This window comes from Drosophila takahashii, chromosome 2R (assembly GCF_030179915.1).
Source record: "Drosophila takahashii strain IR98-3 E-12201 chromosome 2R, DtakHiC1v2, whole genome shotgun sequence".
Taxonomy (NCBI): Eukaryota; Metazoa; Arthropoda; class Insecta; order Diptera; family Drosophilidae; genus Drosophila; species Drosophila takahashii.
Genome location: NC_091679.1, coordinates 16,333,514 through 16,405,602, shown reverse-complemented (window position 1 = coordinate 16,405,602; position 72,089 = coordinate 16,333,514). Strand labels below are relative to the sequence as shown.

Sequence of the window (72,089 nt, the reverse complement as noted above, 5' to 3'; positions counted from 1 at the left end):
ATGGAGTTTGGTGATAGGAAAACAAATGGCAGGGAAGATCCGTAAGTCTTCTTGCTTATGTAACCGATTGGCTTCCCGAGGCTTCTAGTAAAAAATTTCCATCATCATTGATGTTACATAGGGGACCGCTTTGATTATGGTTGTTCCTGTCTTGGTGGTTATTTATCTTATCTTGTTATTCGTTATAATGGAAGGGATTCCTGCCCAAAGTTTGTTTATCGTATCGACCATTACTATTGTTATTGGAATTATGTTGACGTGTGAAGCGTTTATTATTATTGTTGTTAAAGTTCTGTTGGTGCAGTGGATAACGCCCACTATTATTATTGTTGTAATTTTGTTGTCGCTGTGTAAAGCAACCATTATTGTCATTGTTGGTGTTGTAGGCGTTGCTACCATTATTATAGTTTTGTTGTTGTGGTATGTAGCGGTTATTGTAGTCAATATTGTCTAATCCTTTCGCGTATGGGTGATTCCTGTATATCGAGCCGTCGCTTCGTCGGTTTTCTTGGTGTTTTTTCAAGTTTCGAGAGAAAGTTAATTCGATCTGCCCGTACTCGTACGCTTTCTCGATTGTCTCTGGCCTTTGGTTCCTAATGGCTGACCTAAGTGGGTCCTTTAGTCCAACTAAGAATGTATTCAGGCAGAATCTGTCATATATATATGAGGGAGTGTCCACTAGGGTCTGCTTCTTTGGCCAGTGACATTAATTCGCTTCTTATTTTCGTGGCCGTGTAATAAAGTTTTCCCATACTGAGTACGTCCGGGAGATTGTGTAGCTCTCTTACCAGCATTTCTTCCGTTTTCTTGCTAGAGTATAGTCGCTTGAGGTTTGCTGTGATGTCGTCCCAACTGAGGAATACATCGCAAACACTCAGCGCTTCGTCTGCCCTGCCTATAATTTTGTCACGGATAGTTCCAAGTATGTACTGTCCGCATGTTGCTTGGTCCACTGATCCGGCTAACGAAAGTAGTTGTTCTACTCTACCTAAAAATCTATCAAGATTGTCAGGCGGGCCTTCCTAGGTGGGTAGATGATGTACAAGGGCAAGTTTTTGTTGAAGATTCAGGCTTGAATTGTTAACGGTGGGACATATTGGCCCTGATGCGTTCCCGGAATCCAAAGTGATGGTGGGATTTTTGTCTTGGGGTTGAACTAACTGGTTTGTGTTTGTAGTAGTTGCAGAGTTACTAGCGATGGAACCACTTGGCCCTGATGAGTTAGCGGAATCCACCCACCCTAATCTGCTCCTAACTGTGTTACTAGTGGTGGCTTTTTGTCTTGGCATGTATGTGTATTGAGAAGAAATCTGTGTTGTTCTTTGAAAATAATCACTAGTAACGTGTATAGTATAATAATATAGTAATAATATGTGAATAAGTGATTATATATATATATTAGTGCTAAGTATATGTATTTGTGTTTGTATGTAAAAATATTTGTATGTATTCTTTCTGACGTAAAAGAAAACTTGTATGTGTGTATCTGCTACACAGTTTTCTTTTTTATTAGCTTCCCTGTGTTTTTTTATCGGATGTTATCGGCTTCAGCTGTAATGTATTTGATTTAATAAATTTTCAATATATTTTAGAGGTTAGAAAACATGCGACAACAATAGGTTAGGTTGGTTGTGGATTGTTTTTAATTTAATTCATTTTATTGATTTTATTTTCGGATGTAGTTCTTTTTTTGTAGTGCGTAGTGTGCAAAAAGGATTCAGCAGTGTAAGCTAACGAGACATCAAGTCTCGCTTCGCCACTCTGGCAAGTCATCAGCTCTCTCCGGCAACCATTGCACAGTGACATAGCAATAATTTCAAAAGTATGCGTAACACAAACACATGCATGTTCACTTTATATTTGCCGGAGGCAACTGTATCACTGTGTATGACCTTTATTTTTTTTTTTTTAGTTTTGTATTATATTTGTGCAGAATTAACAAATTTTTTTTTTTAATTTTATAGTATGTATTTTATAATAATACTTTTGCTTTCATGTAAATTGATTAATGGAAACGATCCCGGTGCCTTAACAGCGATTGTTGTACACATATACGGTCGTTAATCACACAACTTACATTTATTCTTGCAAACTACTGTGTGCAGATGGTCATGGTGTTTTGTCGGCGATTGATATACACTTTGGTGCTTCGGTGATACTTGGGAAAACTTCGTTATTAAAATTTGCTTCTTGCGCAGTTAGTTTTGGTCACAAGGAAATCCAATGTTCGACTGATTTATTTTCACACTCGACGACAGGCTGTCACCGTGACATTTCGGTTCCTCTCAAAGCTAAAAACGCACTCGACGACAGTGACACCAGGCTTGTTTCGTCCTAATGATTGTCCTCTCAACTACAAAACTACAAAAATCAATCGCAATGACGATGCAAAATCAAAAGCAATGATAAAGAATTCACACATGCACACCAAGTGATTTTCGACACACACAGACGGTCACCACACACAGCAGTTTGGAATGTCACATTTTTTGACTTTTTTATCGTTTTTTTTTTGTTTCTCTTTTATGAGTTGCTGTGTATGGATGATTCCGGTGCCTTATCAGCGATTGATGTACACAGATACGGTCATCGCATACAGCAACTTTGTATAATTGTTGTAAATTGTCCTGCAAAAGCGATCCCGGTGCCTTATCAGCGGTTGATGTACACATATGCGGTCGCTTGCGTGGCAATTAGAATTTTGATTTTTGTTTGGTTTGTTTACATGTATTATTTTTTTTTTTTTTTTTATTATTTGGACGTTGATGCACTATGGTCAGTACAAACAAGTGGCCCTTACGACACCAAGCAAAGCTTGTTACGCGCGGAGCCCTAAACCGTTTTGGGCAAGTAAGCGGAATCGAGGACATGGAGAAAATACGATCTAACAATAGACAGTTTAAAATACATGCTAACAAAGAATTTATAAATTATTTGAAGACAGAAAATACATAAGTTTATTATAATTAGTAGCATTGGGGGTATCAAACAGTAAGATGTGGCACAGTGAATTATAGTCGTCACACAGAACACGAAAAGGATCATGCAGGACATAATTAGATCTACATATTGGCAGGAACAACGGACGAAAACGGCGAACTGTTCTACAGGGTACATTCCAGTTAAGTGAACTAAGAAGGAAAGGGGAGTCGGCATCACCATTAATACGTTTATGTAAGAACATAACTCCATGACACTTTCTACGATGGTAGAGGGTTGGTAAGTCGAGCAGGCGCAACCTCGCAAGATAAGAGGGCAGTCCCAGTGTAATCCCCTCAGAGCAAATAAAAGGAATTGTTTTTGGACAGACTCTAACATATTTCGGTAACAGCTAATTTGAGGAGACCATATACAAGAGCAATATTCCATAGACGGACGAACAAGAGAAACATACAAAAGCTTTGTTGTGTAAGGATCATCGAACTCCCTTGACCAACGTTTCATAAATGCAAGAAGACTTCTGGCTTTATTAGATATAGTAGATATATGGTCTTTAAAACTAAGTTTATGATCAAATAAAACGCCAAGATCCTGAACTGATAAAATTCGTTCAAGGGCGTTATTTCCAATAGAGTAAGAAAACAGAGATGGATTACAACGATAAAAGGTCATATAGTTACATTTGGAATAGTTTAAATTTAACATGTAAATCATGCACCACGTATACAAACAGTCAAGATCTAATTGAAGGTCATTAAATGAGCTAGGTAAACACATGGACAAACAAAGCTTGACATCATCTGCATACATTAATACGGTAGACGATTTTATAACATTAGGTAGATCATTAATCATTAAGCCAAAGAGTAAAGGACCCAGGTGGCTACCCTGTGGCACTCCAGAAGTAACATTAATTATTTTGGAAATTCTATTGTTAAAACAGACCATTTGAGTTCTATTAGAAAGGTAGGAAAGTATCCAGTCAAGTAGGTTTGGAGGAAACCCTAAACGGGACAATTTAAAAATAAGAAGTTTATGGTTCACAAAATCAAAAGCTTTAGAAAAATCGGTATAAATCACATAAATTTGATGATGTGTCAGGAAGCCTCTAGTAATGAAAGATGTAAATTCTATTAGGTTTGTAGAAGTAGAGCGACGTCTAGTGAAGCCATGTTGATACGGTGAAATAATAGACCGGCAATGATGCTGCAACTGACAGGTAATAATTTTTTCGAAAAGTTTAGGAATTGCACTGAGTTTAACAATACCACGATAATTTGAGATGTCGGACTTGTTCCCTTTTTTAAACAATGGAACAATAAACGATTCCTTCCATATGGATGGAAATCTTCCTTGACTTAGCGACAAATTAAATATTAATGTTAAGGGAAAAGCTAGATAGGACGAACAATTCCTCAGTATACAAATTGGTATTTTATCAGGACCCGGTGAAAAATAGAGCTTAAGAGTATCAAGACTCTGAAGAACATCAGATACATTAATCACTGGTTTGAAGATAGAGTTCAGATGAGGTAGTGGGTATGGATAATCATTATCAATAACACCATTGCATTCCGTTGATTGAAAAAAATCAGCAAATAGGTTGGAAATATCATTGTCATCAGATGCTATATTATTATTAAGAAAAAGAGAATGAGGGTAACAATTAGATTTCCGCTTAGAATTGACGAAAGAATAAAAAAGTTTAGGATTACTTTTGAAATCACGCTTACAACGAGACAGGTAATTTTGATAACAGTCAGAATTGTGCTGGACAAATTCCGCCTAAGCAGAACTATATTTGGCCCAGTCCGTCAGCAAGCCAGAAATTTTGAACCGTTTAAAGTCTGTTTTTTTTATTTTTTAGATGGGATAGTTGACGAGTAAACCATGGAGAGCTATACGAATTCTTCAAGGAGGAAAGAGGGACATGTACATCAAATAAATGATGAAGAACTTTATAAAAATACCCAACTGCATCATCAACAGGAAGGTCAACAAGATAGGTTAGTTAAAAAAATTTTATTTTTTGGGAAAGATAATTTTACACAAATAAATTCAATACCTGATGAACCAGAAATATCAACAAGCTCGGAAGTTAAATCGGATTTGACTCCAATAAGAACGCCTCCACCTCGACGGGTATGACGATCATTCCGATAAACAAAAAAGTTATTTGAAAAAATCTCACTATCGTGTACAGATGGGTTAAGCCAGGTCTCAGTGAATACAATAACATTGGCTTAAAAAATTGAGCTGTTTTTATAAAGTGTTGAGAGTTTACTAAGAAGCCCCCGTACATTTTGATAGTGGATTATAAAATTTAATTTTTTGAATTTGAAGCAGAGCTGGGCTCCGACAAGGAATTGATGGGACGCGAACAATTTTTTTTATATTCGTGAACAATTATATTAGCAGGCCAAAAATTTGGGTCAAGAAGTTTGGAGAACAGTTCATCCGGAACAAGTATTTTAAATGAAGAATAATCTCTTATTTGTTTAAAATTAAATTTAGTGATGTCAATACCTTTTTGATTGGGAAGGGAGAGTTTCGAGACAATATGGTGCATCACGTCGTTGACTGTGAGTGCTGCATTCAATCTTGACACAAAAATAGCCTTCCTAGGTACCATGAGAGTGAGTGGTACCGGAGAAGAGGGAGCTGGGCTATTACTGTTCTTCCTAGGGATCATGCTAGAAAGTGGAACAGGAGGAGGTACAAGGGTATTATCTAGGGGCAGTACGAGGTGCGGCAGAGCCCCCGAAGTGGCGACCGATTAGTAGGCCCTAAAGACTCAGGCGAAGCTACGTTCAGCGAATCTGGCCGAGATTGCATCCTGACATCGGTCGTTTATGATTCGCTCCCATTGGGATCGTCCTCATCGCACGACATATAGCTTGCAGTGGGGCTGGGAAGAGAGAGGTTGCTCGAGAGATCTGGAACATGTATTTGCACAATTTATTATTATTTTTCGACTACAAAAATTTTCACAACCACCACTGTCACCTGTTCACTCACCTCAGCCTACAATGAAGTTAGAACTATGTATTATTCTAGTAGATTACACCTAATTAACTTACCCTCCCTAACCAACCGTAGAACGATGCTTAAAACTGTCTTCATTTATAACCTTATTCGAGGTGAAATTGATAGCCCCGACTTGGTTGGACGACTTAACTTTTTTGTTCCAAGTAGATTAACTAGAAATTACATTCCCTTAATTTTAAACCACTGTAGATCTAACTATGACATGCATGAACCTTTCAGAGTACTATTTTCTGACTATAATAGACTTTATCCTCTTATATCAAATTCTGACTCTCTGCCTCTCCTTAAACGATTAATATTACATTTCCTAGCACAGAATTAGATCCTACTTTTTTTTTCCTCGAACTATATCTTTATTTTCTACATCGGGTCTATCATCTCGCGAATCGTGCCGTACGATACACGGCAGCGCCCCTCGGTCGGTTTGGGCGGGAGGTGTGGCCGTGACTCCGCGCGAATTAAAAAAAAAAAAAATTGCTGGATCGTCTGTTAGTGGATTCTCGTGTATGACTGGCATTGATAGTCGTTCCTCCAACCATCCCTCATTCCTCGACCGTGGTACTATTTTTACTCCCAGACCTGCACATTCAAACCGCAGTCCCATTGTTCTCAGAAAATCCCATCCCAACACCAAATCGTCGATTATTCCTGGTAGGATTAGCAGTCTTATCTCGTGGCTTTCTTTTCCAAAGGTGATTATACCCGTTACTCGTAGAGTAAAAGGGTATATTGTATTCGTGCAAAAGTATGTAACAGGTAGAAGGAAGCGTTTCCGACCCCATAAAGTATATATATTCTTGATCAGGATCACTAGCCGAGTCGATCTAGCCATGTCCGTCTGTCCGTCTGTCTGTCTGTCTGTCTGTCTGTCTGTCTGTCTGTCTGTCTGTCTGTCCGTCTGTCCGTATGAACGCTGAGATCTCGGAAACTATAAAAGCTAGAAGATTGACATTTTGCATGCAGATTCTAGGAGTTCCTACGCAGCGCAAGTTTGTTTCAAAAGGGTGCCACGCCCCCTCTAACGCCCACAATCGCATATATACGATTTTAAAAATTTCAATATTTTGGAAAAGTAAAAATGCAGTTTTATTGTGTTTATCAATACCTATCGAAATGTAGAAGAAATTTTTTAAATCGGACCATTCGTTAAAAAGTTACGGCGGATCAAAGTTTTTCTCCATCTCTTTCGCACTCCCTTTAGCTGAGTAACGGGTATCTGATAGTCGGGGCACCCGACTATAGCGTTCTCTCTTGTTTTTGTTTCGATTTGAGCCGTTCCCTCTCGCTTTGCAGCAACGTCATGTATCCACGCCAGTTCTTCCGCACTGCCAGCAGTACTCTAGCCAAACGTTTTGGCATTCACGGGCAAAGTATCCGTCTTTTCCACATCGTCTGCAAGCCATCATCGGGTTGATTACGAATCCGTTACGGGCCCTCGGTGCTGGCTGTGGACCTTGTGAGTAACTTTCTTGGATCCGCCAGCACTCTTCTGATGTTGGCTGGTATTGTACTTCCGCTGCCATGAATCTCGGGCGAGTCCTTGCTTCCTGTCGTAGTTTTTCCCTATCCCTTTCGAGCTCTTCGAATTCGTCAGCTAGTTTCATTAGCTGTAATAGGCTATCGCGTTGGTATGGCCTTGCATATGCCCTAAAATCCGGAAGGCTTTTCTCTTGAATAGCGCAGGGGTCGCATTAACGTCTGCATCTCCACCATATAAACTTTGAATCGTTCGCCCACTCTCTGTCTTCTTCGATTTACTTCCTCCCCAAGTTTTTGAAAATAGTTTCTCGGCAGGAAATAAGCTTGGAAACTGTCTATAACTGTCCAAACGAGCGTTCATTGTTTGCTACATACCATTTTAATGCCTTCCCTGACAAAAGTTCTGGCATTGCTCGTGGGATTAGGTCTTTGTCCAGTTCATAAGTGTCCGCCGAACATTCTACTTGTTCTAGGAACTCTAGGGGCCTTTCCTGTTCCGTCGAATTTGAATCCCTTACTTGTTTTGCTACTTTTGAGTAATCTCTGGGAGCTTCGGGCAGCTGATAGTTTGGTTTGGGTGGAACGTGTATTTTTATGGAGTCTGCGGCTGCTGTCTCACCTTTCGGTTCGGCATTTTTCCCTGGGGAAGTTTGCTGGTACAGTTTTGCTAGTTCGTTTAATCGTTCTATGTGTTCCGGATCTGTGTTTCCACCCACTCGCCGAACTATTTTCTCATCTCGTCCACGAGTCCAGTTAGCTTGACTGTGAATTCTTCTCCATATCCTTGGAGGTCTTCCCTTCTTAGTCCCCAGACCCATCCTGGAGCCATTTTTGCGGGTTGACTTTATTGGTTTTTCTTGTTATTGGAACTATTCGGGTGTACTATCCACGTTGGGCGCCAGTGTAACGATCCCTGATCGCCCCGAGCTGGCTGAGCTAGCTCAGGGGATTGGTTGGTCTCGGTCCACGAATTTATACACGTGGCAGTACCCCGAATGAGCAGACAATAATATCCAATTCACAACACTGCCTTTATTTCTGCTAATTCTTGCCATCCACACCACGTTCCGCCCCCCGCGATTTCCGTCACTCCGCTCTTCCTCCAGGGGTCCACTCCGGTGTCGCCTTCCCCGTGCGTCCGCTCCGACCGGTCCGCTAGTACGTCGTCCTAAGCTCCGATTGGGCTGCCTTTGACCAATTCGGTCGTCAGTGCCTCCGCTGGCTGTGACACTCGCCGGCCTCGTCGGCGAAAACGCTCGACTGGGCGACTAGCGCGCACAGCTTGGTCACTGTCCGAACCCGTGGTTCGCCGGTCCAACGACTCGGCTTGGGGAAGGCCTTCGATTGCCGGACTGGGCTGACAGGTGTCCTCCGGGCAGGATTTTTCGGCTCCGTTAAATTACTCGTCCCCTGGGCTATTGCGCAAAAATAGCAATATGCCCTTTTACTCTACGAGTAACAAGTATAAAAACAAAAAAAAATTTTTTTTTTTTATTTGGAGGGAAATTACGATCTTGGTACTTATCAAAAGTTTACCCATATATGAGTATATTTACAAAAAATTTGTCTATAAACAAAAATACTTTTATTTTTATATTTTCAAGAAAATTTGGGAATAGGTCTGGCAGCCCCGTTCAGACCAACCCATCTCTAATCAGCTGAAATAAAAAGAGTTTTGGCGAAGGAGAAAAGAAGTATTCAACGATCATTAAGAACGAGAGAAGCGAAGGAGCAAGACGTGCGAATTAACGAGGAACGCGATCAAATTATTAAAAATCGAAGTTAATCCGAGAAAGACGAAGTAGAACGACGTGCGAAATAAAAAAGCGATCTAATTATCAAAACGCAGTTTAAACCGATTTAAGTTCATTTAAATACCTAAAACTAATATCAGAATTACTTATCACTAATTTCATTTCAATAAAACTATCATCTTATTATAATAAAACACAAATAGTGGGACTTCTAATTTAAAAAGGAAAACCAATCCCACAAATATGGGGGCTCAACCTACGTGAAAAGTGTTAAGTAAAACGACGAAAAAGTGTGCTAGAACCAAAGATTTACAACGACGAAGACTGTGGAAACAAAACAGAAAAGCTTGGAAAAACGACGTACGAGTGTGTGAAAACGACGCCACAAATACCACGATAATCTGCACTATACATATGCTTATAACGACGCATAAGTGTATTTAAACGACGAGTACAGACCGTGAGTGTGAACGACGAATACGAGTAGAAGGAAGAACAGCAAAGAAGAACTTGCGAAAAGTGTGCAAAAATTGTTTCTGCAACCATGACGACCCTTGCTGATTTTGATTCGGTTTTGCAGGCGTTGAGATCAGAAAAAAAGAAGAATGTGGACCTTTTGCACAAATTTGTGTACGAATACGACGGTGATCGGCATAATCGAAAACGACTACGTGGTTTCGAAGGCTTTGATTTTGTGGAAAGTGATGAGCTCTTCAACCAGAAAGTGTCTTACGTCGCGCAAAATTTGTCAAACAACGACCTCGCCATAATTTGCAACATTTTGGGCTTGCAACACGATAAAAATAATCTGATGCTGCACATTTTCCGAAATTTGCGTGTGGGAAAACTACTAGAAGATGCTGATGAAGAGGATTCCGATGACGATGAAATAGACGAACAAGAGGAGAATAACGAAGACAACGACGAGAAAAGTTCAATCGATGAAGACGACGAGTTTCGTTCAGTACGCAGCAACGCAGAAAAGCAGGCAAAGAGGAGCAACAAAAACGCAAGCGCTGGCACAGTGGCGTCCAAGAATAACGATTCCGTTTCGGTACAAAGTTTCGGCGTGAATTCGCCGCGATTTTCCGTAAACTTCCGCGATGTAGAAGATTCTATTCGACCATTCAGTGGAGATGATACACTTGCAGTTGAGGTTTGGGTTTCCGATTTCGAGGACATGGCTTCCATTATGTATTGGGATGACCTGCAAAAATTCATTTTCGCGAAACGTTCTCTTAAAGGCCTCGCTAAAATGTACATTATGAGTGAGCGTGGTATCAGAAGTTGGCAAATGTTGAAAGTCGCATTGATCAAAGAGTTCAAAGCCGAAGTGAATGGTGCTCATTTACATAAGTTGCTATCCGAAAGAAAGATCAAAAACAATGAAAGTGTTCAAGAATATCATCTTAAAATGAAAGAAATGGCTTCTCGTGGAAGTGTAGACAACAGTGCACTTATGCAATACGTGATTGATGGCATCAATGATTTGAGCGTCAACAAATCGATTTTGTACAACGCTAAAGACTTGAAGGAGTTCAAGGAAAAGTTAAAGTGCTACGAGAAAATTCGTGAAAAATCCGGAAAGCCTAAATATCAAGACGACAAGTCGAAATACGCGATTGGCAAAGACATTGCAGGCCAAAAAGACGTGTCCGTGCAAAGAAAGGTGAATTGCTACAACTGTGGTGCAAGTGGCCATACATCAAATCAGTGCCCTAATCGAAGCAACGGTCGGAAGTGCTTTAATTGCAATAATTATGGACACATTTCTAAAGACTGCCCCACAGGCAAAATTGAAACGGTTGAAACTCCGAAAAATACGCGCAAAGTATCGGATGATAAACTATCGATGTGTAAAGAAATTCATATAAAGAGCAACAAGTACACAGCTCTTATTGACACAGGCAGCAAATACAACATAATGAGTGAAACAACGTACGTAAGCTTGAATAAGCCAAAATTGAGTGCTGTAAACATTTTTCTTGTCGGTTTCGGAAACAACAACAGGGTGAAACCATTCGGTTCGTTTAAAGAGGAATTCGAAGTTGACGATCAAGTGTTTGAAGAGAATTTTCTAGTTGTTTCTTCTGACTTTTTGGACGTACAGGTTGTGTTAGGCGCAGAATTTTGCAACAACGCTGAAATTCTAATAAATCGTGACGGAATTAAAATACAAAGCCGAGAAAACCATGACTCCGAAAGTGAATTAAGTTCGCTAATGAAAATTAACGTCGAAAGTGCCGAAAGTTTTAACATTGACGAAAGTGCAACCGCTGAAGCAAAACGCGAAGTTTACGAACTGATCAAGAACTATAAGCCGACGAGTACAAAAACAACAAACGTTGCGATGCGTATTGTGTTAAAAGACGATACCCCCGTACACTCGCGTCCGCGTAGATTCGCATTCTCCGAGCGGTGTATTATCGACGATCAAATCGAGCAGTGGCTCAAGGACGGAATCATCGAGCACTCTGAGTCCGAGTACAGCAGTCCGGTCGTCCTGGTCAAAAAGCGCGACAACACAACTCGACTCTGCATTGACTACAGAAGGATTAACAAGGTAATAGTACGAGATATGTTTCCCCTTCCCTTGATCGAAGACCAATTGGACCGTTTGCAAGATGCTCACGTATTCAGCACGCTGGACCTCAAAAACGGATTTTTCCACGTAAACGTCGATGTCGAAAGCCGCAAGTTCACGTCCTTTGTAACCCACAATGGCCAGTATCAGTTCCTGAAAGTCCCTTTTGGCCTTACGAATTCTCCAGGCGTATTTCAAAGGCACGTTAACGCCATTTTCCGAGACTTGACCCGATCTGGTATCGCGATTCCCTATGTCGACGATATCATTGTCCCAGTTACAGACGAAGGCGAAGCAGTCGCCAATCTCAAGACAGTCATCAAGCGCTGTGAAGACTACGGTTTGGTGATCAACCTAAAGAAATGCTGTTTCCTCAAAAAGAAAATCGAGTTCCTAGGTCATAGCATTGAAAACCAAAAGATTTGTATCTCAGATGAAAAGACGAAGGCTGTGACGAAGTTTCCCTTGCCGACAAACCAGAAGCAACTACAAAGCTTTCTGGGTCTGGTTGGATACTTCCGGAAATTTATCCTGAACTTTTCAATCATAGCCAAACCTTTGACCGACCTGATGAAGCACGACGCCAAGTTTGTTTTCTCTGACAGGGAGATAGATGCTTTTAACATGTTGAAGACTCTGATTACCCAGAAGCCAGTTCTCAAGATTTTTCATCCGCAGCACGAAACAGAGCTTCATACAGATGCATCGATTGATGGTTTCGGAGCAGTTCTGCTTCAAAAGTCGCCCAATGACAACCAGATACACCCGGTGTACTACATGAGTAAGAAAACGACAGACGCAGAAAGAAAGTTTTCCAGTTACGAGTTAGAGATCCTGGCAGTGGTAGAAGCATTTCGAAAATTCCGAGTCTACCTTTTAGGTATGCATTTCAAGTTGGTCAGCGATTGTAATGCTTTTACAAAGACGATGGAAAAGAGAGAAATCTGTACTCGAGTCGCACGTTGGATCCTTGCACTTCAGGAGTTCGACTTTGAAGTTGAACACAGGTCAGGTACACGCATACGTCATGCAGATGCTTTAAGCCGTTACCCTGTAATGATGATCTCCGACGAAAGCTTGCACAGCAAATTGAAGAGTGTTCAATCGCAGGACGAGGAACTAAAAGCTATAATTGACATCCTTGCTGAGAAAGCTAGCCACAACAATTTCTTCATGAGATCTGGTCTTCTGTACAAATTGGTGAACGACGATGAACTGATAGTTGTACCACCAATCCTCCAACGCGAAATCATTCGCCAGGCTCATGAAAAAGGACATTTTTCGGTAAAGAAGACGAAGGAAATCATCGGAAAGGAATATTACATTCCAAAACTTGAAGACAAGATTCAACGACAAATCAAATGTTGCATTCCATGTATTGTCCTAAACCGCAAACTTGGGAAAAAGGAAGGAGAGTTGCACCCATTGCCGAAGGAAGCGGAGCCGCTTCAAACATTCCAGATCGATTTTTTGGGACCTCTCGAATCGACTCACAAGGCATACAAGCACATTCTTGCTGTCATCGACGGGTTTACTAAATTTTGTTGGCTGTATCCCACAAAATCAACATCTTCCAAGGACGTCATCACCAGACTGGAAGCTCAGAGCGCAATATTTGGCAATGCTGTACAAATAATATCCGATCGAGGCTTAGCGTTCACTTCAGACGACTTCAAAAAGTATTGTTGAACTTCATGCAGTTACCACAGGAGTTCCAAGAGCAAACGGCCAAGTTGAACGCCTCAACGCCACAATTGTATCCGTGCTCTCCAAACTGTCTATAGATGATCCCAGCAAATGGTATATGGGCACTTCCAAAATGTCGCTCGGGACATTTGCACACCTTTAAAGTTGAAAAAAAATTGTAAAACAATGGATTTTAATTTTAATTATGGGCTTTTCTTTTCACTCTTCCCAAGCTCTATTTTTGGTAAAAATCTTAATTTTGTACCACTTTTAGTTTTTAAGATATCGGTAAAAAACTGCCGTATTCGCTCGGGACAAAAATAGAAGTGGATTTCGGGGAAGTTCATACAACACCAGAAATTAGCAAATTCTGATGGAATATTTGAATGCGATTTTTTTTAGAATGTTGTTCAAACATGTCGCTGTGAAATGCTTTTGGTTTTACTCAAAAATTCTTTGCCGTTTTTTTTTTATGCAGTTTCAACCACATTCGCTCGGGACATGTCGCTCGGGACATTTTTTCCGACTGTTTTGTAAAGCGGATTTCTTTACCTCTATCTCTCAATTGCTGGATGTTTTGCTTTTAACTTAATAGTTTAGCATGTGAATGAACCATTCAGTACAGAAAAATGTCCTATAGGATAAATTTATGTCATGCAAAACGAGAACAAGCACTCGTATAATCTCTGACGTAGACCAGCAACAACATACAAAGTCGGCGATATTGTCGCTATCAAACGCACTCAGCTTGGTGGTGGGCTTAAGTTGAAGCCTAAGTACTTGGGTCCCTACCGCGTAACCAACCAACGTGACCAACCCATCTCTAATCAGCTGAAATAAAAAGAGTTTTGGCGAAGGAGCAAAGAAGTATTCAACGATCATTAAGAACGAGAGAAGCGAAGGAGCAAGACGTGCGAATTAACGAGGAACGCGATCAAATTATCAAAAATCGAAGTTGATCCGAGAAAGACGAAGTAGAACGACGTGCGAAATAAAAAAGTTTACGACGACGCGATCTAATTATCAAAACGCAGTTTAAACCGATTTAAGTTCATTTAAATACCTAAAACTAATATCAGAATTACTTATCACTAATTTCATTTCAATAAAACTATCATCTTATTATAATAAAACACAAATAGTGGGACTTCTAATTTAAAAAGGAAAACCAATCCCACAAATATGTTTTTTAATGTTAAGGTTTTTTGCCGTAAACTCGGGTAGTGACCCTGATCAAGAATATATATACTTTATGGGGTCGGAAACGCTTACTTCTAGCTGTTACATACTTTTGCACGAATACAATATACCCTTTTACTCTACGAGTAACGGGTATAAAAAGTTGTCCCTAAAAGGAAAATAACCTGCAATTTAAGACACTATAAATTTCACCATTTTACAAAAAACAAATACATATACAAACAAGAAACAATACCACTAAAAATGGGTTTAAGATAAATCGAACTATATTGAAATATTTTTTGACATTTCCATGCTGTTAAATAAACAATGTTTATCTTAAATGTTTCCCCATATGAGATGTTAGCTCAGTGAGAGAGTGCGCCGTTCACAATTATTATTATTATTATTAATTATTTTTGAATAATTTTTTATCTAATTAATAATTTAAGAAATAATTTTTTTTATACACTTTTATATCAGAGATCGCTTAGACACATGTACTTAACATTGTCTGATGGCGCGACTGGTAAGCTGTCTGCCCTTGAAGCGAGAGCCCCATTACACACTTGGCCAGAAAGTTAATTTTTTGGCCAAAAATCTGTAATTTCTTTCCTAGGACAGTTAGAAGATTGAAGTTCTTGGCATTTTTATACCCTTGCAGAGGGTATTATAATTTTGGTCAGAAGTTTGTAACGCAGTGAAGGAGACGTTTCCGACCCCATAAAGTATATATATTCTTGATCAGGATCAATAGGGGAGTCGATATAGCCATGTCCGTCTGTCCGTCTGTATGTCTGTTTCAATACCGTTTGCGAGCTCAGTTTAAAAGCTAGCGCCTTGAAACTTTCTCAGTCGTCCTAAAACATGTGTACGCAGATCAAGTTTGAAAGCCGACCCGATCGGACGTCTATATCCTATAGCTCCCATAGGAACAATCGGATATAGCTTTCACAAAAATGAAGATATTTCGCTCAGTGTAAGAGCTATTGGCATGAATCTTTCCAAATCGTATTTTTTTGTGCGTACCTTGATCAGGGTAAAAGCGCGTGCCGATCGGACGTCTATATCTTATAGCTCCCATAGGAACAATAGGGTGAAATCGGTCAAAATGTGACGTTTTTCAGGATATTTCGCGCAAAATATTAGCTATTCCCATGAAACTTTCCAAATCGTATTTTTTTGTGCGTACCTTCATTAGGGTAAACGCGCGTGCCGATCGGGCGTCTATATCCTATAGCTCCCATAGGAACAATAGGGTGAAAAATTTAAAAATTTAATTTTTTCAATTATAAAATATTTTGTTGTTTATTAATTCATGTTGCTAGTCTAGTCAAGTTTTAATTCGTAATATCTGCAAGGGTATTAAAACTTCGGCTTGCCGAAGTTAGCTTTCGTCCTCGTTTCTTAAAAGATTGATCTTTTCAACTAACTAAAAGTAAAATTTTTTGGAATTTTATATGATATCAAATAAAAACACCTCTAAACGATGAAAAAACTAGTGACGATCGCACCTTCAACGTACAAAAGTTCTGATATCAACTTTTGTGACGAAAAATGATTTTGGATGCGACTAAATAAGTACGTTACCTAAAATTTACTCGTTCAATTCAAAATTCAATACTCAGGGAGCGTTAGTAGTTCGAGCTGGCAAAAGTGGCTATTTTCGTATAAAAATAACTTTAAAACGTGACTTTTTACAGTAATGTGTTATACACCAAAATTTAAGGAATCTCAAGGGCTATACAGTTTAAAGTTTTAAAGAAAATCGTTAGAGCCGTTTTTGAGAAAAATGTCCTATAGGATAAATTTATGTCATGCAAAACGAGAACAAGCACTCGTATAATCTCTGACGTAGACCAGCAACAACATACAAAGTCGGCGATATTGTCGCTATCAAACGCACTCAGCTTGGTGGTGGGCTTAAGTTGAAGCCTAAGTACTTGGGTCCCTACCGCGTAACCAACCAACGTGACCAACCCATCTCTAATCAGCTGAAATAAAAAGAGTTTTGGCGAAGGAGCAAAGAAGTATTCAACGATCATTAAGAACGAGAGAAGCGAAGGAGCAAGACGTGCGAATTAACGAGGAACGCGATCAAATTATCAAAAATCGAAGTTGATCCGAGAAAGACGAAGTAGAACGACGTGCGAAATAAAAAAGTTTACGACGACGCGATCTAATTATCAAAACGCAGTTTAAACCGATTTAAGTTCATTTAAATACCTAAAACTAATATCAGAATTACTTATCACTAATTTCATTTCAATAAAACTATCATCTTATTATAATAAAACACAAATAGTGGGACTTCTAATTTAAAAAGGAAAACCAATCCCACAAATATGTTTTTTAATGTTAAGGTTTTTTGCCGTAAACTCGGGTAGTGACCCTGATCAAGAATATATATACTTTATGGGGTCGGAAACGCTTACTTCTAGCTGTTACATACTTTTGCACGAATACAATATACCCTTTTACTCTACGAGTAACGGGTATAAAAAGTTGTCCCTAAAAGGAAAATAACCTGCAATTTAAGACACTATAAATTTCACCATTTTACAAAAAACAAATACATATACAAACAAGAAACAATACCACTAAAAATGGGTTTAAGATAAATCGAACTATATTGAAATATTTTTTGACATTTCCATGCTGTTAAATAAACAATGTTTATCTTAAATGTTTCCCCATATGAGATGTTAGCTCAGTGAGAGAGTGCGCCGTTCACAATTATTATTATTATTATTAATTATTTTTGAATAATTTTTTATCTAATTAATAATTTAAGAAATAATTTTTTTTATACACTTTTATATCAGAGATCGCTTAGACACATGTACTTAACATTGTCTGATGGCGCGACTGGTAAGCTGTCTGCCCTTGAAGCGAGAGCCCCATTACACACTTGGCCAGAAAGTTAATTTTTTGGCCAAAAATCTGTAATTTCTTTCCTAGGACAGTTAGAAGATTGAAGTTCTTGGCATTTTTATACCCTTGCAGAGGGTATTATAATTTTGGTCAGAAGTTTGTAACGCAGTGAAGGAGACGTTTCCGACCCCATAAAGTATATATATTCTTGATCAGGATCAATAGGGGAGTCGATATAGCCATGTCCGTCTGTCCGTCTGTATGTCTGTTTCAATACCGTTTGCGAGCTCAGTTTAAAAGCTAGCGCCTTGAAACTTTCTCAGTCGTCCTAAAACATGTGTACGCAGATCAAGTTTGAAAGCCGACCCGATCGGACGTCTATATCCTATAGCTCCCATAGGAACAATCGGATATAGCTTTCACAAAAATGAAGATATTTCGCTCAGTGTAAGAGCTATTGGCATGAATCTTTCCAAATCGTATTTTTTTGTGCGTACCTTGATCAGGGTAAAAGCGCGTGCCGATCGGACGTCTATATCTTATAGCTCCCATAGGAACAATAGGGTGAAATCGGTCAAAATGTGACGTTTTTCAGGATATTTCGCGCAAAATATTAGCTATTCCCATGAAACTTTCCAAATCGTATTTTTTTGTGCGTACCTTCATTAGGGTAAACGCGCGTGCCGATCGGGCGTCTATATCCTATAGCTCCCATAGGAACAATAGGGTGAAAAATTTAAAAATTTAATTTTTTCAATTATAAAATATTTTGTTGTTTATTAATTCATGTTGCTAGTCTAGTCAAGTTTTAATTCGTAATATCTGCAAGGGTATTAAAACTTCGGCTTGCCGAAGTTAGCTTTCGTCCTCGTTTCTTAAAAGATTGATCTTTTCAACTAACTAAAAGTAAAATTTTTTGGAATTTTATATGATATCAAATAAAAACACCTCTAAACGATGAAAAAACTAGTGACGATCGCACCTTCAACGTACAAAAGTTCTGATATCAACTTTTGTGACGAAAAATGATTTTGGATGCGACTAAATAAGTACGTTACCTAAAATTTACTCGTTCAATTCAAAATTCAATACTCAGGGAGCGTTAGTAGTTCGAGCTGGCAAAAGTGGCTATTTTCGTATAAAAATAACTTTAAAACGTGACTTTTTACAGTAATGTGTTATACACCAAAATTTAAGGAATCTCAAGGGCTATACAGTTTAAAGTTTTAAAGAAAATCGTTAGAGCCGTTTTTGAGAAAAATAAAAAAAAGCTAAAAAAAGTTTTAAAAAATTGTCTTTTGTTCATATCTTTTTAACTATTACATTTACACAAATTATAAAAAAAAAAAAAACGTTTATGGCATTTAAAAATACCTTTCAAACAAGATGCAGCACAAGTCTGTAGCTTTAGTAGTATAGAAGTTACGGTTTTCCGAATTTTAGCTATTTATAGCTGTTTTCCCGCTAAACTAGCGAGTTTTTCCAAAAGTGGTAGAACAAAAGTTTTTTATATCGATGTGATGAACGTCATATCAAATTTTCAAAACTTAAAAAACATGTTTTGGACAAACTGACAAACAAAATTAAATTAAATCAATAGGAACACAAACAAAGCATTGCGAGGGGGCATTTATCCCCACCGGCCCCAACAGCTCAAAATTTCGAAATTTGCACTTTTTCACTTTCACTGCTCTCTCTCCCAAGCCAATTGATTTTCTTAAAGTCTTGGTATGCAATCCTTTAAGTTTTGGTGTATTACTCATTACGATCGGACTATCACAGCAGATTTTCAATTTTGCGGCTATATAATAGTAGTCGCCTTGGCACACTCTCCTGGTGCGCTTCGTCACTACATGGACTGCCGTTCATAATGATAGAAAATTCAAACGAAAGTCGGAAAATTTTACGTTTTTGTCGGGTAATTTTTAAAAAAATGCAGTCAATCCATTTTTATCCACAATAAAGCATGAGATATAGAAAACTAAAAAAATTAATATCACTATTAAATATTATGTCGTTTAAGATTTATGAACCGTCAAAAACTGCAACTTTCGGAGTCTCCCACATCAACATTTATCAAACAATCGATTTAAAAAAATTTCTATTTTTTTCCTTGTTTTCTCTTAAGATTTTTATAATCTAATTATTAAAAAAATTTTTTTTTTAAATATAGTTCCTTTATTTGTTTTATGTTAATTTGACATATTCTGAAGTCATCACAAATAAATAAAAAAAATAGAACATGGGTTGTACTGGACTCGGCATAGTCTCCTCTGGGCTACGCCCTTATTAAATTTTCGAATGGCTAACTGCTTTTGCAATGCTTAAATTTTGACCTTAAAACAAGTCAGTGTGTTAAGTCCAACAATGGACTTAAAACAAGTCTAAGATTCCTTAGGTTCAAAATTAGTCCATATTACCTTACTTTAAGTCCATTTTTAATTTTTTTCATTTTAAGTCCATGTTCTTTTCTGGGTGTAGCTATCATTTAGTCTGTAGTTCACTTCAGACCATACCTCTTCGGGCGTTGATTCAAAATAGTCACGGACCATAAGCCATTAATCTGGCTAGAAAATCTAAAAGGTCAGAATCCAAAACTACTTCGATGGAAAACTATCCTGGCCGCTTGCGACACTAGAATTGAGCCAAACTTGAATATAAACGAAGAAGACCCACAAATAATAACAATCGCTTCACTACCACTAAATCACTGCAATAATTAAATAATATTTCGTACCGGATCAACATCGTCAAAACAAGGAGAAACACCATTTGCCTATAAAACAAGACACATAATAACAGAACCCATGCATACTTTCGACTCCATTACAAACACCCTTCCAACAATACTGATACCGAATAAAACATTTGCAATATGTGCACCAGAAGATATTTTCAAAATAATAGAAGAATCTTATAATAACTATGTCTTCGAAAATGACTTATACAAATTTTCACGCTGCAAAATATGGCTAACCGAAATAGCTAATCCCCATGACCAGGAAATCAAAATTCGTGAATACCACTTTAACACCAATCATAGGGGGATAGATGAAACATATAACCATCTAAAAAGGGACATTTATTTTTCGCATTTAAAAGACATTATCACAAAAATTATAAAAAAGTACGATACCTGCTTGGTGGACCCATAATTTATCAATCCTCAGAGCCAATTGCAAAAGCATGTTCAACAGAGCAAAAGCTACAAATGAGGACACAAACTGGCAAAGCTACAAAAAGGAACTTGCCACATACAAAAAGGCCATCAGGAAGGAGAAGAGAACTGCATGGCAGAACTTCTGCTCGGATATTGAAAAGTCTACAGATGCCGCAAGGCTCAGAAAAATACTTTCTAAGACAGCCGTATCCTACTAGAGAAAGAATAAACCTAAATCTCCTACTATCAGACCGTAATATAAACTGGTCCATACATAGTTTCAAACCATACAAATCGCCGGGACCGGATAACATAACACCGGCACATATTCAGCAAGCAGGACAGCTAGCTATAAACTGGTTGAGAAAAATCTTCCAGACCATTCTTGCGGTAGGAGAGCTACCAACGGCGTGGAGGGAAACGAAAGTCGTCTTCATCCCTAAGGCAGGGAAGGCCACCCATACTACAGCGAAGGATTTTAGACCGATAAGTCTGACATCATTCCTACTAAAGATCTTAAAAAAGACTGATAGGTCTACACATTAGAGACATCATTGACCCGACCCAGATATCAAAGGCGCAACACGCGTACACCAAAGGTAAGTCGACTGAATCGGCACTACACTTGGTAGTAAGCAATATCGAGAAATCACTCAGTATAAAGGAATACACCTTGATAGCCTTCCTCGACATAGAAGGAGCTTTCAACAACGTGCTTCCCACGGCAATAACAGAATCACTCACAGAACTAGGGGTTGAGTCCCCGCTGGTGGGGCTGATCCACAAACTGCTGATAAGCAGACTGGTTACGGCCACACTAGGGACCTCAACCCAGACTAGACTAGTAAACAGAGGCACTCCGCAAGGAGGTGTACTATCACCCCTTTTGTGGAATATCGCGGTAAATAAACTACTGCGGATTCTTGAAGGAGGAGGCTGTAAAATAGTGGCATACGCAGACGATGTCGCTATCATTTTCAGTGGTAAGTATCCACAGACGCTATGCGACCTTATGACAGCAAAGCTAAAGACACTATCAGAATGGACTACAAAAAACGGACTTGGGGTAAATCCCTCAAAAACGGAACTAGTCCTTTTTACAAACAGGTACAAAACCCCGAAACTTAACCCACCAACTCTAAACAACTGTAATCTCTCTTTTAGCGAGCACGCACGATACTTGGGGTTAGTATTAGACAAGCGTCTTAAATGGGGCTTAAACAACCAAGAGAGAACCAAGAAAGCGACCATTGCACTTTACTCTTGTAAAAAAGCAATCGGGCTAAGATGGGGTATGTCCCCAAAAATCGTCAATTGGATATACACAGCGGTAGACCCTATGGTCACGCTAGGATTCTCCAGCATGACGATTCGATACCGGCAAAAACGGATCTAAGCAAAACCCGTGACTACAGTCACACACCCTTCGAAGCTCTGATTCCAGGTAGGGAAGAATGGGATCGAGGCCGACCGGGCTCAATAGACGCAATCTGCTTATATACAGACGGCTCTAAACTAGACGGACACGTAGGTGGAGGCATAAACTCCGAACAATTAGAAATCAGGCAGTCTTTCAGACTTCCTGACCACTGCAGTGTTTTCCAAGCGGAGGTGTATGCTATAAGGGAAGCACTCGTCTGTTTAAGGGACATAAACACCCAAGACAGACACATAAACATATATAGCGATAGCCAAGCGGCTAATCAATCTACTCGACAAATACAAACTCACGAACAATAGCAGACTGTCGCAAATCTCTCCACGAGATGGCTAGTCAGTCTACTGTCAGCCTCATATGGGTTCCGGGTCACCGGGATATCGTAGGCAACTGTATAGCGGACGAGTTAGCTAGGCAAGGCACCACCATACCTCTCCTTTCAGGAAAGGAGAGTGTTGGCATGCCCATGGCTACGTGCAAGCTAATTATCAGAAATCAATTCAGCATTTTAGCCAACACTCATTGGCAAAACACACCACAGTGCCGAATCTCTGACCAGACTTGGCCTGCAATAAACAATAAGAAAACTTCGGAACTACTTCATTTCAGCCGGACGGAATGCGGCATGCTAATTCGAGTACTTACAGGCCACTGGCTCGTTGGCCCACACGCCGGCAGGCTAAAAGTCCCAAAAAATGATTTTTGTAGAAGCTGCAGGGATGAGGAAGAAGAGGAAACGGTGGAACACCTACTCTGTTCTTGCCCAGCCCTATGCACGCTTAGACTAAAACACCTGGGATATCCTTTCCTAAACGATCTGACCGAAATATCGGTGATTAACCTTAAGAACTTAAGCTCTTTTATTAAATCCTCCGGATGGGGGACTTGCTGATCAACCTTAAGGCTAACTCTTAACGGATGGGGGATCCTAAAATAGAGATCTCACGGTATCACAATGGACCCACAGAGGTCTAAGTGTGCTAGGCTGTAATCTGGCAGCCGTCCTAACCTTACCTAACCTACGATACCTGTTTTACCCTCAAGTACGATAGACACCGCCATAGACCACTGATGCAAACTCCAACCGCCCCAGAGGGACCAATGGCGGTCGTCCACATAGATTTATATTTCATTAACAATACTTGTAACCTCACCATTATCGACAAATTCTTCGACCAGGGCGCGAAATTTTCGGGCAGTCTATTCAACGACCTCTTATCCCAATTCCAAATAACACCTCACAAAACATCATTCCAACAATCAACGCCACGCCAGCCGTGGCGGTCATATGCCAGAAATCGAGTATTACTATAAAAGAGTAGATGTCGATTGGCGTCATGTTCACCCAGCCCAAACCATAAGACCTAAAATTCTGGAAAAAATTGGGTCTGAATCGTGTGTTAGAGGAGGTGTGCACTAAGCAAAAAAAAAAAAACAAAAAAATGCGAAATTGCGGGAGTAAAACATGAACCATTCCCACAGTTTTTACCCAAACAAGTTGATATTTTTATTTTAAGCATTATTTGTGGAAATCTTTGAAAGCCCAGAAGATGAGCCCCAACCGACTTCCGGTTGGGGGCACTTAATTATTTTTTCCGCACCGATTATGCGATCGGATCCGTTTTTAATTTAAAGTGTGGTGCTATGCCATACAATCAGTAAGCAATTTTGTTTTTTTTTTTGGACCCACGGTTGATTTGAAATGTTTTTTTGGTAAGATTGCGGGGGCTTATGGGGCCTTTTTGACACCACGTTGTTTTTGTTTTTTGTATGCTTCGGCAGTTCGCAGCACTCACGAACGAATTCCGAACACAGCTCTCACAAAAACAACGTGACCAGAAGCAGAGAGAGGGAGTCATTTGAAGCAAAAGAGAGGCGGCAAATGTTTTTTTTCTGGTTTGGAAACACCTGATCAAAATTTTACTATTTGGAAACCAGAACGAATAATTTAATAGATGCAATTCTTAGTCAAAGTGTAAAGCTAACCCAATAAATGCATAAGGAGTTTTTGTTTTGAATTTAAAAAATTTTTAATGGGCTTTCACATTTAAATGTAAGAAACGCAATGACACACACACACATTGACAAATTGGCATGTATGTGATAAATTAATTAGGATAAAACACCTAATGGATGCAATTCTAAATCAAAATGTGTATGTATCCCGTAAAATATTCAGGAGTTTTAGTTTCTAAGCTCTTCTCTAAAACTGTAAAGAAATGTTTTTCTAATTTCTTTGTTTTTCTAATTCTATTGAGATATGCGTATACACACGTTCAAATGAACATATGCATTTATGTACTTTAAAAACATAAAATGAAATATATGCGTACACAAATAACATTCCAATGTAGAAAAAGGTCGTATTCGCACAACGTTGATAATCTGGAAATTTTACCAGCCAAAACGTACCTAAAAAACTTTTTAAAAAATTGGTTTTAAATTGTGTTAATGGCGAGGGGTAGGTATTTAAGTGTTATTTTTAATATATTCTTTTTTAAGTTTTTAAGGTTTTTGGGCTTTAGATCAGTTTAAATAAGAAAAAGTGAAGTTAAAATAAGTAAGGAAACATTTTTTTCAGGTGAAACTAAAGTTAGGTTAGCTAAGAAGAGGAAAAACTAATGTTAGGGTGGGTTAGGACGAGAAAATAGTGAAAACAGCATTAGAGTGCTAAAAAATAATGCAAAGGGTGAGAATAAAATAAGTGGGGTTAAAGTGAGGTAATATTAGGGTTAACGCGGTGTTAAGGTAAGGTATGTTATGACTAGAAGGATATGCATAAAATGTTAGTGCGCTTTAGGTGGGTTTACTGTTTAGCTAAGGTTAGACCGGATTTTACTCGGATATTAATTTGAATTTGGAAATATGAAAAAATCAGCAATAAATAATCCATCGTTGTTTTATTGCAACTTAAAGTTCTATACCTCTAAAAAACACCCGTTACTTACATCCTTTGAGTTTCCGTATCCGTATTTAGGGAAATATACTTTTAATCCAACTTCCTTCAAAAAAATCGTTCTTTATTCTCTTCTTTCTGATGCTTTCCTCTTCCTTGTTTGATGTGTTTTCTTTAAATCTTTAATTTTCATTTGGAGTAACTTACGCTAGATTCAGCAAGAACTCCATACACCTTATCCGAGCATGTAAAGGTGAATTTCCATATTCATAACTTTCCTCATCTAAAGAAACTTTCAAGTTTCCAAAATTCTTTTGCGTCCTTTTGCAGATTGGGCATGACTTTGTTGACTTAGTATTTGTCAGTTCACTAACGACTTTTCTCTCAACCATGGTCAGGTGAAATTCATAGTAACATTTAACATATTTTCCTTCACTAAATTTTAGTTTTACGGGCTTTATCTTGTTCTTTAATGTCATTCTCGTCAGATTTAATTCTCAAGGGAACAACAGATACCATAAACATATCCGGGAGATATACTTTGTTAATAAACTCTTTGTCCAGATGATCCATCGCTGCCCCATTTACTGATCAACGTCAGATTTTTTTGAAGATTTTCTAACTCATTTTTAGGAAGACTTTTTAGAATTCGTTTTGCTGTGTGATTCATAAGATCCATACGATACTTTCGTAAATTTCGTATTGGGTGGTCGTGAACTTTCCTTTGCTTTTGAAATTTATGTTGCATCCACAAGCGTTTTTGTGGCGACATGAAACTAGGATCTGGGCAGTGTGAAAATTGGTAGACTTGCTAGTAAAAGATGTTATCCGGTTCGCTCTCTTTTTCGTACTACTTTATTGACAGCTTCACATAGTTGAGTTAACATACTAGATAACAGAGTTCACAGACTCTGGAATTCATACAGATAAAAATATACAGGGAAAAACGCAGTTTGACCGAACATCTCGGCACCCTTGAAAGGATCTGCTTTCAACACTTCTTAGTCCTTCAGGTCAGACGTTGGAATCAGTGCCAGCTTGTGAACTGGCGTAGAACAGTAGCCAGTAGGAGTGCGAAGATGAGCAACTCGAACCAGCCCATCCTTGCCCTCTACCACGGCTTCGATACGGCCGAATTTCCAATGTTGTGAAGGGCGATTATCATCGTGTATGATGACCAAAGATCCAATGTTGATGTTTGTTGTAGACTGAGACCATTTGGTGCGGGCTCGCAGCTCGTTGATATATTCCGATGACCAGCGGCGCCAGAAGTCTTGTTTGATGGCCGTCACGACATCAAGATACTGAGGATTGGTAAAGTTGACAGTGTTAATTTGGCGCTCTGGTAAAGCGCGCAGCGATTTTCCAATTAATAGGTGACCTGGAGTAATTGCTCCATAATCACTCGGATCAGACGATAATGGTGTGAGCGGGCGTGAATTAAGAATGGTCTCAACTTCAGCCGCCACTGTGGTGAGCTCTCCCAAGGTCAGCCGTGTATTCATGAGTGTTCTGTTGAGCAATCCCTTCGCGCTTTTCACCGCCGCTTCCCAAAGGCGGCCACATAAGCGAAGATAAGTATTGATTGGACCGCAAAAATCTGTGCCACACTTGGAAAAGGGTTGTTGCGGCAGCAGTCGCTCAACAGGTAGTGATCCCATTAATTGCTCTTGCAGTTTCGGCTTGTAGCGAACACAAGAAACGCAGGATCGAGTGAGCGCCACCAACGCCTTTGATCCAGCGTGAAGGTGGCGAATATGAAGATGCCGTACATAAATCCATGAAATGTGCGACTTTTTGGGCAAAAGGATCGGATGTTTCTCACTTTTAGGGATATTGGCGTTTTCGAGCCTGCCACCGACTCTGATAAGCTGGAACCTTGACGATAATTCGATGAATGTATTTAGGTACTTTAACTGTCCGTTTAGCGGTCGAGATTTTTGCAAAAGTTTAAATTCCATCGGCTTGTTGTTGGAGATTCCATATCATGCAATCGGATGCGTGTCGTAGTTTTTCTGGTGTCAATCTACCCGCCCGTTTGTCCTTCTTGATAAAGACGGAACATCCATGCCATGAACTTATTGTTTCCAATTTTTCAAGAAGATGGTTAGAACTCACAATGGCTTTGAATGTGCTTTTTCGCTTCTGCAAATTGACTAGTTCCATGTCAAGATTCTTGTGACTGGGAGACGTGGGTCAGTTTGACATATGTTGCAATAGAAACGAGGGACCAGAAAACCATATTGAGGCTTGGAGCTCAGGCGTAGTTGCTCCTCTGGACACAATGTCAGTTGGGTAGAACGATGTTGGTACATATCTCAACTCTCTATTCGAAGTTGAAACTTGGATTTCGGATACTCGATTTCCCACGAACGTCGATAGTGTAACAGAATGTTCCTGTAGCCAATGTAAAACAATTTGGGAGTCAGTCCAAAAGTACGCTGTATGCGGCTTGTCCAGAAGTAGTGGGTGAAACCTTGCATACAACTGCGCCAGTAAATGCGCTCCGCACAGTTCCAATTTCGGAAGAGACTTTCGTTTCACCGGATCCACTTTGGATTTAGCTGTGAGGAATCGGACAGCGATGGTTCCATCGAGGCATTCGGTACGCAGGTAAATGGAGTAGCCATATGCCCGAATTGAAGCGTCAGAAAATCCGTGCAGCTGAATTGATTGGTACTGAGCCTTTATGCAATAGCGAGGAACTGAAAGAGTTGAACAACTTTTGAAGTCAGAGCTCGTAAATAACTGTCGACACTTTCAATATGTTCGACAAATAACACTTATTTAGTGACACATTGGGGAAATGGTCAGAACGAAACAGTTTAATTTCTGTTTTCAGTTTTTTCTGTCTTTGCTCAACAGAAAACAGTTTGTTTTGTGTCAAATGTGTTTCTGTTTTCCAGAGACTGTTATTCTGGGACAGTTATTCATATGTGTCTCAGTGTCAAACAGTAAAAGTTGAAAACAAAAATTTGGTGGCACAAGTAAATCATCTTCCTCTGAGATCGATTTCAATAAGCATCGTGAATTGCCGTCGACAGTCACCCATGCGATGCTGAGGAATTTACCTTTTCTCTGAATTTTTAGATGGTGTCCAGTCATTATCACAAACAAAGGAAGATGCTTCGCGTGAACCACTATCAAAAATGTATGCAGATGTGTAGAGTTTTGACATGACTTTCAGACGTTTACCATTGAACTCCAATATATTATTATGATGACCTGAAGATGCAATCGCCGTATTTAAGTGCTCTTGCCCGGGTAGTGCTGGCTACACCAGCCACACAGGTTACTGTGGAAAGGGCATTTTCCGCACTGCATTATGTATTAAATGAGAAACGAAGCTCTCTTAGTGCGCAAAACATAAATTCGCTTTTAGTTGTGAAGTTAAACGCCGAATAAAGTTTATTCGATAAATTGGTCAAACATCAAATTTTCATATACACTCAGGAACAAATTTTTACAAAATAAATTATTATTCGGCAATACGAAGTTTACATATATACGCTAAAACCATATCACGCATAAAAAGTGTATTTATATAACTACATATATGGAAAAGACTTAAAATTTTTAAGTTAAAAATATACACACACAATCCAAAAAGACGCTTATTCTGAGACAGTTATAGGTTTTGATCATTCAAAAACACTTATTCTGTGAGGTGAAAGCAAAAGTCTCCCTTTTTTTCTGTTATTAAGAGACAGAAAGAAAGTTTGTGTCAGCCGAAATCAGTCAACAGAAAACACTTTAAAAGAAAAAATAACTGTTTTCTGTCCGAGACTGACAGAAATTTTTAGATCTTTTCTGTTTTGTGAGTAACAAGACAGTTTCAGAAATAAGTGTTAACAGTTATTTAAGAGCTCTGTGCAGGGCATAATAAATAAACTGATCGCATTCTAGTATTTTGGTGACTTGATCCTTCACGACTCGCAAAGTCGGTAGGTCATCTGCTCCGGTTAGTAAATCGTCGACGTAAAATTAAGTCCTTATAGCCGTAGCACCAATGGGATATTCGGCGCCATGAAGATCTGCTAAATGATGTAGACTTCGTACAGCGAGGTATGGAGCGGAAGCCGTTCCGTATGTAACCGTGTTAAGCTGGTATGTACGTAGTTGTTCACCTGGAAAGTCTCGCCAGAGAATGTTTATGTCAACATTTACTTGCCTGTACATTTTCGCTATGTCGGCGGTTGAGGCATAGCTTACTAGTCGAAAACATAGCAGAAGCAGAAACAGATCATCTTGTTTAGTTGGGCCGCACAGTAAGATATCATTCAATGAGACTTGATTCGACGTTTTACATGACGCATCGAAGACCATTTGTAATTTTGTGGACTCACTCGTTGGCTTCATCACACAATGATGAGGGATGTAGTAGTGCGGGACCGATAAGTCAGGATTTGCTACGAGCGACATGTCGCCCATTTGTTCGTACTCGTTCATGAACATCCTATATTGGGTGTAGGTTTCCGGTGAACGGAGAAGTCGCCGTTCGACGCTGAGGAACCTTCGACGAGCTATATCAAAGGAGCTACCGAGCTGATTGGGGGAGTCCATAAATGGCAACTTCACAAAGATCCTTCCATTTTCCTCTAAACGCGCTGTCTGCTTAAAGTGCTCCTTATACAATTTGTGTTCGGGATTGAGTCGCTTAGCTGATATTGCAATTGTTTCCACCTCCCACAGACGTGTTTACTTTGTGTCGATGGCGGATAGGCTTTGAGCTAGATATGCATAGGACTCCCTTGATTGATTTGAACGATGGCTTCCTGCGACTACCCATCCGAATAGCGTCTTTTGGAGAGTCGGCAAATGGGACCCGAGTTTGTTTTGGCCCACTGCGAGAATATCGAAGAATGCCTCTGCGCCTAGCAGCATGTCAACGCTCCGGGAAAGATGAAATTGATCATCCGCTAACGGCATATTGGGCGGAAAATTCCAGGTCGAAATATCAATATGGGTATCCGGTTGATATGCGATGGTAGGCGTTATACAGAGGTCGAGAGATAATTCGAAGGGCGAAAGTTGAGACCTTTTGTCGTTGATGTGCGATGCTTTATGTGTGTATGCGAGTCGCCAATGCTTCGAATTTGAATGCTTGTCCCGCGGCAACCTCAGTTTTTGAGAAAAAGCCTCGGTCATGAAATTGACCTGGGAGCACGAGTCAAGAAGTGCTCTCCCGAGTCGGTAGGAACCAAGTGAGTCCTGAACTAGCACCATTGCTGTGGCTAAAATAACCTGTGATCCTTCCTTTGCATCAGATTGCGCGTGAGCATGGGTTGCAGCTCCGATAGAATGCGTCAGCGAACTATCATAAGTTGGTGCTCCGCTGAAATGTGGTTGAGAATAGGCAACTGCTCCGCCAGGCTGTGGTTGCGAATGAGCATACGTAGCTGAGATCGGTTGAGACGAACTAGTCGATGGTTGTCGAGACTCAGCCTGCAGAGAGCTGTGGTGGTGCAGTAGCGTATGATGCGGCTGATGGCAGCTTCGGCAGCGATTTTTCGACGGGCAATTCGACACCTTATGGCCATTGCCAAGGAAGTTGATGCCATTCTTTTTTACCACTTCTAGACGTTGCTGTGAATCCAACTTCCGAAACTGGTCGCATGCCAGGAGTCTGTGTCCGCTGCTGGAGCACAAAATACACATGGCCCTGGTGAGTGCAAATGAAGAGTTATGAGCGTTGTTAGATGCAGACCAATTTGGCTTCGACTGTAAAGTCTTCCGAGTTTGATTCGAGGAATTTCCGCTGAACACTAAGTACTGACAGTGCCGTTCAAGTACATTGACGCACTGATTCCAGGATGGCAACGACGAGTAGTCTAGCGATTCGTTCCATTTGTTCCGAGTTTGCTGATCGCACTTGTCCATGATTAAGCAAATTAGCAGTGAGCTGCGTAAACGACGTGATGAAGTTCCGTGTGAGTACCATCGAAGGTAGGCAGCGGCAGTCGTGGAAGTTTAGACTGTGGTGGTGCTGTGGTACTGGACTCCAACATTGTGCTGCTTAGATCTTCGCCAAGGAGTTGTTTGATAGTCAATTTAGTTGTAATGTACGTATCCTCGATGTCAACGCGCCCGTTGTCGGTTGAATCCAACGTTTAAATTTTGGATTGAATGGTTAGTGCCTGTCTAAAGTAGGACTCCAAAATTCCCAGACGACATTTGAGTTCAGCGACAGAGCGGTTGAGCAACTCCTCCTCAACATTTGCTCTTTGACGCTTGGCCTCGTCAAGAGGGCTTGGATTCGGTACAATGATTTTTTCAGTGCAGTCAACTTTTTGATGTTAAAGCTGATCCGTGCGAAGCGACCGAAAACTTCTGCGACGGTGTAGCGCGACGTCTTGCCATCAATTTACGAAAGCGACAAATGTGTGGGCGACAAATGTAAGGGCAAGCGGCTCACCGGTGCATAGAAAGATCGAGAATCGAAAGCAATCCAATTCTGAGTCGGAAGTAGATCAAGAATAGCGAGCGCAAAGCGAAGACGAAGAATAGTCCCGTTGGTTAGCGACACTGGACTGCACTTGCGTTGGTATGCGTGTCTGTGCAGCTATGTGCAGACGGAATGAGCGATAAAGGCAAGGTTTTTTTGCACGTTTAAATAAGTAATTTTTAATTTATTTAAACAATTTAACTAACACACGTGCCCCACGTTGGGCGCCAAAATGTTGCATCCACAAGCGTTTTTGTGGCGACATGAAACTAGGATCTGGGCAGTGTGAAAATTGGTAGACTTGCTAGTAAATGATGTTCTCCGGTTCGCTCTCTTTTTCGTACTACTTTATTGACAGCTTCAGTTGAGTTAACATAGTTGAGTTAACATACTAGATAACAGAGTGCAAAGACTCTGGAATTCATACAGATTCATACAAATAAAAACATACAGGGAAAAACGCAGTTTGACCGAACATTATACTTGTATCCGGGTAAGAGGTCAACTCCGTGCCGCAGTAAAGATTTCCGTAATATCTCATACTATTCTTTGGAAAGTTCTAAGTCCATAAATAAAGCCAATGCCTCTTCCTAGCCATACTTCTTAATAGGTCCATTCGAAGGCGAGGGAATGCTTTTCTTAGTCCTTATAAGACGCAGCGGACTAGCTGCTGCTGGTAGTTGTTGACCTAAACAGTTCATATACTTATACCCGTTACTCGTAGAGTAAAGGGGTATATTCGGGGGTGTCACAGAAAACCATTCCAACCGAATTTCCCCCGAATAGCAATTCGAATTTTGCCGGACGTTTTGATAAAATTAACAAACTTACAAATGTTTCCCAAAAATAAAACTTTATGTAAGACAACTCTAATGAATTTTATGAACTATCTGCATACTACGATGTATATACTTACTTCGGGTTATATTTAAAAATATGCTTTTTATAAAGCCTCTCGAAAAAATTAGCTAAAAAAAATCCGTCGGCAAACCCTCTACCTGACAGTGTTACCAACTAGCTAGAACTTTAAAACACCAAATTTTTTCCAAATTTCGAAGTTAGTTATCGAAATGTTTTGTTAACGAATTATTTATTCAAAAAAAATTCTTGCCAACTTACAATAACCAACTTAAATAAACCAACTCAGCCGCGGCAAACCGCTGTTCAGGGCTGCAATACGCAGCCTGGCGGGTAATTCAAATTTTTAATTTTTTTCCTTTATTGTGTACAAATTGCGCTTTAAACATATATTCTATTTTGTAATTTTGCACGAAAAACATAAATTAAGTTTAAAACTTATTGGAAAATAGTTAAAATAAGTCAAATATTCGGTAATTATTAAAAATTCGATATTTAATGTATGCATCCAGCCCTGGTCTTTTTTCGGGAAATTTTCCGAAAAAAAGAAATCTCTCGAATTCCTGTGACACCAACGGTTTTGGTCGGTTGGTTTCTAGGCCAACCGTCCCCAAATCCGTCGACGGTTTCTGTGACACCCCCGATTGTATTCGTGCAAAAGTATGTAACAGCTAGAAGGAAGCGTTTCCGACCCCATAAAGTATATATATTCTTCATCAGGATCACTACCCCAGTCGATATAGCCATGTCCGTCTGTCCGTCCGTATGAACGCTGAGATCTCGGAAACTACATAAGCTAGAAAATTTATTTCAGCCGAGCGCCGCGCCCCCTCTAACGCCCACAATCGTCCACTAACGTTTTTAAAATGTGTCTGGCGCCAAACCTTTAAAGATTTCCGAGAAGTATAAATGAAATTTGGTTTGTTTGAAATGAAGAAGAGATTTTTCAAATCGGACCATTCATTAAAAAGTTATGCGCAATCAAGAAAAGGTTATATATCCATATCCCTCGGACTCCCATTAGCTGAGTGACGGGTATAAGATAGTCGCACAGTGGCGCCTTTTAGCTATTTATAGCTGATTTCCGCTAAACTAGCGGGTTTTTCCAAAAGTGGTAGAACTAAAGTTTCTTATACTGAGCTGTTGAACATCATATCAAATTTTCAGGACTTTAAAACAATGTTTTGGACAAATCTTTCACAAGGTTTTTTACCTTTTTTGGCTCTTAAAACCGCGGACGCACGCGGACGTAGCTACAACTTTGCTAATATCAAGAAGAAAGTCCAAATAACGTTTTAGGGAAGCATAAAAAAATAGTATTAAATAGTTTTTTTTTTATTTTCCATCAAAGTTGAAAAATATGAAAATTGACGTTTCGAAAATAACGCATGACTTAGAGATGCGGCTGACAAACTGCAATATGTTTTATTTTTTTTACTCTTAACTAACACACCAATCCGTGAAAAAAGAAGCAATGCGATTCTATACCTAGTTTTTAAGATACGCCCCCCGGAAGTGCGAAAAATTACCTAAAAACTGTGTGTTGTTTTCAAGTGAAAAATTTTTCAACTTTGAAAGGGAATATTTTTTACAAAAATTTTTTGATTTGAAAAAGGGTCGATTGGTATGTGTCGAAACTTTCTAGGACAAAGTCGAAAAAGGGATTTATTGCATGCTTTTGGCCCAAGGCGTTCTCTCTTGTTTTGAATTGTGAAAATCCATTTTTTAACTAAAAAACAAGGACGGAAGCTAACTTCGCAAGCCGAAGTTTTAATAGCCTTCCAGATTTCACGAATTAAAATTTGACTACATAGCAACATGAATTAATAAACAAAATATTTCATAATTCAAAAAATACAATTTTTAAATTTTTCACACTCTTGTTCCTATAGGGGCTAAAGGATATAGACGTCCAATCGGCACGCGCTTTTACCCTGATCAAGGTACGCACAAAAAAATACGATTAGGTAAGATTCATGTCAACAGCTTTTACACTGTGCGAAATATCTTGAATTTCGCTGTTATATCCTATTGTTGCTATGGGAGCTATAGGATGTAGACGTCCGATCGGGTCGGTTTTCAAACTTAATCTGCATACATGAGGGTGAAAGTTTAAGGTCGCTAGCTTTTAAACTGAGCTCGCAAACGGTATTGAAACAGACGGTCAGACGGACATTGCTATATCCACTCCCCTATTGATCCTGATCAAGAATATATATAACTTATGGGGTCGGAAACATCTCCTTCACTGCGTTACAAACTTCTGACCAAAATTATAATAACCTCTGCAAGGGTATAATAAGGCTAATACAAAAAACATGTGTCTTCACCTTTCAGTCATAGTCTAATCCAGGTATTAAGCATACAATGCAATATATAGTGTGAGTTATTACCTGATAGGTACAAACACGTGGAGAGTTTATCAAACGCAAAAAACGCTAAGAGATGCGGCTGGCAAAATGCAATATGTTTTTTTTACTCTCAACTAACACAGCAATCAGTGGAAAAATAAGTGGAAAAGCGACTCGATACCTAGTTTTTAAGATATACCCCCGGAAGTGCGAAAAATTGATTTGAAAAAGGGTTACATATTTGTAATAGGAGATCAATTTCCTTTTGCTTGGTACGGGTCGGAACTTTCTAAAACATTTATAAAGTTATAAAAGTAATTTCGGGTTTTAGGCGTGTATTTTTAACGAACCCATATATGCCAGCATTTTTGCATTTTCTCCAACTTTTATTTAATTTTTTCCCGATTTTTTTTTATTTTTTTTTATTAATGTACAACACGTCAAGAATGTTGTGTTAACGTTTCATGTCAATCGGATGAAAATTACGAAAAATATGACCATTTGAACGAGAGGCTGTCCTTGCCGTCTCTATACCTATCCAAAACTTTAAATCGTTCTCCTGAAAAGTATGTTTTTTTAAGTCGGTGAATATTGTCCATCGAAATCTAATGTACCGATCATTCTGAAATCCGCAGGTAATCAGGTCGAGTTTTTTTTTTTTTTTTATTTTATAATAACTAATATAGACAATTTTGTATGCTAAAATCAGGTTTTTGGCTTCAAAGTGTTACCCAAAATCCAAATATTAAATAAAAAAAATCAATCTGATTACCTTAAGAAACATCTTAACTAATGGACATTTTTTTTTGTTTTTTTCTGATGATCCAGTAACGAGTTATGCTGTTCACCGCAAAGCCTCTATTTTTGGAGGCGGCTACGGAGATTGGCCGCAGACGGCACCCCCCGCCCCCCCTTACGTGCGCATTTCATCAATTTTTTTGTAAACTGGTGTTAGCGAGCTCTGAGCTCTGATAAAGAACGACATTTTTAGCTAATCTAGGAAGAATATCTCAAAAACAAGGTATATAATCGTCTTACTTTTTGTTTCCACTACTTGGTGTGAGTACTACTATTCATACCCGTTATTTGTAGTGTTAAAAGGGATATTGTTGGAAAATATGTAAAATCATGTAACAGGTATATAAAAGTCAATGCACTCGATTATATTGTTGTTTCCTGTTTAAAATAGTATTTTTGAAAATTCTTATTGCATTTCTTCTGTTCATTTAATGCACTCTATTATATTGCTGTTTCTTGTTTAAAATAGTATTTTTGAAATATCTAATTGCATTTCTTCTGTTCATTTAAAGGGTAGGACCTTTGTTGCTCTATTTGATTATTTAACTCTGGAACAGTCTGAAATCTCTATGCGTGAAGGCGGTATGATGGAGCTGCTGAAAGTGGGATGTGCCGGCTGGTGGCATGTGAGAGCCCTAGGCAATTTTACAACTGTTAAATTAAAACCGTTTATTTTAATTGTTTGGATCTTGTATTATATTCGAGTTGAAAGAATTTTATTGTATGAAGTTATTTCTTTTCTTGGGACCTATTCCTGTATTATTTCCTCTATCAACATTCTTGCACCATGTATCTCTTATAAACATTACCGATTCGCAACATGTATACCTTAATTTGTAGAAATTGGAGACCTTAACCTTCGGCTCGAAGTTAAGGGCTTCCCGATCAATAAACGACTTGAAATCAGACCAGCAAACTAACTGCACGCGTTTTGGTTTCACCCTAGATTCGCTAGGAAACGTACATTTTGGCGACCGTGACAGGACTCACGTTCTGTATGAAGTTTAATTTCAAGTTCAATTCGCATACTTCGGCGAACGCGTTTGAGAAAAGTCAACCGTAGATTTGATCAATCGGATCAACACACAGCGTTTGTGGCGAGATTTCATTCGCGCATGTACGACCCGATACCGAATTCGTGACATTTCTCCCTGACAATATAAACCTAATCGCCGAAAGTATTCAAATCATAGTGCCACCAATTTCGTGTTCCTCTTCGCACCATTTCGATCTGTCCGAGCGGCAGAATCATTAACCAAAAGGAACCAAAATTGGAGCATCGTCGCATCAATTACATAACCCCAGTTATGTAACTGTCTCATAACTCACAAATTCGTAGTGGAACCTAATCATTTGGTTCTCCCTTTTGATCTACATTCTTCATCTGGCAACCCCAGTTATGTAACTGTCTCATAATTCACAAATTCGTAGTGGAACCTAATCATTTGGTTCTCCCTTTTGATCTACATTCTTCATCTGGCAACTCCGCCAACTGGAAAGTGGAACAGCAAGTACTGACTTAACGATACTTACTTACTCCAGCAAACGGTCACACTCAGCAAGGAAAGCGGTACTTGGAAAATAATAACGACGCAATAAGATGGCCAAGCCGGAAGAACGTTTAGCTTCTCTTTTACAAGAAAAGAGCAGCCTACTTCTGGCCATGATGAACCTCAAGAAACATGTGGAAGCTGACAATGGGATACCTGCCGCAGAATTGGATTGCCGAGCGGAGGTGCTAGACGCTCATTTCAGGCAAGCGTCTCAAATTCAATCCAACATCGATCGTCTAGACCCAGAAAACAAAGAGAGAGAGATCCTCGATGAGTTTTTCATCTCAACCAAGGCAGCCATTCTCAGCAGCTCCTCCAAACTTAAACGAGAAAGAATAGAAGACACCAGTTTTCTAAGTTCTACTTCTTCCCAGTCACACCACACTCGATTGCCTTCATTCAAACTGCCCAAATTCGATGGAAAAAATAGCGAGTACAGCCGATTCATGACTGCATTTACGCACTTGGTGGACGACGACGTCACAATTAACCCATCCGACAAGTTCAATTACCTCCTTAGTTGCTTGTCCGTCACCGCCTTGTTGTGTCGTCTTTTCCAGTTTCGGAGGAGAATTATCCCAAAACCATGAATCGCCTCAAGGAGCGATACGACAAGAAGGTACTCATCTTTCGAGCACATATCTAGCTTTTGCGCCCTACCCATCATGGAACCCGCAGACGCCAATTCACTGCGTGGTATCTTGGACACCGTTTCTGCACTGCGCGGGTCATCGCTATCACTCGGCTCAGAAACTGAGCTGAGGATACAGGAAAACATTTCGCTCGCTGATCCTCATTTCAATCAATTACAACGAATTGTCCTTTTACTTGGCGCTGGGTTGTTTTTCGAAATAATTTTTAAAGGACAAATTCATTTGGATAGGACTCTGCCAACTCTTCAGAACACCAAACTTGGTTGGATAGTCTCAGGAAAGTTATGAACTAGATAGAAACCCAGCCCTGAAACCTCAGTACTTAGCATTTTTGAAGGAGTATATTGATTTAGGTCACATGTCTCTTGTAACAAAGGAACCGTCAGAAACACAATTCTTTTTGCCCCACCATTGCGTACATAGGCAGAAGAGCACGACTACGATGCTTCGTGTCGTTTTTGATGGATCTGCTAAAATAACTTCTGGTAGCTCTCTGAACGACTTACTTCTGGCAGGACCAACAATTTCACAAAAAATCTTCAATATACTGCTTCACTTTCGATTTTTTAAAGTTGCCCTTTGTGGAGATATCTGCAAGATGTACCGTTGCAAGGCATCATTTGGATAGAGAGAGAGCCAGCTGCCTTCTTGGGTATAAGCTTCATGCATCAACTCTCTTACGATGAGGAGGAATCATTTCCTTCGCGAGGCCATTTTCCAATCCGCAAAAGGTGTTCGAATAAGTCAGCAGCCCTGGAAGGAGAGTCTGATTGCGACAAGGAGCAGCTAATCAAATTTCACGATGGATGGGATATCGCCAAGGCATCGGGACTAGTCTGGGATCCATCTTTCAATCAACTCCTATTTAATTTTTCTCAACTGCCAATTAACCAACGATTGCCAAATTCTATGATCCACTCGGTTTAATAACCCAAATTATCACAAAATGTTAGATTTTTCTGCAATCTCTATGGAAGGCGAAAGTGGATTCGTATGACGCACTGCCAGAGCCCATTATTTCGTCATGGGCGGAGTTGACCTCACAGTTATCGGTCGTACAGAGCATTTAATTTTTACGATTTGTCAGCTTATAGAGCATGTCTATATTTGCGATCAGAGACCAATGGAGAATCGAAAGTCCATCTGCTCTGTGCCAAGTCAAGGGTAGCTCCATTGAAGGCCTTAACAATTCCAAGATTAGAACTTTCCGCAGCGCTTTTATTTGCTGACCTAATCGTAAACGTCAAGGAAGCCATAGATTTCGGATGCACCTTTCATTGCTGGTCGGACTCGTCTATTGCGTTGGCGTGGATTCGGCAACCTCCGAGGGAGTTTAACGTTTTCGTATCAAACAGAATCGCGAAAATTCAGGAGATACGAATGACTTGGCATCACGTTCCTACAAACTTGAATCCAACAGACGTCGTATCGCGAGGATGTACCCCGAGAGAATTGTTGGAACATTCTCTTTGGGCGAACGGGCCTCCATTCCTATTGCAAAGTTCGTCGAATTGGCCGTCCGTGCTAGACGCAGTAAAAGATCTTCCAGAGCGTCGTTCTGCGGCTCTAATTGGGACCGTTTGCATAGACAGTTTATCAAACTGCAAATTCTTAAACCCTTTCGATAAGTTGCAGCGCGTATTTGCATACATTTATCAGTTCATTTTAAATTGCAGAGCCAAATCTGCGCCGTTAAAAAGTAGTCTTTTGGTAGAGGAGATCAACTCTGCAACTGTACTTCTTTTAAAGGGGCATTTAACTGGTTAACTTGGCGAAGGAGTACGTATCTCTTAGCCAGGGCGAGCCGTTTCCACAGAAAAGCAAGTGGCCCAAGGATCATCCAGTCACCAAGACGATCATCGTTTATTATCATGAGAAATATTTGCATTCAGGATCGCAGGCGCTTTGCCGCTTTACGGCAAAGGCACTGGCCGATTGGAAGCAGCAAGTTCGTCGCCAGCTCTATGTTTTCGAATAAAGCCTATTCGGGCCATTCTATCGTAAGGCAGAGACCAGAAATAAGGCACCCCTATGGGTGCTATATCGCCGTCTTTGTCTGCTTTTCCACGAAGGCAGCTCAATTGGAAGTGGTCCAGGATCTCACGACGGATTCTTTCATCGCAGCGCTGAGGAGATTCATCAGCCTTAGAGGCAGTCCTCGTACCATTTGGAGCGACCAACTTTGTCGGTGCAAAGAGCGAGCTTGCCGAGCTGAAAGAGCTCTTTTTTAGCGAGCAGCACACAACATCGATATTTTCAGTCTGTTTAGCTGATGGGATCGATAGGAAGTTCATCCCTACGCGTGCCCCGCACTTCGGTAGCTTATGGGATTCTGCTGTGAAATCATCGATGAATTAAGAACTCTTGCATATGAGGTTGGAAGCATAGCTTTGCTGAAGGAGGACAACGTTCCACCCTTGAGATGGCAGCTTGGGTGCATCGAGGAAGTCATACCCGGCGGGGACGGAGTCATCAAAGTAGCTACGGGAACGTTCGTACAGCTACGGGTATGATCAAGAGAGCCATCGCCAAACGAGCCGTTCTGCCCATCGATTCCAAGATAGTTGGAACCTTACCTCTTCCAACAGGGGGAGTATCTTCGGAACAGAGCGCCAGCGCCTAGTCATGCGCGCATAGGTGTACGACGGCACCTGCAGCGCTCTTTGCCTATCTTTTGTCGCCGTCTTTCTCATACCACTAAAGCTGTTGCTTTTCTATTCAACGACTACTTGTAGGCCTGCATATGAAGAGCTTAGAGCCAAGCTTTATCATTCAGTCCATTTGCCGCTCCGAATGAATGCTATAATAGAACCTATTCGTGCTTTTTTAATTATAAATAATATAAGGGTGGCATATTCGTTGTTTTCCCCACAAACAATTTAAAGATATATAAAACTCTTTTAAAATAATTGATATCAACTGCACATATGTAAATCAATTAAAATGTCACATACCTGACTTTCAATGCATTTGGTAAAAACTTGCCAAATTTTCTAATGCGTTAATTGCAAATTGTCTACGCACAAATTTAAACTCGTTGTTTCCCTTCGATTGACAGTCAAAGAATGCACCAAATCATGTTTTTCGTTTCATCTTCGCTGTTAACGCGGGTCAATACTCCTATACCCTTTCTAAGTGATATAAATGCGACTATATAATTTTGACCTATTGAGTAAAAACACTATATGATTTTTAGAAGATACAAATATTATAATGTTTAAATAACACAGTGCAATGCGGAAAATGTAACCGCAGTTTGGCTTTAAAAACATATGGCGTTCTTCTGGCTTAGTTCGCGTTTGGATACTATAGCGATTTAAACATTTGGGTGAAAACTGATTTATAAATGTAATATTAATTAAGCCGATGATATGCGTCCTCAACAATATTTTAGCTAAAGACATTAAAAAAGAACAACAAGTTATTAAATTTGGTTAAAACAGTCTGGGTATTCACTGTTGAATTGCTGAATTGTTGAATTTTGTTCAGCTGTTAATCAGCTGTTCCATACAAAGTCAACTTTCAAAACTTCAACTTTCAGCCTCGAGGCTGTTGAAATTTTTGTTGAATCGTTGAAATCCAGTCATGGCAACTCTATAAAACTTTAATATCACCGTATTTGTGGTTCTTTTTACCATTTTAGACAATAGCTAGCAATAATATATAAAATTTTACATGTTTTAAGTTCCGTGAAACTTTTCAACAAATAACAGCTGTTTAAAAATTCAACGGAACCCATTACGGACAATTTACTTTAACTGTGGTTAAAACATGGGAGAGGGAAGGGAAACGAAAACGGGAAGAAGGGACTGTTCTGCTCTAATGCATAATTTTCCTGTTATTGACCTTCTCTCTTCATTTAAATTATACTCTTAAACTACTTAACCTAAATTGCTGCTGTTGATCTGCTCTTAGCGGCGTAAGATGCCGCGTAAAATTCGTAACTTTAAGTTTAAAATATGATTAGAATTGCTTTCGTATTTCAAAGGATGGTTAATTCAAAATTTCATTTCTTTCTGGGGCTTTATTTCCCTACGGCATATGGACTGTATGGCCGGTAAATGGTCCCTAGCCTAAATTTCGTTGGCTACTGGGCTACTCTACAACATATAAACGTAGAAGTAGAAATGTAGAAAAAATATGTAGATAAAATAAATAAATAGAATTCTCGGCGCTATGTTCTGCTGCTGCGGGATCTCGGATATTGCTGCTGGTGCTGATTGGAGGTTGATCGGTTGGCCTTTTGCTTTTTGCTTTTTGGCGATTTTGCGATTGCTTCCGGTTGGCCTTTCGTTCTCCAGACGCCTCTTACGCCCAAGCCTGGCTTTTGGCGGACCGGGGTTATGTAACCGGGGGCCACCTAAAACATTTGGGCGTTCAAACACCGCTTTATCACCTTCTCGCACTCAAAAACTTATCCACTAGGGGTTGGCACTTTAGCACTTGTTTTCTTTTGTTTGTATGCAACTTGCAACGGCGATTGCTGGGAATTTTGGGTACTTTTGGATTTTCTTTTAATTTTTAAAACTTTGATCTTCCTGCACTTGCCACTACTTCTGTTTCCATCCACTGATAATTTTTGTGTGACTCTAAACGAATATTAACTTCGGGTCGAGACCCTGACTACGACCTCGCTCACCACTTTGGTGAAATTTCGGAATTTTGGCTCAAGAGACTTTATCCCCGTCCAAAATCGTTCTGGCCAAATTCCGTTGCCTACTTTTGGGCCGAAACATTTTCAAGCCAACCGACAAGCAATCCTACAGTTCCCCCCCACCAAAATCTCACTTGGGGTGAGCTATTGCCACAAGGGAGATACCAGCTTGTCGGTGATTTCCACTGCCTGAGGCCCTCTCTCATTGTAATACCAAGAAGACCTATTCATCGCTGCTAAGTCTTGATCTTTATCCGAGCCTACGAAATCTGGCTTAGGTTCTATTTGGTATTGACTTGCCGAGCAATGGCGCTTTTGTGAAGGCTGCTGTATGGTTCCTGAATATTTTCCTAAATTTTTCATTAATATTTCACGGGCTCTCACAAGGCTTCTCAATTCTGATACAGAGTTAGCCGACTCATACAGTAACCCGCGTTGTATTTCCGGAAGAAGGTTATGCCGTAGTATTTCTACCATTGATTGGCCAGTCATGGGCTGCGACAGTCTATCTGAGAGCGATGAAATTACCGTATAAAAGTTATCAAACGATTCATTTTCGCGTTGTTTCCTCTGCTCTAATTCCGCCCTAATACTTCGATCAGCTAGATTATCCTTAAATTGGCCCTTTAAAGCTGCGCACAACTCATACCAACGCACCTCAGAAACACTTTTGTGATACCGCCAGTACCAATCGCTCCCAATTCCCTCAAACAAAATATTAGTGTTTTGAGCCATTAGCTCAAGATTACCCTGCAATGTTAGTCCCGCTAACGCTTCGACTCTGTATATAAAGTCGTCGATGGTCATTGGGCCTTTTCCTGAGAAGCGTAGCTTCCAGCTACACATGATTTGGGCAATTTGATCAGAGCTCATCAAACTCGGGACTGAGGCAGGCGACTGATTGCCACTCAAACTTCGATCTAAATTTTGTGGTGTCTGCTGAGCTGCATAAGCCTGGTTCTCGATCGGATCTACGTTTTGTTGTTCTTGCTGATCTGCATAAGCCTGGTTCTCGATCGAATCTACATTTTGTGGTGTCTGCTGAGCTATATTAGCCAGGTTCTCGATCGGATCTAGTACTATCTGATTGGGGAATTGATTTTGATTTCGTTTTTTAAGACCTTCTGTAAACGCTTTAGTGATCTTTTCGGTCTCTTGGTCTACCAATTTAATAAGCTCTTTTGTTTGCTGGGCCATCGCCTCCGCTATAGCCTGTGAAATGGCTTGACTTATACTTTGGACCATAGCAGTTTGAAAATCCTTTGGCGGTCCAGTCTGGACTAGAGCCTGGTCTAAACTATTAGAATTTGACATTGTGATTTCGACTAGCGTTAAGCGGCGTTTCACTGGAGTTTCACTTTTCGAGCCAGAAGGTTTAGTTGGAAAATCAACGGCTAACTTTTACGCAGAATTGACAAACTTTCTACTATTTTAGTTAGATCTTCTGTGCTGTGTGCTAGGGGCATTTCAACGAAACCTACAGCTCAGGAATCTTGCAATAATAATTGAAAAAAATCTACCTAATAATAAAAATAAATAAATAAAAGAAATAAATAATAGTAAGCAAAAATAATAAATAAACGAAACATAAATAAATGCAATCGTTTTCTGCTATCTTTTTATAAAGTTCCTTGTCCTGCTAAGTCCTGTCGGTAATGAAATTTAATACTATTGACTCTAAAATTTTTTATAATAAAGTGGAATCACAAGTGGAAGATGTCGTTTTCAGATGACGAACTATTACACAAAACAATAAAAAGGTTCACCTCAAGGCAAACGGCAACAAGAGGCTCCTGTAATATCAGGATTTGTATGTAACAGATTCACTAATCTTACATTTAACATCTTGTATCAAATAACTTTTTGCAACTTGTATTCTATACAGACTATACCAGATACACCAGGCAAACGGCCAAAAGTGTTCTGTACAATTCCGCCTAAAACTCCACTACAAAAAGATTAATACGCAAAACAAAAATAAATTACAAAAAAAATTGACTAGAAAGGTGAAAGATATCGTTTTCAGATGACGATCTATTAACGAAAATACCTACTTAATCGGTTCACCGCATGGCACAACGGCAACATCCGGCTCCTATTGTTCAGATTCTCGAAAACTGACTCTTAATCTTACATTTAACATCTTGTATTAATGAAATTACTGAACTTCGCATAAAACACAGACTATACCAGATACACCAGGCAACCGGCAACAAGTGTTCTGTACAATTCCATATTAGACTTCAGTACAACAAAACAATTAATACTTCACACGCTAAAAGACGGGATGGCAAATTTATTAAGCCAATAAACAACGCCCTATGCGTAAGTTTAATTAGGTAGCGGCGTTAAAGCTAAATAGCTAAAACTTTTCCAGCAGCCTAATAGTATGCAAGGAGTTTTGATCCGTAAATCACTCCTCGCCGCACCTAATCTAGAGGATGAATGCTGTGGAGATTCTCTTGACTAACGTCTGATGTTACTGACGGTTTTAAATATTTTTTAATGGATCTGGCCTTGCCGGATCGAACTGTCGCCATGACAGAATCGGGCCACACACGTTTGGGCGCCAAATAAGTTTATTGTTATTTATTAGAATACTGTAGCGAACTACGTTTCGAGAGCTGGTGTAATTTGTAGCCTACGTTGAGCACGCGCTGGTTCCGGCATGAGTTACCAGTAGAGGGGGGTCGGGGATAGGTTTTAGGAACGCTGCTACTTGCTCTATAGACGAACAACAAAATCTTATTACTTCGCGTGCTAAAGGGTACGAGGATCTCCGCAGGACTAATGGACCGGACTATTGACTAGCAAGGGACAGACAAGGACGAACAAGGATGTAGTGCCTTTATGTCAGCGGTTGTTCAAGCTGACTTGCCCTCCCTACCATGATCACCATCGACCAGATATATATATGGTGATCCCTAAAAGGCGACTACACTTTACACGACAGATAACATTCGACGACGCATGGCTTCCCTATTGACTCTACTCCACTTTAGACAACATTATAAATTTTATTTTTAAACATAGAATAATACTATTAATTGACAAAAATTAATTCTAAACAAGAGCATTAGGATCCTAAGAAATGATTAACCTCTAGCTTGAAATTAAAAATGCGAATTTAATGACTAAAAATTAAATTTAGCGATCGCTGAATATTTCTGGGTTCATGTATATAAATGTACAAATGTAGATAGCGGGTAGAATGGGTAGAATGTATGTATGTTAAATTATGCCATTATATGTGAGACTTAAAATTTTATTTTATTGAGCAGGGAGTTGGGTTGGGTTTTATAGGAGAAAATTTATGAAATTGGATGTAGTTTTTTTTTCTCAGTATAGCATTTTAAAGATTTAAATTTTCATATTTGTTTTTTTTTTTTTTGATAACTTTAATTCCCTTAGACTGCTTGAGTCGGCTTTATTTATTGTTATTTTTTTTTTTATAAAGGTAGTTGAAATTCTGTAAGAGTAAGACGTTGCAATTAACTCACTTTGTTTTTCCCTCGATGAAGCGCTTCTCGACGGGCCTGTGGAAGAGAATATCAACTACTTAAGAGAGCTAAGTTGCTCTCGCTCGCCTTGCTCACGCAATCTAAAGCGGTACGGTTCTCTCACAATTTACTTTAACTGATCTTTAGTGGTTAAAACATGGGAGAGGGAAGGGAAACGAAAACGGGAAGAAGGGACTGTTCTGCTCTAATGCATAATTTTCCTGTTATTGACCTTCTCTCTTCATTTAAATTATACTCTTAAACTACTTAACCTAAATTGCTGCTGTTGATCTGCTCTTAACGGCGTAAGATGCCGCGTAAAATTCGTAACTTTAAGTTTAAAATATGATTAGAATTGCTTTCGTATTTCAAAGGATGGTTAATTCAAAATTTCATTTCTTTCTGGGGCTTTATTTCCCTACGGCATATGGACTGTATGGCCGGTAAATGGTCCCTAGCCTAAATTTCGTTGGCTACTGGGCTACTCTACAACATATAAACGTAGAAGTAGAAATGTAGAAAAAATATGTAGATAAAATAAATAAATAGAATTCTCGGCGCTATGTTCTGCTGCTGCGGGATCTCGGATATTGCTGCTGCTGCTGGTGCTGATTGGAGGTTGATCGGTTGGCCTTTTGCTTTTTGCTTTTTGGCGATTTTGCGATTGCTTCCGGTTGGCCTTTCGTTCTCCAGACGCCTCTTACGCCCAAGCCCGGCTTTTGGCGGACCGGGGTTATGTAACCGGGTGCCACCTAAAAACATTAGGGCGTTCAAACACCGCTTTATCACCTTCTCGCACTCAAAAACTTACCCACTAGGGGTTGGCACTTTAGCACTTGTTTTCTTTTGTTTGTATGCAACTTGCAACGGCGATTGCTGGGAATTTTGGGTACTTTTGGATTTTCTTTTAATTTTTAAAACTTTGATCTTCCTGCACTTGCCACTACTTCTGTTTCCATCCACTGATAATTTTTGTGTGACTCTAAACGAATATTAACTTCGGGTCGAGACCCTGACTACGACCTCGCTCACCACTTTGGTGAAATTTCGGAATTTTGGCTCAAGAGACTTTATCCCCGTCCAAAATCGTTCTGGCCAAATTCCGTTGCCTACTTTTGGGCCGAAACATTTTCAAGCCAATCGACAAGCAATCCTACAGCATTTTTTATTAGGTTAACCCGGACGGCCCTTACGGGGCCACGAATAGGCCAATATGGCCGTTAGATGTCCGGTTGATGCGTATGAACCTTGAGATAAGTTAAGAAGTTTTTATGTCCATAAGGATCGAGGTGTTTTTGGCGAAGGCCTGGTTTCCTGCTGGAGGCGTCTCCTAGTGATGCCAGTACTGGGGCACCGAGGTATCTTCTTCTCGGTCTTGATAGAACCGGGCAGTTGCAGATGTTCCAGGGTTTCGATAGCCCCCGATTCATCACATTTCCTGCAGGTTGTTGAGATTTCCGAGTGTGGTTGCGTGTGATGCGGCCAGACAGTGGTCCGTAAGGATTCCCACTAACAGTCTTTCCGTGGTAGACGCAGTACACACTGGCTGAGTTTGTCGTTGCGCTCTTTGCACATAGTTCTTGAGATTCGGCAGGTCTTTGTATTCCTCCACCTGCTTTTTGCTCGCGGGTCCGCCTGTTTCTCCAGGGCGCTTTGGAGCGTTCGGAGGGAAACACGCACGTTCTCCGTTCTGACGTTCGTCAGCTCTACGCCATCCTTTGCAAGAACGTTCCAAGCATTCGTGACAATTCATGGAACAATTTGGACTCGAACTGTCTTCCTTGGTCTGTTGTGATGCGGGCTGGAACTCCAAATCTTGAGATCCACGAGCCGATGAGTGCTGAGGTTACCGTGTTGGCGTGCATGTCCTCGATGGCAATGGCTTCCGGCCAAAGTGTATAACGGTCGATAATAGTTAAGCAGTAGGGATGTCGAAATATTTAAAAATATCGTATCGATGATATTTTTTATATATCAGATATTTTTGATATTTTTGTTTTATTATTATTTTGTATTAATTTTAAGCTGCATAAGGCGGAGGCACCCGATTATACCGTTCTATCTTGTTTTTACTGCGTTTTCTTGGATTCTGAATGCTATGCTATGCATTTTCAATTGCCGAAAAATAAATTTTAGCGGTGCTCATCTTTTACATATGTATTTTTTCTTGTCCCGATTAAAAGTTATACCACTTTAAATTATCCAAAAAAATGAGCAAAAAAAATCGATGATACCTGATAATTATTCAAAAAAAATATCACCATAAAAATATTTATTTTTTCGAATATAAAATCGATATATTGATATTTTGATATATTTTTGGCATCCCTATTAAGCAGTACCTATATTGACCTGATTGGGGTAATTGTCCGATGAGATCCAGATTGATGCGGTCAAATCTTTGAGTAGGAAGCCTGAAATGCTGTAGCGGCGAGCGGACGTGTCGGGAAATTTTGGATTTTTGGCAAGGAACGCAGTGTTTTACGAATTGAGAAATGTCCTTCTGCATTAAGGGCCATACGAACCGTTGTTTTATGAGCTTTATCGTTGATCCAACTCCGATGTGAGAATTGTTGTGTAGTTTGCTGATGACGTTCTGGAATAAAAGGTCTGGAATAGAAGGTCGAACGCTGGATGTGGATAGATCGCATATTACAGAGTTGGTTAAGTTGGGAATGCTGATTGACTTTAACTGCAATGCTGTGGTGTTGTCGCTAAGAAGACGTTTTAGTTCTTCGCAATTTGCTTGTGCGATGCTGAGTTGCTTGTAGTCGATGATTTTGAGGTTAATGGATGAGATGCGGGACAGCGTATCAGCAGTAATATTTTCTATTCCAGCCAAATAAACAATGAAGGTGGTGAATTGGTTGATGAAATCGAATTGTCGGAGTTGTCGTAGAGAGGCTTTTGCCGGTATCTGCGAAAAAGCGTATACCAAAGGTTTATTATCTATGCGAATGTCAAATGTTCGTCCTTCTAGGATGTCGCGAAAATTTTTAATGCTGAGGTATATGGCGAGGAGCTCTCGATCGTATGTCCTATACTTGCGTTGCGTTTCTGATAGCACAGGCCGACAAAATGTGACATGGGTCGGTGTCCAGGCCTGCCACCATTTTATTTCGATAAATGAGGCTTTTCTAAGCATAAGTTGCCACTACGCCTATAGTCCATCAGCTCTGGTATTTGCGGTATCTTTAATTTAAGAAAATCACAAATTTTCTTCGTCTTATGGGATACATCTTCAAAAGTGGTCAACCAATTTTGGTAATCTTTTCGGAATTAAATAGTTACATGTCTCTTTTATACGGTCGTTTTGGAAAATTCAATCTAACTGAACCACAAGAGAAGGTGGGCGCATTTAAAATTTTAAAGTCACAGCAAAGTTTAAAAATCTTCATTTGTGAACAGCGTTTAAAAATTAAATAAAAATATTTTCTTCTACAATGCATTTTTGATCCAAAGACACCTTATGTCCCTAATTTTTAGGACACGCATCAGGTTTTTGTGTATTGTTTTGGAATTTTTAAAATTGATTTTCTTACTTCCTTCACAGTGACGATTCACAAATAGTGCCAAACAGTGTATAAAAGAGACATGTAACTATTTAATTCCGAAAAGATTACCAAAATTGGATTGTGTTTTCTTAAATTAAAGATACCGCAAATACCAGAGCTGATGGACTATAGGCGTAGTGGCAACTTATGCTTAGAAAAGCCTCATTTATCGAAATAAAATGGTGGCAGGCCTGGACACCGACCCACGCCACATTTTGTCGGCCTGTGCAGTTTTACACTGAAAAATCCCATTGGTTGTAGATGATTTATGTAGCACGGCTTCCACTGCGAAATCGCTTGCATCTGTACAGAGAGACAGTCGCGCAGCCGGTGCTGGGTGGACAAGTAGTGTTGCCTCTGCAAGGGTTCGTTTACATTCATCGAAATTTTTGATGGTGGCGGCAGTCCAAGTGCTTGGAGTTCAGTCATTCTTCTTATTTCCAGGGATAAGTTGATTTAGCGGTGCCTGGGGTTGGATTGCATTTGGCAAGAATCGCCTGTAAAAATTAATGGAATGCCAGGAACCTGCGTAGCGTCTTAGCGATATTGGGCAGTGGGAAATCCGAAATGGCCCTAACATTTTCTGGCAGTGGTTTAATGCCGTTTGAATCGATATGGTGTCCTAAGAATTCGATCGACTTCTTTCCGAAACTGAACTTTGCTGGATTAATGGTGAGGTTGAATTGTCGTATTCGTTCAAAAACTTGGCGGAGGTGAAGTTGGGGCTGCTCTATGTTGACTGAAGTTACGAACTGCTATTTTTCGCTTTGGCAGTGCCTAGCTAGCTAGCTAGTCTCTAAACTATCGGTCATCCCTACATACAAAACGTAAGCAATGGCAATTAACTACAATGACGGAAAATATTCAATGCTTTGGTGGCTATTGATGACTTAGCCAAGCACACCCACCCAACCAAGGAAGCCCCGGAGGATTCCGCAGAGGCATCACCCATATTCGGACCGTCGGAGTCACTCCTCGCGCCTACATCTCCCCCACAGCGACAACTCACTCGCACATTTCGGTTTACATGTACAATTTAATATTCGCATTAAGTATTATATATAAACATTGTTATGATCGTACTTCAATTAACTAATTTATCTTTTCTTCAGCCTTCAAAACCACAGTTGGCCGCCGTCTTAAGACTTACGCGGTCAAAGCTGAAGACTTGCTTCTCTGGGAAAAGGCTACAGGCGCCGCTGAAATTATGCTCCACCAGTCATGTGTTGGTGGAGCTCACACAAAAACGAGGTGCAAATAAGACACACTATTTGTGTGTCGGGTCACCTAATCCTGAGGAGCTCCTGGGGAAAAGAAGGGACAGGCCAAATATGTAAGTACGCGCTGCAATTTTCCCCCACTGAAAACAAAGGCTCGCGACCCTTTTTACAAGCAACACCGAGGAAAACTACGGTCTTCTGTTCTGAATCTGGACAAATTTACATGTACACACGGGAATTATTTCGATTAAGATGGACAATGATATACAACTAATTAATTACACAGGTACACAGCCAAAAATTTTCACGAACCATTTCTAGTTTTCCATGATAATTGGATGCTCCTGAGTAAAAGTCCCATACAAACTTATGTCCCATCACCTACAGGTTCCGCGGTCGGTGGCCGATATAATTTGACTTACCTTACATATTTTCGCTGAAATCTACTCTCACTACATCACGGCATTCCTAAGAAATAGTTCCCATTGTGAACCATTGCCCATGTCTTTGGAATTCGACGCCAAAGTTGAAAATCCCAAAATTGTAGAGATTTTTCTGATGGGAAAAAATTCTGAAGATTAAATCTTGAATGAAACTATTTTTAACTATTAACTAAAGAAAAGCCAACAAGCCAACAAAGTCTTTAACTGGCGGCTATCACCACGAGTGATAGCCAGTCCAGTTGACAAACGGCTAGGAGGTGACGGGAAAGTTGAGTTTTGGAGAAAGCTTAGGACGAGTTAGGTCGGAAGTCCACCGACGAGGGTCAGTTCCATCTCCCCATGTCCAAGACTGAAAAGAGAAAAGAATAGGAAAGTTTGAATTGTTAGTTTGTGAAGGCAGTGGTTTGTGATTAGGAAAGTTTGAGTAGAGGTTTTATATTTTCACTGTTGTTTATTTTATTTATTATCATATTTGTTCATCCTTATTTATTTATTTTTTTAAAATGGTCGCTTGTGCAGATACGCATGCAAATGTTGCGGAGATAAATGTTGCCGAGGCATGTTCCTAAGCTTAGCAACATTTTTGCCTACGTTTAGCAACATAGCCAAAAAGCGCGGGAATTTGCTGAGCGCCTATCCCTCTCTTGTGGAGATCGCGAGAATCTAGGGTCAAAGTGTGGGTAGGCTTGGTCTAAAAGGAGTGAAAGGAAAGATAGGCTTTCTCCCTCTAATGTGAGGCGGCGTCCATATAAAAGCGGCGCACCGCGGGCCCAAGCCTCACAAAAGCGAATAAGTAGTGGCAGTGCAAGTGCGGTAAGCGGAGAATTGTCCGCCGGGTTAAGTTAGTTAAAAGTTGTTCTCTTTGTTTTAGTGATCTTTTAATATCAAAATCGACGGATCCTGAGCTCCGCTTGAACAACCAGTCCGCTGGTAGAGCAAAGCCTTTGGGTAAGATGGTTGAATAAATAAATAGGACAGCCAAGTTGACGAAAATCAATTTGCAGCGTTCTCCAGGGAATAAAAAATTTTCAATCACCCCATCGTCTTCAAGCGAGGTCATCAACTGGCAGCGTCAAGAGATTTGGGAGCGTCGCAACGGTTTTCCCCACCGAAGGGGTGGCTCAAATTGCCACAAGTTGTACAACATACCCCCCACAAATTCGCCTTTTGCCAAAGCCACTATTGCCAAATCTGATATCGCCAAAGTGTCGCCGCCCAAAAATAAACAAAGAGGGTCGGCTGGCGCAGCATCATTGTCGTCTGAAAAGGCGATCGCATTTAGTTTAAGTAGAGATAATCAATTAATATTTTTTTTAGTAATGTTTTAGAATAGATCATTCTTTTTCATTGGTAGCGTGAAAGAGTCCAGCTAAAGGCGCTTAAGCGCAAATAACAAAGAGAATTTAAGCTGTCGACTTTCTCAGTTCCGAGTTTAGGTTGTACTTTGTGTGGCATGGCAAATTAGGGCATTTGACCTTTACATTTATATTTCTTCCAAACAGATTTACAGCAGAACTCGACTGGAAGCGCTTTCATCGGGGATCGCAGTAAAGAATGTAAGTCTTTTTTTTGAAACAATCCATGCAATAACAAAGTAAAGCGGCCCTATGCTAAAACCAAAGTAAAACTAAACAAATAAGAACTTGAAAACAGAACGGCTGAGAACTATCCGCATGCCCCTCACCCCGCGCCTATAAGCGCTTCTTTTGAGCGCAGTTTCGCACAAGCGAGGTTGCTTCGGCGCATGCGCGCCTGTTAAAGTATCGTTCGGTTGAGGTCGCTCGGCAAGCTAGGCAACAACAACTTCACAGATGCACTCTCGAGCGCACCAATAGATTAGATTGTTTACATTTTGAAGAGCAGTTGCGAGCTTTAAAGCTTTTAGTTTGTATTTATCATTGAGAGTTATTTCAGTTTAGGTTTACGTTCAATGTTTTGAGTATAGTTATGAATTTAATGTCCCTTTTTAATAACTTATGTTTCGTGTATTTTTTATATGTTAAGGAATAAATATTATAATGTTTAGTAACTAGATTTTTGTATGTTAAACTCAGTGCTGTCCTAGGCTTTTAAGACATTTGCGAAGGGGTCATCGCATAATATGTATTTCTTTTTGGAAAAGATGATCGTAGGCAGGGTGGGCTATGCAGCCACAACAACAGCAGTGGCTGAAAAGTACCTGAATCAATGTGCAATACGTTTTGTTTGACTGTCGTTTCTCTGTCCGGTTGTTAAGTGCGTGTCTAGGTGTTCTTTGTATCTAGATCGCAAGCACGCTAAGTTTATAAGAGAGATGATGAGTAGGAAAAGGGCAGGATAGCAGCAGCAGACCTTCACACCCAAGCGACGAGTTCTAGCCGTCAATTTATAGCGTGCGCTGCTCCTAGACCTAAGCAACATCAGCCCGTGGGTTATTGCTTGGCATGACCAAAAATTTAAAACATCATCACTTATAATGGCGCCCATACGTGTTGGCTCAATGGCGGAAAATTATTTTTAAAACTATCAGACTCACCAACGTACAGTCAAACAATTTCTTTATTTCATTTTCATTTTTCCCAAACCTAGAATTGAATATGGTAGTTTTGGAATACAGAATAGAGAAAATTTCGATTGATCCTCTGACCATTTCATACTCAATTCATGGTTTGCCTAAAAGTGTATTCAGACAATTATATTGACATTTGGAATTTCTAACATAACGCGCCGAGCTCAGGTTTGAACCAGGTCATGTAAATTGTCTGGTGCACGAACATGGAGTTTTAGCAATAATTTCCGAATTTTATCATACCAGCATTCTGATAGAAAATGAAGAGTTTATCGCAAAATGCTTTGTTATGATGGCGGAGTTTATGCATAGGTTTGCGAACCTTAACAACCGCATTAAACAATGGCATATTCTTTTTCTAAACTTTTAAAGACACATTAATTCAGATATGCAAATGTTTTAGGGCTAAAGCCATGCATTGAATTTAACGGTCTTAATTTGATTTATATATTTGTTTGGAAATTTTAAAATTCTTTTTTCATAAAACATTTTTATCTATTTTGTCCCATTTTAATTATTTGTGACCTTTATTGTAACATTTACTTTGTTTAACTATTTAAGCATTTTGTTCAAATTGCGTCAGGATTGGGCTTGATGATGAAGCTGGTGGCAAAATCACTTGCACGCTCTGCGAAACGGTGATTAAAAGCGAAGGGGATGCCCACAAAGCAGGTTGTTGGCATAGTTTTCACAAGATTTGCATTAAAACCCATTTCATGGCGAAAACAACTTGTCCCAACTGTGCTACCGTGTGAATTAGCAAGCTGATAGAAAGAAGTTCGTCACTTGGTTTAAACACAAGATCCCAAACCCAGCTTAGCTTACCAGAAATTGAAATTGCGGGTACGTCCACTCCCACTCCCAATAATACGGAAAATCCTATAGGGCTAGATCAACTGAACAGTATGAAAAACCGAATTTTAACCACCTTGACGGATAAATTGGCCCAAATGATAGAACAAAATGTGCAGAACTGCTTTCAGCGCCTAAATATTGGCTCCGGCATAGAAGAACCAAACCACAATCAGGATAGGCATATGCACACTTGGCGCGATGATAATTCGCAAAGAAGTAGAGAGTATTCGATGTGCAGAAGTGTTGGAAGTGGAGGCTCAGACTTATCACAAAGACCGGATAAGGTGGGTCACATAATGAATGGTTGGAAGCTTACTTTTTCCGGCACAGGGTTATCCATAGATAATTTTTTTTATCGGGTTGAAGCTCTTACTAACCAGACGTTAGAGGGAAACTTTGAGGTCATGTGCCGCAATATTAGCTCTTTATTCGAGGGAAAAGCCAAAGAATTCTTCTGGAGGCATCACAAGTCTGTCAAAAATATAAACTGGAACGGACTTTGTGCAGCTCTAAGGCAGCAATTCCGAGATGACAGAGATGATGGGGACATAGAGGAACTCATAAGGCAAAGAAAACAAAAAGAACAAGAAACCTTTGACCACTTCTATGACGAGATCTGCTCATTGTTGGATAAGATGGACACGCCCTTATCAAACAGCAAGCTTGTTAGGATTCTTAAGAATAACTTGCGGCCTGAAATTCGTCATGAGATCCTTAACGTAGATATCACCTGTGTGTCACATCTTCGCGAAGTATGCCGACGTAGGGAGTCCTTTTTGGAGGATGTTAAGCGCACCCATGGATACGCAAAAAGAATGCCATTTAAAAGAGATATAGCGCAAATACAGGATGATCTGGTAGAGGTTGGACAGATACCTGATAGTGAAGTAGACGTTGAGGGTGAAGTAGGGGCGATAGAATTCTGTTGGAATTGTCGTCAAGAAGGTCACCGACACATGCAGTGCAAGCAAGCAAAGCGGGTGTTTTGTCATGGATGCGGGTTAGCAAACGTGTATAAAATGAATTGCAGCAAATGTCTGGCAAAAAAACCTACACGGGAGCACGCAGATGCAACAACACAAACAGAATGCTCCGCGTGCTCAGAACTTCAACCCGAATCCTGCTCACCCAGAATCGCAAGTCTAGAGGATGGCGCTAAATCCTCAGACTTTGTAGATTTAGTAGGATATGATTCAGCAATTCAAAGCGAGGGCGATGAGGAAAACGACGTAGATTCAGATTTAGAAACGTACGAGTCAGAGACAGAAACATCTGCAAGTTCTCTCAATAGCTCATATGACCACATGTGCTTACCAGGAGATGAGCAGGAAATTGAAGTAGGCACCGAAAATTCTAGAACAGACGATCACCAGACGGATTCTCGGAGCATAGCTAGGATGAAATCATTCTGGTCAGAAATGAAGCAGCTGCAGAGTCACATCAAAGAAATTAATGCTTTAGAAGACCCAAAAGCTGATCCACGACCGTTTGTAGCTGTGCAGCTGATGGAACAATTAGTGAAGGATCTGTTAGATTCAGGGGCAGCCGTGAGTTGTCTAGGAGGGAATTTGGCTCAAGAATTTTTACAAAGTAGTACAAACTTTAAGAAAATAGCAGCTAATGTTAGCACGGCAGATGGAAATAAACAAGAAATAGTTGGCAAAGTGAGGCTTCCAGTATGCTATAACAAAAGAACAGAAGAATTAGACATTTACATAGTCCCAACACTGAAACAAAATCTTTATTTGGGTATTGACTTTTGGCGCAAGTTCAATCTACTTCCTACATTGGCTAATATATGCGAACTGGACCTAAAGTCCGTAGAGCACGACCTCGATAGTGATCAAAGAACGGAACTAGCAAATGTGGTGAACTTGTTTCCTTCATTTACTCAAAAAGGATTGTGAAAAACCAATTTGATCACTCATGTGATAGATGTAGGCAGTGCTAAGCCCGTGAAGCAAAGGCACTATCCGGTTTCGCCAGCAATGGAAAAATTAATATATGCTGAGGTAGATCGAATGTTAAAGTAAGGAGTCATCGAAGAATCTGAGAGTGGTCATCACCTTTAGTGATTGTACAAAAGCCAGGGAAATTTAGCTTGTGCCTGGACAGTAGGAAAATAAATGCGTTGACCGAAAAAGGATGCGTATCCGCTGCCCCCGATTAGTGGAATTCTAAGCAAGTTGCCCAAGGCTGAATTTATCACAAGTCTTGACTTAAAGGACGCCCACTGGCAAGTCCCCTTAGATGAGGCATCAAGGGACAAAACTGCATTCACTGTTCCCGGAAGACCCCTGTACCAGTTAAAAGCGATGCCGTTTGGACTGTGCAATGCGACACAAACCATGTCCAAATTGATGGACAGGGTAATTCCACCACAGCTGCGAAATGAAGTTTTTGATTATTTGGACGATTTACTTTTAGTTTCGGCTACTTTCGAACGGCATCTAGAAATTCTCAAACAAGTAGCTTGCCATATTAAAAGAGCTGGTCTGACTATAAACATAGGGAAGAGTAAATTTTGTGCTAAGAGGGTAAAATATTTGGGTCATATTGTTGGAGACGGTGGAGTACGAATGGATCCGGAAAAAATTTCCGCTATCACCGCTTTTCCTATTCCCAAGTCCCTCAAAGCGTTACGAAGTTTCTTGGGTTTATGCGGGTGGTATAGAAAATTCATAAGCAACTTTGCTGCGATTACATCTCCATTAACTGACTTGCTCACTCCGAAGCGCAAGTTTGTGTTTACGGAGAAAGCATTAGAGGCCTTTGAAGAGCTCAAAGAAAAATTAAGCCAAGCTCCTGTTCTCAGAAGTGCCGATTTTTCGAAGCCATTCTACATACACTGCGATGCCAGCAAGACCGGAGTCGGAGGAGTGCTAGTGCAACTTTCATCTGAAGGAGATGAGTGTCCGATAGCATTTGTGTCAAAAAAACTCAACAAGGCTCAGCAAAATTACTCTGTGGCTGAGCAGGAATCCTTAGAAGCCATTGTATGTTTGAAAAGTTTCCGGGCATACGTAGAAGGCCAGGATTTTACTATTAAAACCGATCACGCCACCTTAAAATGGCTTATGTCGCAGTCTGAATTAGCGGCTTTAGATTTTCAAAATGGTTTAATTGTCGATTTGGGATCTGAGCATTTTAAATCTGCAGAATATTTGGATTTGGTGGAACGAGCTAAAGAGATGAGCAGCACTTTTCCCGACGTTAAGGTCTGCGATGGAATGGTGTACAGACGAACAGAGCACTCAGTTGGAGAGCCTGTCCATGACAGCTACAATTGGAAATTGTGGATTCCGAAAGGGCTTGTTGGAGAAGTTTTAGCGAAAGCGCACGATCAGCCCTTGTCGTCTCACGGGGGAATCCACAAGACTATTGAAAGAGTCCGTCGTTACTACTTTTGGCCAGGCTTAGTAGGGGAAGTGAAAAGATATGTTAGCGCCTGTGAAACTTGCAAGGCCTCGAAAGCCCCTAATCTGGCGTTAAGCTCAATTTCGTTCAGAAGGGTTTCGAAAGCTTTTGGCAAGCTACGGGATTAACCATGCTTTAACTGCAGTCCATGCCCCACAGGGAAATTCGTCAGAACGGGTTAACCGGTCGGTAATCGCGGCAATTAGGTCATATGTCAGAGCTGATCAAAAAGATTGAGATGCATTTTTGTCACAAATATGTTGCTCGTTGCGGTCTGCTATTCACTCGAGTTTAGGGACAAGCCCATATTATATGGTATTTGGGCAGCAGATGATCACTTCTGGGTCGGCCTACGCTCTGATTAGAAAGCTAAGCTTGTTGGAGGATCGAACCATACATCTTAGCCAAAAGGATTCACTGGATGTAGTGCGCGATAGGGCCTGTGAAATTAGGCAAAAACAGTATCTGACTAATGAGAAGCAATACAACCTGAGAGCGCGAGAAGTCGTATACAAGGAAGGTCAGGAGGTGTTTAGGCGGAATTTTAAGCAAAGCAATTTCGGGGCCGGCTACAATGCGAAATTCGGACCCAGTTTTCTCAAGGCTAGAGTTCGTAAGAGATTAGGAGAAGCCTACTACGAACTGGAGGATATGCAGGGGAAGCTCCTTGGGAAATTTCATGCTAAGGACATAAGGCAGTAGCTTGCAAGTTAAGGCCACAAGCGGTATCAGACCTGTCGCTCAGTCGATGAGCCCCAGTCTGATTTTAGCAGGGGGGAATTGTAATGGTCGCTTGTGCAGATACGGATGCGAGGTATTGGAATACCGCACAAGAATAAAGACCGGGAAACCGTACCTAAATACGGGGAACGGTACCTAAATACAGGGAACAGTACCTAAATACAGGGAACAGTACCTAAGGGAACGAAGCGGTACCTCTAGACGGGGAACCGCTTGATTGTTCCAGTCCGCGGATGGAGGGAAAGGCCGTTAGAAGACGCTGGGGAAAAGGAGAGTCAAGTGGGATGGCGGACTACGAGGAATGGTGAAGGAGCGGAGAGCCGAGCAGCGTCGAGCCGAACAGCGTCGAGAATCAGCAAGATTGGTGACCTTATAAGGGCATGAAAAGGGCCCCAGCGCGGCGGACCCGAGTTTGTTACCTTATTTGGTCATGAAAAAGCCAAAGACGATGGCGACCCGTTAATCGGGACCAGCGGCGATACCATTGGTGGAGGATCACGTGATGGAAAGTTACCCGGCGGAAGATGGCGGCGGGCCGGGTATATAAGGAGGGCCGCGGCGGCGGGAGAGTCTCTTAGTGCGCAGGCGCGAGTCAGTGTATGGTCGGTGAAGTGAAGTGGAAATCATCAGGACGAGGAGTTCTGAACCCAGCGGCAGCAAGGAGATCAAGTGCGGTACGGCGTAGTCGAAGACGCGGCCACGGAGTAGGCGGAACAGCCCAGGAGACGAGTGATTCAACGGAGCCAACAGGTCCTGCCCGAAGGACCCCTGTCAGCCCAGTCCGGCCACCGAAGGCCTTCCCCAAGCCGAGTCGCGGGACCGGCGGACCACGGGATCGGACAGTGACCAAGCTGTGCGCGCTAGCTGCCCAGTCGAGCGCTTTCGCCGACGAAGGCCGGCGAGTGTCCCAGCCAGCGGAGGCACTGACGATCGAGTTGGTCAAGGCAGCTCAATCGGAGCTTAGGACGGTGTCCTAAGCGGGCCGGTCAGAGCGAACGCCCGGGAACGGCGAAACCCGGAGTGGACCCCTGGAGGAAGAACGGAGTGACGGAAACGGCGGGGAGCGAAAAGTTGTATCACGGGCAAGAAATAAGCAGAAATAAAGACATTATCGTGAATTGGATCTTCTTGTGTTCTTATTCGGGGTACTGCCACGTGTATAAATTCGTGGACCGAATCCAATCCAATCCCCTGAGCTAGCTCAGCCAACTCGGGGCGATCAGGGATCGTTACACTGGCGCCCAACGTGGATAGTACACCCGAATAGTACCAATAACAAGAGAAACGAATAAAGTCAACCCGCAAAAATGGCTCCAGGATGGGTCTGGGGACTAAGAAAGGAAGATCTCCAAAAATACGGAGAAGAATTCACAGTCAAGCTAACTGGACTCGTGGACGAGATGAGGAAACAGTTCGGCGAGTGGGTGGAAACACACAGTAATGATCCGGAACACATAGAACGATTAAACGAACTAGCAAAACTGCACCAGCGAACATCCCCAGGAAAAAACGCAGAACCAAAAGGTGAGATAGCAGCTACAGACCCCATAACAATAAAAGTTCCACCCAAACCAAACTATCGGCTGCCCGAAACCCCCAGAGATTACTCAAAAGTAGCAAAACAAGTAAGGGAGTGGGGATTCAAATTCGACGGAACAGGAAAGGCCCTCGAGTTCCTAGAACAGGTAGAATGGTCGGCGGACACTTATGGACTGGACAAAGACCTAATCCCTCGAGCAATGCCAGAACTTTTGTCAGGGATGGCATTAAAATGGTATGTAGCAAATAATGAACACTGGGATCGATGGACGGAGTTTATAGACAGCTTCCAAGTTTATTTCCTTCCGAGAGACTATTTTCAAAAACTCAGGGAGGAGGTAAATCGAAGAAGGCAGAGAGTGGGAGAACGATTCAAAGTTTATATGGTGGAGATGCAGACATTAATGCGACCCCTTCGTTATTCAACAGAGGATCAGCTCAAAACCATATTAGAGAAAAGCCTTCCGGATTTTAGGGCATATGCCAGGCCATTCCAATGCGATAACCTATTACAGCTAATGAAATTAGCGGACGAATTCGAAGAGCTCGAAAGGGACAGGGAAAAAATACGACAGGAAGCAAGGACTCGCCCGAGATTCATGGCGGCGGAGGTACAATACCAGCCAACACCAGAAGAGTGCTGGCGGCTCCAAGAAAGTTACTCACAAGGCCCACAAACGGCACCGAGGGCCGGTAACGGATTCGTAAACAACCCGATGATGGCTTGCAGACGCTGTGGGCAAGACGGACACTTTGCCCGCGAATGCCAGAACGCTTGGTTAGAGTACTGCTGGCAGTGCGGAAGAATCGGCGTGAGTACATGGCGTTGCTGCAAAGCGAGGGGAAACGCATTCCGACCCCGTCCATTGAGGGAGCAGCGGCGGTCGGAACAAGAACACCCTCAAAACTGATTGGAAGCCTGAAAGACGAAGGCACCCACCTGTCAGCTACGGTGGAAATCGGTGGGACAGCGTATAAAGCGACGGTGGATACGGGAGCAACTGGGAGCTTTATAAGCGAGAGCCTCGCGAAACTAATCGGTACGGTGGCAAAAAGGAAAGGAATAAAACGGCAAGTACGTCTGGCAGACGGGAAAAATACAGGTATATCAGAACAAATCGAAACAAAAATCACCTTTGGAAAAGAAAGCCACGGGATAAGACTGCTAATTCTACCAGGAATAATCGACGATTTGGTGTTAGGATGGGATTTTCTGAGAACAATGGGACTGCGGTTTGAATGTGCAGGTCTGGGAGTAAAAATAGTACCACGGTCGAGGAATGAGGGGTGGTTGGAGGAACGACTATCGGTGGCTGTCATACACGAGAATCCACTAACAGACGATCCAGCAATAAAACAGTTCTTGAACGAGGAACTGGAAGCGTTCAGTAAACTCTCAGGAACGTCCCACATAGCTCAACATCATATAAAGATGACCGATCCAAGACCGATAAAACAGAGGTATTTTCCCAAAAACCCCAAAATGCAGGCGGAAATTAATAAATTAGTGGACGAGCTCATAGAGAAAGGCTGCATCGAACCGTCGAAAAGCTCACACAGCGCCCCGATAGTGATGGTGAAAAAGAAGACGGGAAAATGGCGTCTATGTGTAGACTTTAGGCAGCTGAATAGCAGATCGGAAAAAGACGCCTACCCACTACCAAGAATGAACCACATTCTCGAACAGCTACGAGAGGCGACATATATAAGCAGCCTTGACCTGAAAGACGGCTACTGGCAGATTCCGATGGAGTCAGAAAGTAGACCACTAACGGCATTCACGGTACCTGGAAGGGGGCTGTTTCAGTGGAAAGTAATGCCTTTTGGGTTACATTCGGCGCCGGCAACGTTCCAACGAGCATTGGATCAAGTTATAGGACCCGAAATGATGCCACACGCGTTTGCATACCTGGACGATATAATCGTAATAGGGAGAACATTGGAGGAGCATATAGCGAACTTGAAAGAAGTTTTCCGGCGGCTACGACAGGCTAACTTGAAAATAAACCCAGAGAAATGCGAGTTTTTTAAGAAAGACCTGAAGTATTTAGGGCACAGGGTAACCGATCAGGGCATTCGGACAGACCCCGATAAAGTAGCAGCGATCGCCGAATTAAAACCGCCAGCAAACACGAAAGAGTTGAGGCAGTATCTTGGGGTGGCCTCATGGTACAGACGGTTCGTGCCAGAATTTGCAACAACAGTACACGCTTTAACGACCCTGCTAAAGAAAGGAGCAAAGTGGGAATGGTCCAAAGAACATCAGGAGGCATTTGAAACGGTCAAAGGAAAGCTAATATCCGATCCAGTACTAGCATGCCCAGACTTTAACCGAAAGTTCGTACTTCAAACAGATGCGAGCGATGTGGGACTAGGAGCGATCCTCACACAATCGGCCGAGAAAGGGGAACGGGTCATATCATATGCAAGCAGGACATTGAACGCAGCTGAGAAGAACTACTCCGCCACGGAGAAGGAGTGCTTAGCCATCGTATGGGCAATCAGGAAAATGAGGCCGTACATTGAAGGATACAAGTTCACGGTCATAACGGACCACATGGCACTCAAATGGCTATACTCGATCGAGAGTCCGACAGGCAGAATTGCGAGATGGGCCCTCGAGCTGCAACAATACGACTTTGACATCGTATACAGAAAGGGACAGTTGAACATAGTAGCAGACGCCCTCTCACGCCAACCGGTACAGGAAGAAGCATGCTTACTGGTGAAAGGGACCAAGCGGAATGAAGAAGAGGACTCAAGGACATGCCCTTGGATACGATCCCTGAAGGAACGGATCCACGGTAACCCGACAAAATATCCGGATTTTCTAGAAGATGCGGGAAACATTTACAGACATATTCCCCAGCGAGCTGGAAAAGAAGATGTAATAGCTTGGAGAATGTGCGTACCGACGGCATTGAGGAGCAGGGTGCTACAGGAAAACCATGACGCAGTGACAGCGGGCCACACTGGAGCACGGAGAACGATAGCCCGAATCTCCGCGGGATATTTCTGGCCGGGACTGCAAAGGGACGTACGAAACTATGTCTCGAAATGCGAAACCTGTCAGAAATATAAGCCGAGTCAGCTAAAAGCAGCGGGCAAGATGCTCTCGCAAGTCCCCGAGGAACCCTGGGCAACTGTCTGTGCAGACTTTGTCGGGCCACTACCAAGATCAATCCATGGCAACACGATGCTACTAGTTATGATGGACAGATTCTCAAAATGGACAGAGTTAATAGCTCTACGAGCGGCAACAACTGCAGCTGTACAGAAGGCAGTTAGAGAAAGGATACTATCCAGGTTCGGGGTACCGAAAATAATGATAACGGATAATGGTACACAATTTACAAGAAAAGGATTCAAGAAATTTCTGGAGGAATTAGGGGTGCGACACCAGCTAACTGCACCATATACGCCACAGGAAAACCCAACGGAAAGAGTGAATCGCACAGCGAAAACCATGATCGCTCAATACACGGGAAAGGACCAACGTAGATGGGACGAGTGCTTACCGGAGGTAATGCTTGCGATTAACTCTAGCACATCCGGATCCACGGGGTACTCGCCAGCATTCATTATCCAAGGACGAGAACCCAGGCTACCTAAAGCATTGTTCGATGAAAACGCCTGGGGCACAGGCCAAGAGGTGGAAACGCCAACGGAAAACGCGACAAAACTAAAGGAGATATACACACTGGCAAGAAGAAACATGGAGCAAGCCGCACAGGAGCAAGCGAGACATTACAACCTGAGAAGAAGACTATGGAAGCCTAACGTGGGAGACTGGGTTCTGATCAAAGAGCACCAGTTGTCTAAAGCGGTGGAGGGATTCGCGGCAAAACTAGCACCACGGTATGGGGGCCCCTACAGAATCACCGGGTTCATATCCCCTGTGATCTGCGAGTTACAAGAGGAAGGAAACAAACGAAAGAGAAGGGCCCACATCAACGAAATGAAAGTTTGGAACGCAGATGACCAGGAGGAATACCACAGGGGACCAGCGGGTGAGCAGGTGGCCAACGCCGGAAAGCAGCCAATCGAAAGATCGGGTGAGCAGGTGGCCAACGCCGGAAAGCAGCCAATCGAAAGATCGGAGGAGCAGGTGCCCACCACCAAGGAACAGCCAACCCAAAACAACAACAACATCAAGGAAGGGGAAGGCTTCGAGGAGCAGATGAGCAGCAAGGTCCAAAATAATACAAGAAATGAAGAGGCGGGTGCATCAATTGTCGCAGACCAGCGGGACCAGTCGAAGGAATCCAGAATCCTAGCCGGATGAACGGGAAACGGAAGCAGGAGATCTAAAAGGATAGCCCTGCGGGAGGGAAAGGGGAAAGAATAAGAACACAAGGAACGACGCATAGCACCGGCATATACAGAATGTATTAATACTAGCAAAGAATACATGGATAGTATTATAATAATAATATAATAATAACATAATAATAATATCCAAACGGGAAAGGGACCCGGGCCAAATCCAAATCCGAACGCAACATCAAGCCTATCCTGGAAGGAAAACAAAGTCGAAATGAGTACACAGTCAAAATACTGGGAGGAAGTGGATAATACCGAAGCAGGAACAGATGGGCAGCGAGCATCACTGGCCACCACACAGATGCAGGTGAACGAAGCCGGCAGATGAGCAAATCTACATGGGAGAGCGGGTGGGGAAAAGAACAAAGATAAGTACGCAAAGGTAAAAGATAAGAGGCAAAAGCCGAACTTACGGGTAACGGGATCATACGAAGGAGGCGACCAACAGCTTCCATGCCGTCGCCGAGCTTCCAACTCAGTCACTTGAAGTTGAACAGGCAGCAAGAATGGAGGGAAACGCAGCGATGACCAGCGGGAGACGGCAGCGGGCAGCACGTGGTCGAGGACCACGTGTAGGAACGCGGCTGCCGTTTCTTTATCCTAGGAGGGACGTCCGAGTCCGCCGAAGGGCACCACCGCGCCGGCACCGCAGCCCGGTACTGCAACTGCTGGCTTCGCCGCTGGTCTCACCCCAGGCAACCAGGACTGGGTCCGAGTCGGACGACAGTCGACGGTGGATGTACCCGGAGAGTCCGTCGGTGGGGTGGAACAGCGGCGACAGCGGCAGCGGGTTTTCGGACTGGGGCGCGGGCCCAAAAGTCTACGACCCTCGAGGCAGTCCAGGGCCGGTGGCGTGCCCCACGGGGTGGGCCCACGGACCGTGGCCAGATGAGGACGACGCAAGCAGCGGAGACGGCAAGGCGACCGGCGGCGAGGACGACGAGGCGACCGGCGGCGAGGGCGGCAAAGCGACCGGCGGTGAGGCGACCGGCGGCGAGGAGACCGGTGGCAGAGACGGCGATGCGACCGGCGGCGACGGCGACGCGACCGGCGGCGGAGACGGCGAGGAGACCGGTGGCAGAGACGGCGACGCGACCGGCGGCGGAGACGGCGAGGAGACCGGTGGCAGAGACGGCGATGCGACCGGCGGCGGAGACGGCGACGCGACCGGCGGCGGAGACGGCGACGCGACCGGCGGCGGAGACGACGGGCCAACCACGTGGCGGCCACCAAGAGCGCCGACACCACGGGGGCACCCGTTGTCGGAGTCAGAGGAGGAGGTGGTCATCATCTCGTCGGACGACGAGCAGGGGGCGGACGATGGACAGCAGCAAGGAGCCCGAGGCCACTGGCAGGAACCGGTGTACCTGCAGTGGCAGACGTCGACGCCGGTGGGCGACTGGTGGTGTCATAGGAAGGCGTTCCTGGTCCAGTGGATGGACCCATTTCCGCCGGGCACGCCGGACCCCCATCAAGGTGCCACGAGGGACGGGCCGCCACCAGCAGCAGCACCGACCACAGCGGCAGAGGAGGCCGAGGAACCCCGGGATCCAAGGCTCCGGAAGACGGCGACGACAGCGGCGATGGACGTCGAACCGCCGGTGGACGCAGGGCAGCAGGCTGGGGAACCGCGGCCAACTCCGACACCCCCTCCACCGTCCATGCACGGTGGGGCGGCCGCCGACGTCACCGTGGAGAACCTGGAGCGGGGTGAGTGGAAGTGGCCGGATCCGGAACAGCAACGGCCGACGTTGCAGCGGCAACAGTCGATGCCCGAGCGGCCGGTACAACGGCCGCCACCGCTGCAACGGCAGGCGTCGTGTCCAGCAGGCCGGCAGCGATGGACGGAGGTCCAGCTGGAGGATTGGCCGCACGAGGTCCACGCGGCAGTCCAACGCCAGCGGGGCAGGGCGAAGCGCCGGTGGTCGCAGCTGGTGTGGGCAGCAGGGCGGCGCTACCGCGTCCAATGGGTCCAAGGGGGGATCCGGGTCCTGAAGGAGCAGGCATAAAAAAGTACAGCGGAAGCTGGAAGGAAAAAGACACCAAGATGTAAACTTTTCGGATTGGGAAAGTGGGGAAAATAATAAAACTTACCAGGAGCAGGGAAACACGAGGCCAGGAAAATGCTAAAGATGGAACTGGAGATCGGAGAAACGCCGATAGGTGAACGATACCGTAGGAGGGTCACACCAGGTAGAATACTAAATACCAAATGGTGGAGAACTCGGATAAAATATCGAGCGAAGACACGAACTGAGATCGAGGACCATCCGTGGTGATCTGGCAACTCGAGCGGAAAGGCGCGAGGTTTAAACGGCGGCGTTGCCGGACGGCGCGTGCGCGGGAAGTTTAAATGATCAGGAATGGTGAAGGGAAAATAAGAGGATTTTCCCTGGAAAGAAAGGGGGGAGTGTGAGGTATTGGAATACCGCACAAGAATAAAGACCGGGAAACAGTACCTAAATACGGGGAACGGTACCTAAATACAGGGAACAGTACCTAAATACAGGGAACAGTACCTAAGGGAACGAAGCGGTACCTCTAGACGGGGAACCGCTTGATTGTTCCAGTCCGCGGATGGAGGGAAAGGCCGTTAGAAGACGCTGGGGAAAAGGAGAGTCAAGTGGGATGGCGGACTACGAGGAATGGTGAAGGAGCGGAGAGCCGAGCAGCGTCGAGCCGAACAGCGTCGAGAATCAGCAAGATTGGTGACCTTATAAGGGCATGAAAAGGGCCCCAGCGCGGCGGACCCGAGTTTGTTACCTTATTTGGTCATGAAAAAGCCAAAGACGATGGCGACCCGTTAATCGGGACCAGCGGCGATACCATTGGTGGAGGATCACGTGATGGAAAGTTACCCGGCGGAAGATGGCGGCGGGCCGGGTATATAAGGAGGGCCGCGGCGGCGGGAGAGTCTCTTAGTGCGCAGGCGCGAGTCAGTGTATGGTCGGTGAAGTGAAGTGGAAATCATCAGGACGAGGAGTTCTGAACCCAGCGGCAGCAAGGAGATCAAGTGCGGTACGGCGTAGTCGAAGACGCGGCCACGGAGTAGGCGGAACAGCCCAGGAGACGAGTGATTCAACGGAGCCAACAGGTCCTGCCCGAAGGACCCCTGTCAGCCCAGTCCGGCCACCGAAGGCCTTCCCCAAGCCGAGTCGCGGGACCGGCGGACCACGGGATCGGACAGTGACCAAGCTGTGCGCGCTAGCTGCCCAGTCGAGCGCTTTCGCCGACGAAGGACGGCGAGTGTCCCAGCCAGCGGAGGCACTGACGATCGAGTTGGTCAAGGCAGCTCAATCGGAGCTTAGGACGGTGTCCTAAGCGGACCGGTCAGAGCGAACGCCCGGGAACGGCGAAACCCGGAGTGGACCCCTGGAGGAAGAACGGAGTGACGGAAACGGCGGGGAGCGAAAAGTTGTATCACGGGCAAGAAATAAGCAGAAATAAAGACATTATCGTGAATTGGATCTTCTTGTGTTCTTATTCGGGGTACTGCCACGTGTATAAATTCGTGGACCGAATCCAATCCAATCCCCTGAGCTAGCTCAGCCAACTCGGGGCGATCAGGGATCGTTACAAAATGTTGCGGAGATAAATGTTGCCGAGGCATGTTCCTAAGCTTAGCAACATTTTTGCCTACGTTTAGCAACATAGCCAAAAAGCGCGGGAATTTGCTGAGCGCCTATCCCTCTCTTGTGGAGATCGCGAGAATCTAGGGTCAAAGTGTGGGTAGGCTTGGTCTAAAAGGAGTGAAAGGAAAGATAGGCTTTCTCCCTCTAATGTGAGGCGGCGTCCATATAAAAGCGGCGCACCGCGGGCCCAAGCCTCACAAAAGCGAATAAGTAGTGGCAGTGCAAGTGCGGTAAGCGGAGAATTGTCCGCCGGGTTAAGTTAGTTAAAAGTTGTTCTCTTTGTTTTAGTGATCTTTTAATATCAAAATCGACGGATCCTGAGCTCCGCTTGAACAACCAGTCCGCTAGTAGAGCAAAGCCTTTGGGTAAGATGGTTGAGAAATAAATAGGACAGCCAAGTTGACGAAAATCAATTTGCAGCGTTCTCCAGGGAATAAAAAATTTTCAATCACCCCATCGTCTTCAAGCGAGGTCATCAACTGGCAGCGTCAAGAGATTTGGGAGCGTCGCAACGGTTTTCCCCACCGAAGGGGTGGCTCAAATTGCCACAAGTTGTACAACATACCCCCCACAAATTCGCCTTTTGCCAAAGCCACTATTGCCAAATCTGATATCGCCAAAGTGTCGCCGCCCAAAAATAAACAAAGAGGGTCGGCTGGCGCAGCATCATTGTCGTCTGAAAAGGCGATCGCATTTAGTTTAAGTAGAGATAATCAATTAATATTTTTTTTAGTAATGTTTTAGAATAGATCATTCTTTTTCATTGGTAGCGTGAAAGAGTCCAGCTAAAGGCGCTTAAGCGCAAATAACAAAGAGAATTTAAGGTGTCGACTTTCTCAGTTCCGAGTTTAGGTTGTACTTTGTGTGGCATGGCATATTAGGGCATTTGACCTTTGTATTTATATTTCTTCCAAACAGATTTACAGCAGAACTCGACTGGAAGCGCTTTTATCGGGGATCGCAGTAAAGAATGTAAGTCTTTTTTTTTGAAACAATCCATGCAATAACAAAGTAAAGCGGCCCTATGCTAAAACCAAAGTAAAACTAAACAAATAAGAACTTGAAAACAGAACGGCCGAGAACTATCCGCATGCCCCTCACCCCGCGCCTATAAGCGCTTCTTTTGAGCGCAGTTTCGCACAAGCGAGGTTGCTTCGGCGCATGCGCGCCTGTTAAAGTATCGTTCGGTTGAGGTCGCTCGGCAAGCTAGGCAACAACAACTTCACAGATGCACTCTCGAGCGCACCAATAGATTAGATTGTTTACATTTTGAAGAGCAGTTGCGAGCTTTAAAGCTTTTAGTTTGTATTTATCATTGAGAGTTATTTCAGTTTAGGTTTACGTTCAATATTTTGAGTATAGTTATGAATTTAATGTCCCTTTTTAATAACTTATGTTTCGTGTATTTTTTATATGTTAAGGAATAAATATTATAATGTTTAGTAACTAGATTTTTTTATGTTAAACTCAGTGCTGTCCTAGGCTTTTAAGACATTTGTGAAGGGGTCATCGCATAATATGTATTTCTTTTTGGAAAAGATGATCGTAGGCAGGTTGGGCTATGCAGCCACTTTGTATCTAGATCGAACTTTTGGTGTCGCAAGCACGCTAAGTTTATAAGAGAGATGATGAGTAGGAAAAGGGCAGGATAGCAGCAGCAGGCCTTCACACCCAAGCGACGAGTTCCAGCCGGCAATTTATAGCGTGCGCTGCTCCTAGACCAGTGGTGGCCAGCAGAAGCAGCACACATACAATAAAAGAATGCATTGCTTTTGTGTGAGTGCGAGCATGCACGAATTTGCCTGTGTGCGTGACGTTTTTCAGCTTGACAGTGTACATGTGCGCCGAAAGGCTGCAGCGCGCTGGCAGAGCAGGGGCAGAGAAATGGCCTATCCCGTGGGCCCTGCGCGCTGCCTCTGCTGGCCACCACTGTCCTAGACCTAAGCAACATCAGCCCGTGGGTTATTATTGGCATGACCAAAAATTTAAAACATCATCACTTATATATTATATTATTTATTTATTGGATTATTTATTATTATTGATTGGTTTCGGGTTATTGAGTAGTTAGGGAAAGAATGGATAAAGATACGGACAGTAGGCATGGCCATCAGCTAAGGCCGATGGGTCCTCCCAACGCCGACGAAGACGCACTCTGGTCCACTGACGGAGAGGGCTCTGCAGGGTTATTGCGGATGTCGCTGGCAGGGGGTTTACCTAGAACGCCGGTAGGCGGTGGTCCAGTGGATCGTATTAGGGATCAACCGGTGGACATCGAACAGCATCGGTCGCCAAGAAATCTCGATTTCAAGGGGTTCGCCGAGTCGCAGGATAAGCTGGAAGTTTCTGAGCAGAAGAATCCTCTATAGCTGAACCTGGAACGAGATTCAGCAGCTGAGTCGGCGGCGAATGCAGCTCTAGCACAAGAGGCCTAAGCATACCGCGCGTCCCAGGAGTCGGGAGTTAGCCAGACGTTTCGGGAGGAGATCAGGAACGGATTCATGGACATGATGAAGTTGCTGAACGACGTCCTTAGGCCAGCCGAGAGCAGACCGCAGCCCTACAGGAGAGCGGGGATCGCCAGGGATCACTGCTGCCCAGGCCAACGGGTCCAGAAGTCGCCCCAAGTGGCGCAGCGGGTGAAGTCCAGAGGTATCCGAAGGCCTCCAGTGTTGCCACCCAGGCAGCGACCTCAGCCACTGGTGGACGAGTCTCCGGGAATCGATAGCAGCCTGAGCCAGGAACCGAAGTACCATCCACCAGGCCGGAATGATCGCCACGCTCGGCAGTGGCGTGTCCAGGATCGAAGAGCTGTTGATTTCAGGACGAGTCGCGGCTTTACGCCAACTCGGGAGCTGGCAACGGGAACAGACGGATCCGAGTGGACCGCTGGAATGTCTCCTTTGACGGCGAGGACGACCGCAATTCCGTCTACGATTTCATGTTCCGTCTGGAGTTCCTGCAGCGGCAACATCAGTGTCCGTGGAATTAAGTTCTGCGAAACTTCCACGCCCTCCTATCGGGCAGAGCAAGGGAGTGGTATTGGGTTCTTGTACGCCAATCTAAGGTGGACACTTGTAACCAGCTGCGCAGGGCTCTGATGGATCGGTTATCAGACGGAACACAAAAGGATGCACGAGCTACTACAGCGTGAGAAGCAGCCAGGAGAGGGCGTGGACGATTACATCCATGCAATTTAGCAACTCGCCTCCCGCCTGAAAAAACCAATGCCAGAGCGGCAATTGGTAAAGGTGGTGAGAAAGGGCTTGAGGGATGGGATAGCCAGGTTTGTCTACGCGATGGATGTACTCACGGTGGATGAACTTCGGGAGGAGTGCGTCGAAGTGGAGAAGACATTCGGTCGTCGAGGACGCGCTGCGTACGGGCAGCCGAACAAGTTGCGGGTCAGCGAAGCGCGCATACCGGACGAAGTCAAAGTGCAGGAGATCGTCGAGGTGGACGAGATCCGTGGACGGCCTAGAAACTCTTTCAAGCCAGGCTGCTGGAACTGCGGAGCCGCGGAGCACGGATTCCGAGACTGCTCGTCAACAGAATGGAAGAGGTTCTGCTTTAACTGCGGCAGACCCGACACCATTACACCAAAATGCCCAGAGTGTGCAGAAAACGGTCGACTAGGCAGTCAAAAAGTGGGAGGGACTCGCCCAGATTGGAATCCCACGAAGTAGTTCCTAGGAGAAACACAGAGAATAACATAAATAGCCAAGCGAATAGAAATAAGTACTTGTTAAGACACCTACCGGCTGAAAAACGGCTACGGCGATATATGGAAGCGCGAAACAGGATCTTTGCAGAACATCAACTGAGCGGCATGCGTATCGTCTCACGAAGAGTCCAGAAGGCAAGGGAACGCTTCAGGATAAGAAGATCCAGACGACGAGAGGTGGGCTCGAATCGATTCCGGTGATCCGAGACCCTTTGCCGACGTGGACGTCATGGGCAAGCATCT

General features: G+C 42.5%; 2 protein-coding genes across 2 annotated transcripts; both read right to left on the bottom strand.

The window, feature by feature from the left end:
- Positions 1–26,039: 26,039 nt before the first annotated feature.
- On the bottom strand, positions 26,040–26,543 carry LOC138912178 (uncharacterized). Its single transcript, XM_070212041.1, has one exon. It carries the CDS (start codon positions 26,541–26,543, stop codon positions 26,040–26,042), a length of 504 nt encoding a protein of 167 aa, XP_070068142.1.
- A 3,193-nt stretch (positions 26,544–29,736) lies between these two features.
- Positions 29,737–30,918, bottom strand: LOC123002509 (uncharacterized). Its single transcript, XM_044392808.2, has one exon. The coding sequence runs from the start codon at positions 30,916–30,918 to the stop codon at positions 29,737–29,739; it is 1,182 nt and encodes a 393-aa protein (XP_044248743.2).
- Between the last annotated feature and the right edge of the window lie 41,171 nt (positions 30,919–72,089).

What these genes read in the sequence shown, in the direction of transcription:
- LOC123002509 (XM_044392808.2), bottom strand. Translation starts at nt 30,918, where the DNA reads ATGGACAAGTGCGATCAGCAAACTCGGAACAAATGGAACGAATCGCTA.
- LOC138912178 (XM_070212041.1), bottom strand. Translation starts at nt 26,543, where the DNA reads ATGAATACACGGCTGACCTTGGGAGAGCTCACCACAGTGGCGGCTGAA.